At 39.7% G+C, this 67527-nt stretch overlaps 4 protein-coding genes across 6 annotated transcripts in view; 3 read left to right on the top strand and 1 right to left on the bottom strand.

Annotated features, from left to right (window-relative positions):
* The first annotated feature begins 12747 nt into the window (after positions 1 to 12747).
* Positions 12748 to 36003, top strand: kcnn2 (potassium calcium-activated channel subfamily N member 2). 2 transcript variants are annotated; one of them, XM_051413067.1, is made up of 9 exons: positions 12748 to 13629; positions 14057 to 14152; positions 24499 to 24917; positions 25201 to 25342; positions 25548 to 25658; positions 25754 to 25881; positions 27947 to 27955; positions 30939 to 31008; positions 33930 to 36003. In XM_051413067.1, exons 1-9 carry the CDS (start codon positions 12856 to 12858, stop codon positions 34203 to 34205), a joined length of 2025 nt encoding a protein of 674 aa, XP_051269027.1. In that variant the 5' UTR covers positions 12748 to 12855; the 3' UTR covers positions 34206 to 36003. The 2 variants fall into 2 exon arrangements, with proteins under 2 accessions (XP_051269027.1, XP_051269028.1); XM_051413068.1 differs by lacking the exons at positions 27947 to 27955; positions 30939 to 31008 and having other exon boundaries at positions 33930 to 34068.
* Positions 36004 to 37051: 1048 nt separating this feature from the next.
* Positions 37052 to 43683, top strand: drg1 (developmentally regulated GTP binding protein 1). The gene is made up of 9 exons (XM_051413069.1): positions 37052 to 37240; positions 38846 to 38969; positions 39105 to 39280; positions 39376 to 39445; positions 39820 to 39989; positions 40662 to 40792; positions 41951 to 42118; positions 42258 to 42380; positions 43320 to 43683. The coding sequence occupies exons 1-9, from the start codon at positions 37202 to 37204 to the stop codon at positions 43417 to 43419; spliced, it is 1101 nt and encodes a 366-aa protein (XP_051269029.1). The 5' UTR covers positions 37052 to 37201; the 3' UTR covers positions 43420 to 43683.
* Positions 43684 to 49710: 6027 nt separating this feature from the next.
* Positions 49711 to 55217, bottom strand: stard7 (StAR-related lipid transfer (START) domain containing 7). Of its 2 annotated transcripts, XM_051411686.1 has the most exons (9): positions 54847 to 55182; positions 54031 to 54478; positions 53670 to 53833; positions 53455 to 53504; positions 53037 to 53147; positions 52729 to 52811; positions 52517 to 52616; positions 52330 to 52414; positions 49711 to 52051 (listed from the first exon to the last, which is right to left on the bottom strand). In XM_051411686.1, exons 2-9 carry the CDS (start codon positions 54471 to 54473, stop codon positions 51873 to 51875), a joined length of 1215 nt encoding a protein of 404 aa, XP_051267646.1. In that variant the 5' UTR covers positions 54474 to 54478; positions 54847 to 55182; the 3' UTR covers positions 49711 to 51872. The 2 variants fall into 2 exon arrangements, with proteins under 2 accessions (XP_051267646.1, XP_051267647.1); XM_051411687.1 differs by having other exon boundaries at positions 54031 to 55217.
* A 3135-nt stretch (positions 55218 to 58352) lies between these two features.
* Positions 58353 to 67527, top strand: part of slc20a1b (solute carrier family 20 member 1b) — a 12351-nt gene continuing 3176 nt past the window's right edge. Inside the window, exons 1-7 of the mRNA XM_051411685.1 lie at positions 58353 to 58655; positions 60005 to 60722; positions 61070 to 61210; positions 62003 to 62088; positions 62376 to 62472; positions 65961 to 66080; positions 67127 to 67408. Coding sequence (XP_051267645.1) covers positions 60374 to 60722; positions 61070 to 61210; positions 62003 to 62088; positions 62376 to 62472; positions 65961 to 66080; positions 67127 to 67408 — 1075 coding nt within the window. The 5' untranslated portion in view covers positions 58353 to 58655; positions 60005 to 60373. The remainder of the gene's footprint in view (positions 58656 to 60004; positions 60723 to 61069; positions 61211 to 62002; positions 62089 to 62375; positions 62473 to 65960; positions 66081 to 67126; positions 67409 to 67527) is intronic.

The raw sequence follows: 67527 nt of genomic DNA, 5'->3' as shown, positions 1-67527 counted from the left end.
ATACCACTCTCGTACCTATACAGTGTTTAAGTAGCTAATGCTAGTTGGCATTTAGCTTATCTTAATATGGTGTTTTGTGTAAAAACGACACGTTATGGGGGTTATTCTTTGGTTGTTCTTTTTTTTGTTTGTTCGCACTGAATTTTAGTCTTATTGTCAATGTAAGGTTGACAATAAGTAATAATAAGTAATAAACTGCTAATTGGTGAGCTTTAGAAGTGCTGGTGGACTTTTTTTTAACCTTTGGACAGAGTCATGCTAACTGTTATGCTAAGCTAACCGACTGCTGGCGGTTAATGTGGTACCAACCTCCTCATCTAACTATGCAGGGAAAGGAATACCGGTGAGTCTTTGTCTCAAAATGTCAAACTATTTCCTTAAGATACGGGAATTCCTCATGTCATGACGGGCAGATATCCTGTCATCTGTGTCGTGTGAAAGCCCAAACCTGATTCTAATGAGGCCTACACCAAACTAAAAACCTAAACCTCCAGCGGTATCACTCTGTGTCGGACAGACTGTCCTGCCAGATGTCCCACAGCTGACCTCCAGGAAGGAGCTGGTGACGGCTGTCCTGCGTCGTCTCTGGGAGGCGAGGGCTTCGGATGACAGCACACCCAAGACACACCACTGAGAGACTGAAACTTCTAAAAAGCTGTCAGGAGGACTGTTTCCTGGAGGAGATGAAAGCGTTTGAAGCTGCCAGATAGGCTCAGTTTATAGCATGACACCAGCAGGAATGGCTGGCATTGCTTAAAAACAGGCATTGTAAGCCATTTTACATATCATCTGTATCAATTTACACACAACCCATAACCATATTCAAAGGGAAATGGCTGATGCTGCACAAGTGCCACTGCACTGCGCAAACTCATTGGAATAATGAGTAAACACTGATGCATGCACAGAGGCATCGTTGTTTAACTCCTCCAATAAGAAGTCACAACATGCAAAATTATTTTTAGGTGACGCTTGTTGTGAGTGATTAGGATCATTCGAGAGACTGATTCAACAGATAATAGATAATGGATTGATTTTACACTGATAAATCTAAATACAACACAACAATGACAGAGTCACTGACTGAATGTTCATTAGGATCCATCACCATGAATGATTGTGCAAATCAATTTCGTGGATGTTGAGGAAAAGTGAAACCTTTTATTAAGTCATTAATATTCATCTTCTGGGCACCATGAATGTCCATAGTTCATGTCAATTAATCCAATAGTTATTAAGATATTTCACTAAACTCATCAATATCTCATCATATCATGTTAGAGATAGAAAAGTCAGGGGATTGCCAAAGTCTGTAGGGTTTTCCTCTGGGGACCATGAATGTCTGTACACATTTTCATGGTAATTCATCCAATAGCTGTCAGTCTGGAATGAAGTGGCGGACCAACAGATGGATCGACATTACTGTCCCTAAGGCCATGCTTCAGGCTGAAAACATGCAAAAAAACCAAACAAACTCTAAAACTGTTTCTTTGTTCAGGTAATTTCTTTTAATTCTCTGTCTACAACAAGCTGTAGGTTGATGATTCTTCTTAAGGGGGCAACATTATTCAGAATCACAGAACCATTGTGCAACGGCATTTACTTTGGAAACTTAATCAATAAGCTCTAGACTGAGTTGTTCTCACTGTGTAAACTATGCTAAAGTCCTAGGGTGGTTGAATTCCTGAAGGCGTCTGATAAGGCACATGAAAGACATTCTGGTGAACGAGCTAAAAAGTGCCACCGTGTTCCAGCAGAGCCAGAGTGAGAGAAACAACAGAGAAGGAAGAGAAGAAATTAGGGCACTGAGATCAGAGTGAGAAATAAACAGATGTGCTTTATTGTGTTTGAAGAGGGGAGAGTGAGACCAGATACTAATTATAAATGGGAACGGGGGGATAGGCTGCACCTGACAATGGCAGAGAAGAAGGATGACTGGTTTTATAGCGACTGAGAACACACACAGGAAATGGAAAAGCCTGAAATTGGATCACACAAGAGCCAAGCTAAATCCTCAGTTGTGAAACTGTAACATATAAAAACGTCAACTACCACATTGCACTATCCTAGTTTTGAAAAACAAAACAGTCCCTTGATGAGGAAGGTAATATTTTTAGCCACCTGCTAATGCAGGATAGAATTACACCTCTGGTATCAGACTCATGCACTGCACATTTCACGAAGGTCTGGATCTCCTCAGTAACAAAACAACATGCACAAAGAGCAGCTGTTCAACTGCAAATCAGCTGAACATCATCAACTTTATTGTGGGATTAAAGTTATTTTGAGCATCTGGAAATCCATTTTTGAGATCTCCCACTGTGAGCAAAACACAAAGATGGGTGTGTTCTTCTTTTTGAAGCTCCCTATAAACCAGTGAGTGCAGCTCTGGTGTGTGAAGGACACACTGATCTTAAGAACTGTGAAGATCACTGACTTTAAAACTAAAACTATTTCACTTCTGAAAGAAGAAATAACACATTCTTAGTCTCCAAATGAGAAGCTGAATTCAAACACATTGCAGCTTTACAGCCTCATTTGGTTTTGGTATGAGCAGTGGTTGTTTATGATAGCTAGCGTTTGCTAAGGTTAGCACACAATAGACTGACCTTACTCATACACCATACCAAACTTTACGACTCTACCTGTGTTGATTTACCACATACCGCTTTTCCATAGTGGTGGGGGTACTTTGTGCTAATTGGTGTGCTAATCAGTTTAGCATGCTAACATGTGGTCCACCACTTTGGTCCACATTAAAATATCTCAACAATGAAATTTGGTACAGACATTCCTTCCCCCCCTCAGGCTCCCCACAAATGACACTCCCATGAACCTCTACTGCAAGTGCTAATAAGTAAATGACTGATGCATTTTGACTATGAGCATGTTAGCATCTGGACATAGCTCAAAGCACCACAACAGTAATAAAGAAGAATAACATATTTTATTTATATATATATATTTATAGAAAAAGAGCAGTGTGCCTCACAGAGACGCTGTTGTAGCTGCAGACTCTCTTTCTTGTTTTAATCTATCTGTTGTGAGCCCCAAAGCTTAATGGAAGTGTGACATTAATCACTGGCATACGTCTCTATTGAAGTCAGACTGCTGAACCATTTCATAACTTTCCTGCAGACAGACGAGACAAATACTAAATGTCACTTCAGCATTTTCATGGGAGCTGTTTTCATTCTTCCATTACAATTATCAAAATGGCATTTACTGTTATCCAAACATTTATAATCTTGTCTTTCACAGCAGTGATTATTCACATCCAACACAAACCTAATAGAATTAATTGATGTTAGCAACACCTTGGGAAAGAGTCATTTCCACCTTTTTTGTAACATGGAAATAACAAATGGTTAAAGCTCCGTCAAGCCATGTTTGATATATTAACATTTGATAAAATTACTCCCAATGTGTTGTTTTAGTATGAAAAAGTTTTGCATGAATAAATGTCTTAAACTGTTGTTGTGACTAATCCGTAAAGCACATTATCCATCAAGCTTGGCAAAAAACATCCTCTCAGTCACTCTCAGAGTCTCTTGCATTGACTGTAAATTTGCCATGAGGTGGCAGTAGCACATCTGATATTCCCAGTGCGTCTCTCTAACAAACACTGTATGTATCTCTGAGGCTGCCATATTTTTTTCAGGCTGTTGGAGAAACACTTGGCAGCAGGAACAGACACTCAAGGAGTCGTGCCAAACTTGTAAGGTCCTCCCAAGTAGACAGAGAGTCATGGCAACGCTTGATCACGATGAATAATGGATGGCTCACAGGTTCACTTTACAAGAGGCTTTTCAGGTTCAGACACACACTCACTATATTCTTATTATCTGTGTGAACTGCAGTCCGAGCAGGGCGACTTATACCAACGAGTGCTTTTACAACTTCTTTTCTACCTCTGTTGAATAAACAGTCAGTGTGTCCTGCCCGACAATCAAGAACTTTCAAATTCAAGCTAAGCTAAAATGAAAGCCACATAAATGCAACAAATTGTGAATTCATGAACTCTTCCTCTGCATTCATGATAAACAGGGCAGTCAGACTTTAAGCAGTTTCTTTAAAAGTCTCTTTTTAACTCTTAGAGATACAAAAAACTGTGTATTTTCTATTTTTCCACAAGAATAACTCACAACGTCTGATTAATATGTGTGAGCACACATAAGTGAGGCACTCAAGCCCAATTATCAGCAATGAGAATTACAAACTAAAATTGATTAGTCCTACGCTTTTGAATCTCATTGTTGTTGAAATTTTGTGAAATAAAGGAGTTAGATGAGAAACGTGATACCACTCGCATGTTTGTCCATGTAGCTAGAGCCTGGAGGCAACTAGCATAGCTTAGCATAAAGAATGGAGACTTTGCATATCCCCTGACTTTAAAGTGCCACAATGGGGTTAACATAGTGAAATATTTAAACAACTATAGAAAAGATTGCCATTCAGTTTGGAGCTGACATTTATGTTCCTTTCAGGATGAATTGCAATCACTTTAGTGATCCCTCAACTTTCATCTAGTGCTACCATCAGGTTTTTGTTTGTCCAATATTAATTTATGACAAAATCCCCACAAAAGTAATTTTATTCCCTTCAGCTTAAGTTGTTCTTTCTGTTTTAGCGCTAATTAGCAAATGTTAGCATGCTAACACATAAAATGAAGATGGTCAAGGCAGTAAACATACCTGCCTGATGTTAGTATGTTCGCATTGTTGGTGTGAGCACCATCTAAGCACCATTGAGCCTAAGTAAAGCCTTGCAGACCTGCTAACATGGCTGCAGATTCTTAGTCTGTGAGGCAAAACACTTGGGCTAGCCTGTAAAAGATTAATTTAACATTGTGGGTTTTATCTGACTCTTGACAGACGATAGAGACATACTCTTATTATTTCACTGAACATCATCCAGCTGCAAGAGTCTATTGAAGTGGTATTTTCTCATCTGTAGGAAGATGGTGGGACGGGCTAATGGGTTACAGACTGACGAGATCAAAGATCAGCAAAGGTGAAAAAAAAAAATGTAGGTCATGTCAGACTTTAAAATAAACCCTCATCAGTGTAGCTGTGCTCAAAGCAGAGAGCTAATAAACAAAGCAATGTTATCTGTAACCTCAGTTTGTACAAAATGACAAAGACTCGCACATTCAGGTTCTCCTGTCAGATGCACACACAAATGTACACACTCAAAATTCAAAGATAAAACATGCAGGGCCTGTCAAATGTGTCCTCAAAGTGCCAGTCACGATGGATCAATTTTCTAATCTCTAGTGGCAGGAAACAGACTGGTACAGCTGAAGTCAAAGCAAGTTTAATAAAAGAATTTCGCAAGTATTGATGTTAATAATAATAACATTCAGATGTGTCAAATGTGTTTTTTGTGAAGTAACCAGACGATTCTTTGTCCTTGCGAAGTTGTCAGACACCAGTCAGTAAACACACACTTTATATGATGCATTCATCCGCAGTCGGCCAGAGTCCTCCGGCCATAAAACACGTACAACGTATATGAAGGAACAAGACAGACAGACCAATTAGGCTATGAATTCCTGCCCATGCAGTCTTGCCCATTGCCCATTCTCCATATTACAAATGACAAAAATATAAATGAACCTCCGCAGTGGCAGTATATCACATTGCTCATGGAAATAAACTTGAAACCTGAGAGTCAAAATCCCATGTTGTATATCGTGCCATCATGCCCTTGAGTGTGGCACTTATACCAGATTGCCAGTAAATCTCCAGCTCAACACAAATGGTTCTTCTGTCAGGTGTGACGCGCCTTAAAGCCCTCTGGATTCAGGTATCAGGGACATTAGAGGAGGAATTGGAGTGAAAACAGGTGCAGAATGCTTCTGGCGGGCAAGTTTCTCACTCAAGTCAGGTATCCAGTGTCCATATGACTCAAAACTAAATAAATCATGTTCAATTAATTTCCAGCACAATAGAGACAGGTGACATTGGATTTTTGGTGAAACGTGAGGGAAAGGATGGATCTCAGAATGCAATTTCAAAATTACAGTTAGTAAACTGGAATGTTTTTTTTAATCAGTTTAACTATTTTTTGTGTGTTTTTTTTTTGTTTTCATTGCTGTTCTTTCTGCCTTTTCTATCATTTATCTATTCAAATATTTCTGTTTTAGTCATCTGTCCTTCATGTGTCTTTGATTGTGATAGGATTGTGCTTTGAAAACTATTGCATAAATGAAGCACTTAACTTAATTTAACTGACACACACATAAGCATGGAGTAAATGATGTCCAGCCTGAGTGTGGAGGCTTTTACAGATTGCAACACAGAGAGACAAATGTTCTTCACCAGTTCTACGAGTTCATTTTAGTTAACATTGTGTCATTCATTCAATTATTAACTCTGTTATATTTGCATTTAATTAGTTTACCTTTCCCCTTTGTTCTTTTTCTTTCCCTTGGCCAAAAGAAGCAGCACAAGTTAAAATGATCTCTTATACTGAGATGGCAGGAAATTGAAGAGGCTATCTTTCTATCCATTTAGGATACATGTTTAATCAAATTATTTTGGGATTTTCAATTTGAATTTTAAGTTGAATTTGTAGTGCGGAGTTAACTGTTTATTCCTGCCCCCATGTGTCAATATAAACCTTCCCTTTCTCATTTGTTATAGTCAGTTGTGTTTAATTCAATCTAAAGTTGCTTTTTGTTTAATTTAAATGGACACCTCCTGAACCCAACCAATGTGTCCTCTGTGGAGAAAGCAGGCTTTGAGGACTCACCTATATCCCTGTAGAGGTCTCTCAGGTAGTTAAGAAGCTCCTCAGTGGAGCTGATGGTCCTGGATGTTATTGGACTGTCTTGGCTGACACACTTCTTAGAGGACTTGGACAGTGCCTGACCATTTTTAAAAAGCTGCTACTACTCAGCCTCCCCGGGAAACCTCATGTCAGGGTGCTTGTCATCAAACTTTAGATTTATAAAGAACAGCGGACCAGCTCATTACCGTTGCAGGGTTATTAGAAAGGTCATGGGAGTTTGCTCATCCAGTCTACATGTGTTTTGTAAACTTGGAGAAGGCTTATGACCGTGTAGGTGCCCTGTGTCGGGTACAGTACCAGCCACTCAGAATGGCTGCTCCCAGCCGGATAAATGCATTCATGGACCTGTCAAGGACCAGCCGGCTGCATCTGTGCTAGGAATATGGGGCACTGGGGCTATTGGTACAAGCCATCTGGTCCATATAACTGGAGTGATTCTCTGCCAGAAAACAGTAGGTTGTTCCCTCTCAATTGGGAGTGAGTTGTTGCCCCAAGTGAAGTAGCAGATTTGGTGCAGTATCAGCAGTAAAGCCAACGTTGTACTGGACTATTTTGGTCTAGCTTGGGAACGGCTTGGGATCCCCCAGAAGGATCTAAAAAATTGCTGGACAGACAGACACCTGGACTGCCTTGCTTAACCTTCTGCCACAGCAAACTGGCCCTGGATAAGCATCAGAAAATGAATGGATGGTTAAACAACAATCAAAACAACAACCACAGCTATTGATAAACATAATAATTAACAGTTGTACACTGAAAGAATAATATTAGCATATTGTACACACTGGAGAATACAAAGTATTACAATCAGTATACTGATTTGACATGGACAAAATGCAGTTTCACTTTCTTTGAATCAACATTTTTTGGTGCTTTCTGTTTCAATAATTCATTTCTGAAGTAGATGGTGTGAATAGAGCTTTCAAACTGTCAAGCAACTATGTGACCATTAAAATTTAATTAGATTGAATTCACTTAATTCAAAGAGCCACACTATCTGCAAGCAAAAATTGTTGTTAGTTTTTTACGCGTTTATGTAAGTGTATATTATAAAGTTGGCAAACAGTCCTGAAAGTGTAGAATAAATAATTGGAACCTGAAAATAGCGCACCACCATAGAAGCTGGCTTTTTTTTTTTTTTTTGCTCAAGGACTTTTCCAGAGTTTCGCTATTTATAGACATTGCATTTTGGCCTTGTTATCACTATTTTGATCTATAGATCCTTGAAAGTCAGCCGCAGTGTTGTCTGACAACAGCAATCTAGATGGTGTTTTAATTAGATTTTTAGGCCATGAGGGCAAACTTTAGAAAGGTCAGAAAGGTCTACACCAAAACAAAGATAAGAATCGGTCAAGTCTTCACATCACATAGCTCAACCAATAGATTTTACTCTTTTATGCTATCCTCCTTTCTCATGATCTTGTATAGAACTTGTATCACATCATGTTGATTGGCACACTAATTCACCACACACTCCACATCCATTGAAATGACAAATAAAAAACATAATGATCCAACTTCATTTGAAAAGGTAATAAACTGTACAAGTGAAAACATAAAGTCAAATGCAACAGCTGGAGACAGAGTTAAAGATTCCCTCCAGACATGTATTAAGACATTTATACAAATAGTGCTTGGAACAATATGTGTGCGGATGTGCTTTTTCCAATAAAAAGTATAATTTTCACATTAAAATCCTTAGAAGGACATTTGATAATCTATAAATATGCAAACTTCATGCAAGTTTTCCTGCTGGACACAAGCTTTCTCCTACTTCACTGCAAAGTCCATTCTCAGTGTGAGTTCACTGGTGGCTTCAGGTTTCTACATCACACTTGGACCAGGTTGAACTGCTAAAAACATAAACAAATTAACAGCATTTCAACGGTGCATTTACAGTCATCTCATTACGTCTCATGTTGTTCAAACATACAGTCCTAGTGATCATTTAAAGGTCCAGTGTGTAACATTTAGGAGGATCTAGCTATTGCATACTCATAGGTATGTTTTCATTAGTGAGTAATAGCCTGAAAATAAGAATCATTGTGTTTTTGTTACCTTAGAATGAGCTGTTTTTATCTACAGAGGGAGCAGGTCTTCCCTCGCTGGCACGGTCCGCCATGTTGAACTGCCATGTTTCGCAGCCATTGCAGTGAGCAGTATTCAGTTTTACTGCTAGATGCCACTCAGTCCTACACACTGTTCCTTTACAGGTCCAGAGATTACCTGTCATTGCTGCTAAATATAACATATTAATAAGATGAGAAACCTTAATTTGCAACCATTGTCTAACACAATAGCATCATTTAGGTTTTTGATTGCTTTGATCTTTTTCATCTGTGCTGTCAGAGTCATCTGAGGCCTTGAAGTTATTAAAAGGTCTTAAAGCAAAATGAAACCTCAGCGCATAACAATAACATAACAAAAGCAATTTATCACCTTATCATCATGGGAATTTGAAAGCAATCAATGTTCTTCGAACAACCAACGTTTGTTCTAATAATGAATGTACAGGAATTTATCATTGTGACTCTGGTGCAAAGACATATTGACAACTTTCAGAGCTACAATACATCGAAGGCACAGGTGCAACACTGCCTCGGATAAGCTGCAAACAGACAGATGGAACAAAACATAATGCACACCATGGACTTTAAAACATATCGCATTCAACAGCTGTGTACATACAAGCAATATGTACCGTTCAGATTCAGCTTTGGTGAGTGATTGAGAACGTTGCACCAAATAAGATGTATTAAGATGAGCTGTATAAAATCATTTATTAGTTTAATTTTCCAACAGTTGGATAACCCATTACTACATTGTGTTAGATGTGATGTGCCTGCTCCCAGTATACATCAACGTGTAGGAAAATACACATGGTAATAATACTAATTTAAGAATGTCTCTGAAGTGAGACAAAAAACAAAATTGGTAAAGAATGGCCACAACTCTTAGGAAGAAGCTATTGAGGTCAAGGGTGTTTTTGATGTTGTTGGTCTTGATGGACCAGACGGGGAAACTAAGAAACAACTGCCGAGCCTCTGAGTGGCTGTTTCTGTCAACCAAAGCAAGCTGCTCACTTTGCTACTTGCCTCACTCCACATTTTTCTACCTACTTGTCAGGATGATCAAAACACAGTCCAGTAGGTAAACACATGCAGTTGGGGAGTAAAGTGTTGCTGACTCTGTAATTGTGTGAGGCGGCATTATGTTTCCCTTTCAAGGTACATCAGAAGGAGACGGGAGAAAGCTGCACAAATCAGGAGAGGGCTGTACACTACCAACTTTTTATTCATGAAGCTAACAAGAGACGTTTCAGTAAACTCGCCCTTCTGCATGATAAAAATCCCACTTGACCCGAAGGACAATTATAATATAGAGGAATTAATTGAGATTTATAATAAAGAAAGGCAACTAACATCTGTAAGTCTGCATTAGATAGAGTAAAAATTCATTCATTTAAATGTGTATCAACATGTTTTTAGATTTCAATCTCAGTTATTCTCTATATTATATTATACATTCACATTATACTAATTGGGATGCATTATTGAATTCTCCTACAGATGTATTACGATATATTTAAATGAATAACCTCTCTGCACCTTCAATTTATATGTGATTTGAAAAATCTACTATAAACATACAACGTCATCGAATGAAAGTTTGTAGGTTAATTAATAAAAGTTCTCATGTCTGCCTTTATGAGTTCACTGACAGATGAGGCTTCACAGTCCTTTCCACCACTAGGAGGAGCAATAATCAGTTCCACAAGTGATGAAACTGAACATGAATGAATACTATGTGTATGACTAATATGAATACATTTCTGCTAATTATAGTGCCTTGATCATAAATCTCTAACTGAATGAATAACCAGACTGTAGGACTCTCATGGGACTCATCACAAGACTCATCACAGCTCCCCCTGAGCAGCCCCCTGATGTGTGTGTACATTATATATATATATATTATTACATTAACTAATTTCATGTTTTGCTTTTTAGAATATTTTATACATTGCTGCTTTTCCTATATTCTAGTTTTAATAGAATCATGTAGCAGAAAGACAGTTATTGTCATTGTTCATATGATAGATAGATAGATAGATAGATAGATAGATAGATAGATAGATAGATAGATAGATAGATAGATAGATAGATAGATAGATAGAAAAAAGGCTATTTTCCACATTTAATCCCACAGTATGCTCAGAGCTAAGCATAGCATCTCATATATTTGAAAAACTTCTATTAACTTCCAGATTTATAAAACAAAAAGACTAACTGCGTCGTGATGGGGGTGAAACTGCAGAGGTTGGGATTAGGGAGTTCCTGATTCAATACTGAAAAAACCAGGACAAGGGTTATCGATAAATAAGGGGAAAATACAGTTACAATTTGGGGTAGAATTTTACCAACACAACTGTGTTGTATTACGTATGCTCCGAGTTAATAATACCGTACAGATATATCACAATTTATCTTAAATCAACCACTCTCCCGCGCTCCTTCCTCTGACTGTGTCTCACAGAATAAACGTGGGCTCAAATGCCCGGATAGGATGTCGTGTCCATTCCGTGGCTTAAATTTATGCAGACTGTTCATTCACTGGTTTCCACACAGAGAAAAACAGAGAGAGAGAGAGAGGAAAAGAAAAAAAACCTTCCGCCTCAAGAAGGTGGGAGGTGTCACGCGGTATGTAGACCCAGCCAATCAGGAGTAAGTGCGCATTGCGATGCTGTGCAGAAGGATTGTTTCATTAAAGGCTTGGTGGTGATCAATGAACAAGTGGAGCTGTCCACGGTGCTGAAAGTTACTCCATGATGGACAGACTTTCAGCACCACGGGCAGCTCCACGTTCATAAATCCTATTTTATAAATAACAGCTATATATAATGCAACATGTTTTATTTTAAAGCCGTTCTTTACAACTTTACAGATGTTTATATTGTAGTGGGATTTTAGTCACTTGTTGTTTGCTGGTTCTATGGGTGATGATGATCAGATTTATGCATATGTATCTCTATATATATATATATATATATATATATATATATATATATATATATATATATACATATAGGGAGAGAGAGAGGCAGAGAGAGGGAGAACTTTATGACTCCAATGCAACTGATGCATGGAAAGCCTTGTGAGCAAACGGTGCAGCTCTGACTAAAATCCCACTACAAATACAAAAACATAACTCCAATATCGCCTAACAGCCCTAAGACTAAATTTGTTGCTGCTGCAACGCCAGGACGTGTGGATGATTGGGTTTCAGCCTTTGGTTTATGCCTCCACAGCTGCTCAATCTCGGGCTGTTGGCTGTATTTCCTCAGGGTGATATAACTCTTCTACTCCATTAATAACGCAGCCACCAGCGGCACATCAATCTGTGGCTGCAGACACGAGCCCTGGCCATATAGGTGCTACAGGCCGGCCCGCACGGTCACATGGTCAGCGGCCAATGGGCAGAATGTAACCAGCACCTTGTAAATCAGCGGTGACAGCGAGCTGCGTGTGTTTCCTATGAAGTCAATAAATGGGGGAAACGGTCAGGAAATTTATGAATAGGCCCGGCTGATGCGTGCAAACACTAAATTACCTCTGTGAGAATGGCAGTATCTCATAATGTAGAGGTGCGACGTTTAAAAGCAGTAATAAAAGGGGATAAAATACCAATATTTCATGGTTTAGCACACTTTTAAAACTATCTTGCTTGGGCTTCGGAAATAAGTTAATTATCTTTATTGCCTCAGCTCTTTTTGTGAAAAAAAAAGTGCAGGTAGATGTCCAAAACTGGAAAAAAAGAGGCAAATAGTTTTTGTTGATCTTGATGAAATAAGGGTGGGCTTCACATCCCATGGTTGCAACCTGTTCATGACGTCGAACCAGTTGTTTTGGTCCCCTCTGCCCAATCGGAGGCTCCGCTCACATTCTACCGGAGCCGAAATGGGTCTATTCATGCCTCGGCTCTGTCCTCCCGTAAGTACCATAACGCCCTTCGTCGGGTGCTCTGTGGTACCCGACTGCTGCTTTAAACAGCAGCACTGACATGGAAACCCCATTGCAGCTGCAGAACGATTTCTTTCCAGAGCAGCAGTTCCAGCACTGTAAGTACCAGCACTACTGCGGGCGGGAGGATCGGCTCGGCAAGCAGCACGACCAATGCTGCACCTGCAATAACTGCACCTGTGATGCGAGGAAAAGCCTGATCTTTCGCGGGACGTCGCCGACCACTGTGGGAACTTTAAGGACACCTTCGGAAACGTCTTCGAGACAAGGTTGCCAGTACAGCGTCTGCGAGTTCACACCCTCTAGTCATGGTAGTTCATCCAGGCATCATCATCCTCACCATCAGCAGCAGCATTGCCGCGATCGGCAGCAGCGGGGCAGCCTGGGCAGCAGCCACAAAGACAGTAACTCCTACAATGAAATAGCCATGAGCAGCTGCAGATACAACGGCGGCGTAATGCGGCCGCTGAGCAACTTGAGCTCGTCCCGCAGAAACATACACGAGTTTGATTCCGAATCCCAGCCTTTGCAGCCCATCTCAGCCGCAGATGCGTCGGACACTTTAGTATCCAAGCCGGAGAATAATTCCACCACCCTGATGCCTTACGCATCGGGAGACGGAGGGGGAGGCTGCAGCCACAGCGGCGGTAAATCGGGTAAAAAGAAGAACCAGAACATTGGGGAAAAGCTCGGGCACAGGAGGGCCTTGTTTGAGAAAAGGAAGCGGCTCAGCGACTATGCTTTAATCTTTGGGATGTTTGGGATCGTTGTTATGGTTATAGAGACTGAACTCTCATGGGGAGCCTATGGAAAGGTGCGTATTTTCTCTAATCCCATGCTGTTCGGAGTTAATTCAATGACATGTGACTGACGGAGCAAGACCTTTAAATTAAAAAAAAAAAAAAAAAAAGTCAAGTGGGAAAAGTGATATAGAAAAGCAAGCCACTTTAGATAACAGGTAACAGAAGTCTGGGCTCACTGCAAAGTGTCCCATGTAGTCACATTGTCACATGCAGGCCAAAAGGCCCACTGCTGTCCAACCATGAAGGGGATCCCCAATAATACAAAAATATATCATTTGTCAGAATTTGTTGCAGTACATCTTAAGAAGGTGGATGTTTACTTGCATGTTATTTTTGTCACACAGACATATAACAACAGCTGCTTTACCATGTAAGAATGTGATTTTTATGTCATGATGTTGTATGTTGTTTGGCTTTAGTGTTGTTGCTCTTTTCCAGGAGTCCCTGTATTCATTAGCTCTAAAATGCCTGATAAGCCTTTCTACAATCATTCTCCTGGGGCTGATTATCATATACCATGCAAGAGAGATACAGGTAATGTTGAAACACTCTTTTTTTTATTCTTTAACTCTTGATGTTGAAAGGTCAGCAGTCTAACAGTAACATCACATTTTGTAAATGTTCAAATTAATGGCAGAATTTAAACAGATGTGTACTTTATAGGATGTCACAAATGGGTTTTGCCCACGCAGGTTAGAACATTCTTTACAGCAAGTAACTTCTTGTGAAAGCAAGTGAAGTGTTAAATTTCAGTTTCTCTGCAGCATGGGGGAGCGTAGATGCTCAATTAAATTATATGGCTTTAACAACTTTATTTATTTCCATTCTCTTCGTTCCAAAGTAAAACTCTGTGATTGCATGAACGACTGTAGTTGACTGACCGTTGTCTTTTGAAGCCACATTAACAGTTCATTATACATTTTGATAAGATTTAGGAACTCCTCACTGGGCTCAGTGGATGGATATAGATTGTCAGCCTCCCCTGAGATATTCCAACACTTGGACAGTTTTATGACCTTGCCTCGGAGCATTGTTGCATTACTTACAGTTCTTCCTGTGTCTTTGTTGAGCAGCCACAAAATTAATGGGGCCACTTTCTGCAGGATGGACCTATGTTGACAGGAAGCTTTCATGTATTCACTGCTTTCGTTTGTGTTTGTTTTTTATTCATTTAAATCAACTTAAAAGGGAAACTGATTTTTTAAAAGCCTTTAGCTAAACTGTATGAGCTGTTTTTATATTGTTATATGCTCTTATTTAACATGTAGAAGAGGTTTTAGTGAAACATAAAAATGTTACATTTGGACAAAGCATTACATCTTATCTTTTATATTAGCTACAGTATATTCATCAGCCTTGTTGGTATATTTAATACTTAGAAGTCCCCGGGGAGTATCAGTCATTGAAATAGCCCGATAGTAAAATGTGTCGCCCCCTTCAGATGTCTCATTGTAAACCTTTCTTTATGAGGGATGATAGAAATGCACAGACATCATTACCATATTTCAATGCATAACAGAAGTGTTTTCATTTCCCCTACAGACAGTTTCCAGTTGCTGTTTATAAATTAGAAAGCCTACTGTAAGTTTGCATGACGGTATCATATTCATTCTTCCCTCCCTCGACCTCAGCACCTTTACTCTAATCCTGTGTAAATTATTTAATTCATAAACAGAGCTTTTTCACCTCTTGCTTGTGCAAACCTTCCTTGATGATAAATAATGTAACGATTTAGTTGCGGGTAACATATTGCAAAAGAGCATTTTTCGTCACAGCAGGATTCTGTTTAGTGACTTTTGTAACAGATTGTGTTAAATTAGTAGTTGTGCCTCAGCTGCACATTTATGGTCCCTGTTCACAATAAATCAGTTGGACGGTTAAACACTGAATTGTGCTGCACACTTTCTGTCACTGTTTCTGCTATAGTGTTGTCTACACATCTGTATTGATAAGTATGGTGATGATAGCATATTTAAAATTCGCTTACATCCTCTTTTTACACATTAATAATGGCTGTGGGGCTAAATTCTTACTTTCACCACAGGCGAGCTGAAATTTTCATCTCAGCTCTAACCTGATCTTTTCTTTGCATTCCTTTAATTGTCATTGGCTGCACATTTACACCACAGGAAGGCGGTTTCAAACCTCTTTGATCCAGACTCCTCTGACAGTCATGTCAATATCTGGAACATTGTTCACCCTGGATAGCTCTTTCCTCACGATAAAGACATTTTCCTCTTTTGCTGACCTAGAAAACCTTATTAAGGCAATTGTTTGCCTCAGAGTTGATTACTGCAATGCACTTTTCACCACATATCCCCTCTCCACAATGATTTATATACAATTAATTCAAATGTAGAAGCTTGTGCCCTTAAATGGATCAGAAACATCATCACGTCACTGCAGTCTTACTCACTCACTTCTGCTTCTCTCTGAATGCACAAGTTGATTATAAGGTCTGTCTTCTAATTCATCAAGTCCCCTTTAGAACAAACTATCAGCCAGTTCCTGGGAACTGACTCTGTCTTACTATTTAAATCCAGTTCATAGTGTTTATACTTCAGCTTCCACCACACCAGCTGCTCCTTTCCTTCCCTGCCTGAGGGGCTCTTGTGCCTGTTGTCGCTAGTCTGTCATTACTTGGTTCCCGCAGACTGACATGTGCGCACACACACACACACACACACACACACACACACACACACAGACAGACACACACACAGACACACACACACACACACACACACACACACACACACACACACACAGACAAACACACACGCACAAATTAATTCTAAATCCATCTTGCTAATGACCCACACACATGCACAGTGGCTCTGGATGTGTGTGTGTTTCCTTTTCCTTTTCTCTGCGCTTCTGTCATTTGATAAAAATGTGATTTTACTTCATATGTGTTAAATTCAAAAGACAGATTAATTGTTTTATTATTTATTACAACCTACCTGCCTGGTAAATCAGAAGAATGTATTTTTTACTTCACTCATTCTTCTTCCTTGTCAAAACCTGGTGCTTAATATTAGTTTGGTGGCTAATGTAGCTGTGAGCTGCTAGCCTGAAGCAGAAATGAAGAGCGGGCTACCGAGGTCTGGTAAGCTTTCTAACTTCATTTTCAAACTTGTAGTCATCAGCCCCAACTAACACTGACTCAAGTTACATCACTTGAGGCAGTTTATCAGATTTTGTGCAGCTCCCTCTGAAACCACAAAAAGCTTTATGCAACTATATACAGTTGTTCTCCCCCAGATAAACTGACTTTGATAAGTCAAACAGGTGGAGTTCTCCTTTTTAAGAATCTTCCGTCTTCAGTGGCATGTAGCGGTGTTGTTTCAGATCGTCCCTAGCTGTGCCGTCCTCTTCCATGCACAAAGGAGAAAACCTGGTGGCCACGAAACGTGTGAAAAATGTGAATGCCCCTATCTAGAGCCAGGGTTTGGTTTGTCCATTCTGGGCCACTGTAGAAACATGGTAGTTCAACATGGTGGACTCCATGGAAGTGTAGATATAAACGGCTCATTCTAAAGTAACCAAAAAACAACGATTCCTATATTCAGGTTATTATACACTATTGAAAACATTCACCTTTGAATATTTTATTCTATTTCTGCCAATAGATCCTCCTAAATATTACACACTGGACCTTTAAGCTCAAGCTGATATACTCAAGTGGGACTTTTCAAAGCTCCTCCAGAACCACAGACATTATACAACTATTTTCATAGTCTGTGCTGTACTCCTAGCGACTAGTAAATTGAATTTGACATTTAAAATTGGTGGAGTGTCCTTTTAAATAATAATATTAGACAACTCTACTGATTAATTGACTCCATATGCAGTGTTATTACATGGGTGAAACATCAAATATACTTTTAACTCTCTACTGTTGTGTTATTCCGTATGATGTAATATCCCCGGTTTGTGTGTTAATTCTCTACATGAGCCTAAAGTGTTTGTGTTATTAACAGAGTGCTATTTCTGCAAAAGTGCACTTTTCCATGTGGGAAATTCTCTTCCTGCAGTGAAATAGATTATGCATGCACATCCATGTGTACTCACAGATGCCTGTCAGATGTAGAAGCATAAGTCAGGATGATGAAATATTTCCCTAGCACTTCTAGCCCCTTAAAACTGATTTACTTGTCAAACTCAGAAAAGACTGTGCCCTCTCATTTTTTATAGGGTTTAACAACAGGAAGTTTTTTCACCTCAGAGCAATTGAACACTCAAAAGGTCAGGTCGGACAGGATATATGTTGGACACCAGCTGCCATTTGAATTGTTTAGGGATACATCTGCTGTGCAGCAATGGCAGTGATGGCTGACCTACTGAGCCAAGTCAGTTAACAGAGGGAGAGAGTGTTTCCATGTTCTGCTAAATGTCCTTAGATTTGTCCCAGCGTATACATGTATATAATTAGAGAGTAATATTAATGTTTAATCCTCCTTTGTAGATACTGATGTTGTTCAGTGTCTTTTTATACTTCTCCTTGAAATGTTATCGGCCTGATTCAGTCCCCGTGATGCCTTTTGTTGACAGCTGGCGATCCGCCCGAGGAATTTTTAGACTTTTTAGTTGAGTTGAGTGTGCTGTGTTGGCAGGCGCCGACTTACTGTACAGTACGAGTAGAAATTGAGAAGTTAGAGTCTGTGGCTGTTTCATGACTTTGATTTGTCATTGCCAAAGTCGGATGTGAGCTACAAGCTGCGAGCATCTTCCTGCTCTCGATGCTAAGGATGGTTGATCAGTTCACCTTATTCCCAAACGGACAAGTTTTCTCTTCTTCTCACATCAAAGGCTCTTTGCCAAGGGGCATTTGTGTTAAGGCCATTGCTGTGTCGTTGTACCTTGTGATGACAGTTCTGCTGAGTTTTCTTAAACTAATGCAAAATGCTTTGGGGGCTGTTCTGTCTTTGATGTGTACTTTTCTGATAAAAGTCAGCACTGATGTTTCACAGTCACACAGTATTACATTTTACACTCTGCAGAAAAGATAAAATAACAACACATCACCCCAAACTGTGCCAGCAAATTCTGCCAAAGTCAAACTTGGCCGTGCTCGTCAGACCGCCCCTGGGTGGTGTGTATGTGTCAGAGATATGGTGTAACTGCAGGAGACGCTCTGCATTTCTCACAGTGAAATCTGTCCTCTACCTGAGACTCCAGACTGGAGTCAGATAACCACCACTGCCTGGTGACCTCAATGTTTTCACTGACCGTACAGACTTTCAAGGCCAGAGACACTCAGCCACCCAAAGAGCTGAGAATCCTGAATATTATTTATTGATGACGTTTAGTAAATTGTGTTCTGCATGTGACTTTAAACATGCAGATGATTTTAGATTATTAATATGGGCAGCTTGGCTGCAGCAGCAACATTTTAAAGAAGGAAAGATTTATACGAGCTTTTACTTTGGCTCAGAGAGGCTTTACTTTGCTTGAATAGAAGAATGTATATGCAAATGTGAGACTTAATTTGAGAAACAAAAGCAAACTGAAGCTGCAACAGCTTCAGATTTATTCAGCAAAGTGGTCTCTTAGTGGCTCACTTTGATATCATAAATAAAGTATTGCATTAATGTCTAATTGGGCTGAACCTCTCAACCTAATTCACTAATGAGATTGAGCGATTTCATTCTCAGTGACAAGATATATGTTCCCATCTCCACATTACACAGATTAAATATTGAGCTGGACTCCATTAGTTATATTGAGCGTAGTGAAACCAGTAACCAACCCAGCTAGCATCGCAGGTGAGCCCCTCTGAGACTGCACAGTGAAGACGCAGGACAGCGGCAGGCAGGGAACGATCTCAGGACGTACTCTGCTGTATTGTTTCTCAACCTGACATGAATGAAACTTTCCCATGATGCACGAGGGGCATGCACTCTTAGTGATTAGACTGTCCATCAGAAAACAAGCTGAATGTCTGAGAGAAGCCAGTTACGACTGGATTTGTCCTCAGAGATGTGTCATACAATGCAGAGGCTCAGTGTGTGTGTGTGTGTGTGTGTGTGTGTGTGTGTGTGTGTGTGTGTGTGTGTGTGTGTGTGTGTGTGTGTGTGTGTGTGTGTGCTCTTGTATTTTATTGTCACTGTGGTGATAACAGTTTTTGAAAAAGTGAGGACATTTTGGGCAGGGTTAGATATTAGTTTTAGATTAAGGTATGGATACATACATACTCATATGTACAGAGGCACAAATGTGTGCATGTAATAAATTAAATGTTAAAAGGTCCAGATTAAAGAACATAAATAATTCTTTAAAAGGGACTTAAAGGGTCAGTTTTCCTAAATTACAAAAAACATACTGTATTTTCTCATTGTGGTGGGTTTCCCAGAGTACGAGAAACATGCTGCTGTTGAATTTTAGCCACGCTAATTCCTTTTACTTTGGTTTATGATCAAATACTATTGACATTCCCATCAGCCTCAGGTTGTGTTAAATGTCAATTAGCGGATGTTAGCATAACCCGCTAAATTAAAATGGTGAAAATAGTGAACCGAGCCGATCAGGTTGTAAGTTTTCGTTTGACATTGATGTACCTCTTTGCTGATGCCGTTTGTGTGAGGATGACATTGAGATCATTCTCCCTCCAAAGAACTTTTTGTCCTCTCTTGTCAAAGGCAGTATTATAGTTTGTTTGGAGTTTGTTATTTTGGCCTTTTAGAAAATAATTGTGTCTCTGTACACACGCTTGTTTAATTTCTACTGTGTATATATGAAAATATAATAAGGTAACCAAAAATGTAATAGACCAACACAAATTAAATTTGCTTAGAGATAATTTGGGCTCATCAAACCTCTATTAGTTGTTTCATGTTGCTTTAAAAATTCACATATAATAGTGCTGATTGTCCGAGCGCAGTCTTCCAACCTTTGTAAACATGTTTTAACTGTGATTAAGTTACTTCAAATTTAAAATCCTTTTACTTGCTGTGGTTAAATGACTTGTCAGCTTCCTGTAACTAATTTGAAAGTGTCTAGTTTCATCAACTGTCTGCTTGCGTGCCTGACTCTCAGTGTCTTCCTCTGGCAGGATTTTAAACACACACAGTTTAATGTTTTTCCACTGTGGATGTAGTTTCCTCCACCTCTCTGTCATAAGTGTTGGTTCTGCTGCTAGCATGGAATATTTGATGCTCCGAGGTAAAGGGCCCTTGAGTATTGTATTTCAGGTCATCCATTACCATAATTGCTTTTACCCATCAAGTAGGCTTTCCTTATGCAACCTGCGCTTAAATGTTTAATTACATTGTTTTGAGGTAACAAACTTTGTAACTGCTTTTGACAAGACGGGTTTGTTTTGTTTAAAATGTAAAATAAAACGCTGCTTGTGCTGTGTGCAAACAATAGATTTGACTGCTTTCAGAGCCGTAACTCTGTAAGTAAGAAACCATAGCAGAGTGGAGTCACAGCTTGTGTTTCCGTGTCTACATTACACTCACTTGGAAAGCCGAACAAGACGAGCTGTGGTTAGAGTTACACACTTCTCTGACAGATGTCAGTTTGTTAAAGGAGCTCAGTGTCGCTCATTTGATATGAACAACTGCCTCTGAAAATTTAATTCATGTGTTTTCTGTGTTTGGGGGAAACTTTGATTGTAGCTTTTAAATAAATATAAATGAGGCTTTGTGGGATAGTTGTAGCGTTTGTTTCGGGACATGCGTTAGTCGTAGCTTTTCTTTTTTTCTTTCACAGTGGATGATGGACATATAATTGGCTCAGAAGCTATAATAAGCGTGCACTGTGGTTTAGTGAAGTTTGTGTGTTAAAGTGAAGCCGGCAACTGGAGTGTTGGAGTGTCTTCAGTGCTGTCAAGCTGTATGTGGAGCACTCATGTATGTCTGTAAAAAAAGTGGCAGTATCATTGATTTTTCTATGTGCTTTCTTTGTCCTTGAACATTTTGAAAAGGGGCTTTCGCTTCGATGTGAGAAATATGACTGTTTCAGCAATTCAATTTTTATGTAACATATCACTGCTAAATTTACAATCTAGGTCACTGATCCCATTAGCCCTCCAGGAGTGGGACAGTTTTTTTACTTCTATAATGAGAAATTTCAAATTGAACTAAATGGATACTAGTTGGCTAGATGCCAGGTCATGATGTGTATGCCTCCAGTGTGTGTTGAATATTATGAACAATTTATTTCTCATTGAATTAAAACTGCAGTTATGACTGATACATCAATATATCCAGTATATTTCAGACCTAAACAGCTTAGGGACTGTACAAAAATTATTCAGGTGAACCTTATGTTTGAGTTTAAAAAAACAAGACTCCCCCTGGGTTATTGACATTTTGTTTGACACAGAGAAAATTAACATCCACCCCCTTGATTTCTCAACTCAGCTCTGATTTCAAGCCTAATATGTTAATGGGTCTGTCATTTTTAAACACCCTAAAATAAAAAAAAAAAAAGAAAAAAAAAAATAAAAAAAAAAAAAAAAAAAAAAAAAAGGTTTAAAAAATTTGAACCAAGAGATACTAAATGAACAGTTCTTCTGTTACTGAATGAGTGAACAGGGCAAGGTCAGCAGCTCTGTGGTTGTCATATTCTTACTTCACCCATTAGTAAAACAGGCTGGGTTGTGCTTTATATCATAAATACATTTAACTTCATCGTATAGTTAAAGAATAAACGTGATTGATTTGTGAGAAAAACTCTAAAGATCTACAGTGCATCTTCTCTTTCTCGTGTATAAAGCTCTGATACAGAGACATAATTGTTGTCATCTATATATATGGAGCACACACAAATGTTTTTCAAGTAGTCAATATGTTTTACAGTAAATCCTGTAAGAAAAAGATGAAATTAAGTATTTTATAGGTATGATATATATCTATATCTGGTATATATGATATATCTTGGCCATGGAAGACCCTCCTTGGCTGTCCCTTTTAGCAAAAGAATATATAGAAAACCCTCCCCCTTTTCTGAACCCACCTCACCATTAATCATTTTTGTACAGTCCCTAACCCTTAAAATTTATATTAAATTCTTCTTCGTGTGTAGTGCCAGCAGGTATTTGGGCAGTGGAGAAAAAAAAGTCACAAAAAATCCAAACTGCACACTGAACTGACCTGTGTCCGATCCAGTTCTCAGAGATGCCAAACTGCAAGCAAAGACATTGTACTTGTATGTGCATATTTTCATTTTAAACCCTGAGGAGTCACTGCACACGGCATAATTCATTACTAAGCATATTAAGGAGGTTTCCGACTAAATGTAATCATGTGCAGCTTTTCTTTTCTCTCCTTTAGAACGGCTTCTGCTCTCATGGCAAAAACAGCTACCAGGAAACCTCGCTTGTATTTGCTGACAGCAACATTTTGTGAAATATCTGCTGCCAGTTGTGACGGCCTGTACACAGGCGGAGGACCTTGAGTTGATTGAGTGGATAGAGCAGGAGCAGCTGTGGAGGAATATCAGTGTGGTGTGTCAAAAAGAGGAATTATTTGACAAATATAGGGGAAGCTAATACAGTTTGATAGTATTTAATCCTCAACCTACTCCAGCAAATATAAAATCCGATGAGAGGATTGAGATAGTGTATCTACGACTATAAGCATGATCAAGGCTCACTGTGAATGAGCTGGAGGTGGCGGTCATAGGCTCAGCCGTTAGTTCAGGGTGAATACACTGAGCAGTGAATCTTGTGGCCGAAGATGAGCGTAGATTGGATTGAAGATGATGAAGAGATGGGATGAACAAGAGGAGAGAGCAGCAGCAGCAGAGGTGACCATGTGAGGAAGCTGGTGTATACGACAGAGGACAGGGTGGAGAAGAGTGATGAGGGGTGCTGAAATCTCACTCTGAAGTCCCCAGTGGAATGGCCTACCTTCTGGTCGGGGTGGCCAGGCGACCAAAACCTAATGCTAATGTGGAGGCGGCAGATGTTCTCATCAGTATGACGCTTTGAAGTTGCAAATGCTTACTTCATGCTGCTAATGTAACACTTATTTTTTATTTTTTGTGAGAGAGAGAAACAGAGTAGGGGGGAAGAAAACTTGGCAGAATTTAGTCCTAGTGGAGACACACATGTGGCTATTTGGCCTGTCCTACTACAAATTGTGTACTTTACCTTCATTCTTGCAATTTATTGTGTAGTTTTTAGATCACAGAGCCCAAGGTGATGTCTTCAAATGTCTTGTTTTGTTCAAGCAAGAGTCAAATACTCAAAGATATTCAGCTTCAGTTATATAGATAATAAAGAAACAAAGAGATCAATTAATTGACTGATGGTTTCAGCTTTATTTCTTAATTGTATTCCATCCATTTCACTTTAATATGAAAAAGCTTAAAATAATAATATATAATAATAATAATAATTTATCACTGTGGTTTTCATACCATACAGATATTAATAGAAACAAATAGCTTCCAACAAGGCAGAACAAAACACATGAAAAAATATGAAACACCAAGGTATTCTTTGGATAATGTATTCAGAAAAACAAAGGCATGATACATCAGTGTTGCAGCCTTCATCAGATACCTTAGTACACATCTGAGGGCCATTTTTGGCCTTGAAAGAGTGTAGCGTTCTCCCTTAATCTTAACAGCTATTTATTATTTTCTTGGGCTGTACCTCCTCCAAATGTTGTTTTGGATCAATTTTATTCTCTTAAAAATGGTCAAAAAAGAATGTTATGTATATATATCATTTGTCTTAACATGGGGAAAAAAACTATCAAGGTCTTTAAGAAATGTGACTCACAAATGTGATTTAATGACTCAAGGCTTTTGTGACTTATTGTTTAATAAGGTTTAATGATTTCCTGTAGCTTTCTGCGTCACCATGATGAAAATGTTAGATGTTTTATACCCTCCACTGGCCTCACCATGCCCTTTCCTTGCAGTTATTTATGGTGGACAATGCAGCTGATGACTGGAGGATAGCCATGACATATGAGCGCATCTTCTTCATCTGCCTGGAGATCTTGGTGTGCGCCATCCACCCCATCCCAGGGAACTACACCTTCACCTGGACGGCACGCCTGGCCTACTCCTATGTGCCATCCAAGACGGATGCCGATGTGGACATCATCCTGTCCATCCCCATGTTCCTGCGGCTGTACCTCATCGCTCGTGTCATGCTCCTGCACAGCAAGCTCTTTACAGATGCCTCGTCCCGCAGCATCGGTGCACTCAACAAGATTAACTTTAACACACGCTTTGTGATGAAGACCCTCATGACCATCTGTCCTGGCACTGTGCTACTGGTCTTCACCATCTCGCTGTGGATCATCGCTGCATGGACTGTGAGAGCTTGCGAGAGGTGCCTGGATCAGTTTCTCACGCTATGCTGCACTGCTGAGCATGAAACATAGATAAGGCATAAAAATAGATAATGTACACACTTCTTAGCTCACTCTATGTAAGCATCAAGATAGAAAGATTTATAAGAAAAGATTATAACTCTCTTTAACAAACTATTTAATCTTATGCACAGGATTTTTCCGTTTTTTTGAAATGAAAATTAGTCATAAGGTGTAGCTGGAGTGCATCCCTTTTTTTCAGGTGCATGAAGGTCAACCTATTGCATTTATTATTTATTACAGGTACCATGACAACCAGGACATAACCAGCAACTTTCTAGGAGCCATGTGGTTGATCTCAATCACGTTTCTTACCATCGGATATGGGGACATGGTCCCAAACACATACTGTGGGAAAGGAGTCTGCCTCCTGACTGGCATTATGGTGAGAAAAGCAGACTGAGTGCTCCAGTTTTTTTTGTTTGTTTGTTTGTTTTTTTGCCATTCAATATTTTTGAAAGTGTTGAAAGACTGACAGAAAGTAACTAACATGCTACTTATATTTCATGACTGGAAAAAAAATAGTTGAAATTAAATAGGTAAAGATTCATGTTGTATATTTGTGCCTGTCCATTCTTGTTATTTCACAGGGTGCTGGCTGCACTGCCTTGGTGGTGGCTGTGGTGGCAAAGAAACTGGAATTAACCAAAGCTGAAAAACATGTCCACAATTTTATGATGGACACCCAGCTAACAAAAAGAGTAAGTGAAAGCTCCATATTTAGTTATTTTGACATCACAGATACTTCACCTTTCTGTCTTCTTGACCAAATGTTTTCCCTTTTTTTGCTCTTTAGGTGAAAAACACAGCTGCGAATGTTCTCAGGGAGACGTGGCTCATCTATAAGAACACCAAACTGGTGAGGAAGATGGACCACGCCAGAGTCAGGAAGCACCAGAGGAAATTTCTCCAAGCCATTCACCAGTATGTACCACGCTCTTAACCCTTACCACTCATGTTGGTCTAACACCTTTTATCCAGCAGTGTATTCACTCGATGCAACACCAACCTGAAATCTGAATTGTTTGACACCTGTAGCAAAAATATGTGCTCATATTATTGAAGGATTCTGACCATATTTCACCTGACTTGACTAACTTTAAATTTGCAGATGTGACAATGAGTTGGCCTGTTGATTCTGTATCATTAAAAATGGTAAAATATGCAAGGGGACTAAATTTATGTAAATATTATTCACTGACACAGTAGAGGTTCTTGTAATCCATTTGGAATAGAAACAGAATTGTCAGTATGAAAGTTACATATTCTATTTGTGTAAAATGGCTTTTTTTCTGAATGAGAATTGGAAACATTCCCACAAGATGTGGGTATATTGTGGAAGTAGTCAGTCTTTCAGCAGCCTCAGAAGTATTCCTGACAAAAAAACGTATTTTACCTTGAAATATTCTCGAGTTACAGATTTCACAGCAGTATGATATTGATCTTTCTCCCTCTCTCTCACCTTTTGCTGTCAGATTGACTCTTGTGTGTCTCTTTCGCTGTATGTCGGCTTGCATGCTGACCTCAGGGGCTGACACATGTGGGTTTCTACTTTTCTAGCGGCTGGTCAGACACTTACCTGTCAGCTAGTCTTTTAGTGGGTCCCCGAGGACTCCCGAAGTGCTATCCAACTCCAAAACAGTATCGATTTTAGCCTCACCACGCTCTTGTTTTTCTTCAACCTACAGTGCTTACAAGCACATGCACTCTGTGGCTTCTTTCAATAACTGGCAATCAACCTAGTGCTTTATTAAAATAAGTAACTAGATGTACAATGATTTTGGTATTATGTAGCTTTATGCTCAAGTAAAATGTCCCCTTTTTGTATGTTTGTTTGCTTTCTGTGGTTTTATGTATGTATATGGGTCTTCGTGGTCTCCTGTGTGCAATTTTGATTTGCTCATGAATCTTTTGAACATACATTTATGTTTTAAAGACATTAGGATGTTTAATTACAAGGTCGAGAAATACACAAACTGTCTGCTGCTGCTGCAACCCGCATCCAGGTTTGTGCGCCACTTAATAGCATTTTGTCATGGGTGCTTTGTCGAGTCATTATGCCCTTGCTGTCATGTTCAGGCAATTTGCAGCGGTGACGACAACGTCTCATGTCCACCTCCTGTCCTTTAGGACAGCCTGATAATGAAAATCCCTCAGAGCTAAAGCAAAATCTATAAAGAGCCAGATTCGGTGGGAAAAAGTCACGTCCAGCTCTGTGTGCAAGGATATCTACTCAGCATGGTGTCAACATCCTCCTGACACACCTTTATCCTATAAAGATTCTGTTTTGTTCTGGAGGTCGTGTGTTCACAGGCCTTATCTTGGAGAGTTTTATGTTTTGCCTGTAGCCTATAGTTGCAGAATGTGAGTCACAACTCTGGATTGAGATGAATATAGGACAGGAAGCAGCCTGACAGCGAGCAGATCACTCAAGTGGAGGGTAGGAAAAGGCCTACAGCCATCCTTGACCTGTCATGAGGCGATAGTAAACATCAAATCAGATATCACTGTGCCTGTTTCCTCTGGTCAAAGCTGCAAGACAGTGTGAAAAACTTTCTTCTCAGAGATCCTCATCAGTCACTGTAAAGGATGTGAGGTGTAAACAGTTGTTAAATAGAGCCATAGATGCTTTGAGTCACCGTGGTCAGTGTTGGTGAATGTTTACTGTAGTGAACAGGAAGGTTGTTTTGATTCACTGTATTCCTGATAACCAGGACTAGTGTGGAAAAAAGGGGATTAGACTCAGAGAGCAAGCAGAGCTGCTACCACAAACACAAAGAGATAACACACGGGTTACAGGAAGAAATAAGTATAAGAAAAAATTGTTGCTGCTGTTTGGAGGTGAGGTGAGTGTAGAGATGAGGGTTACAGCAGCCAGACTTGAGCAAACAGATTTTGCCATCTGAATATGTTTATCTGATGTTGTAATAATTCATTTGTCTACTTCATGTTTCCTTTTTTTCCTGTTTGTGTCGACACAATGCAATAGAGCTCGAAAGTAAGTCTTCGCCTCACATGTAGATACAGACCTGTTGTGTGCATGCTAACGAGAGCTTGTCCTTGAACCCAATAATGTGACTAAAAAATTACACTCCCTCATTTGATAAGTGAAATTCATGGCACAAAAAACGTTGTAGCTTGCAATGATTGCAATTGTTTCACATGACACAATCGTAATGTCACCAGATTATTTTCATTTACTGCTACAAAGGTTTTTATTAAATGTCTGCATGTAGCATGTCAATTTGATAAAAATACACATTAGTCTCACATTTTTCATTCAGTTTGCAACATTTTGTGATGCAAGCAAACAGCTTTAAAGAACCAGCACAAACACGTTTTACTCTTCTTATTGACACATGCTGCACATTGTAAACACACCTACAGATGCATATAAAATGAATTTCAATTATCGGTGATGGAGGGTGTTTTTCTTTCCATTTCTGCATGGATGTGATGAGAATTTGATCTTTAATCAGAAAGCCACTGATTAAACTCCAATCAACTGTGCTTTCACGTACCGAAGGATGATGACTAAAGCTCTACAGGAGACAGACCTGCAGTAGCACAAGTATATGATTTATAATATCACTCAAGTCATGTTATACAGATCGGGGCTCAGGGTCATCTTTCGGCGTGTGGAACCATTGTTACGCCTGTTACTACATTTGCAGCCACATTTCCTCCATTTCTCTGTTGGATGACACAGTAGCAACGACGCTGATCCGGTGTTATCATGGCTGGTTAACAGCATAATAACACAGACATACAGCTGTCATGCATCTCTGCACTAAGAGGAATTAGCAAGAGTTGGCAGTAAACACAGTTTAAACACTCCTGAGGTCATTCGGATGGTGCATTTTTACCACACCACAGGCATGATGTTGCACGCATGCAACCAAATGTCTTACAGTATGTTTTAGGCCATTACAGCTTTTAAGTCAAGCATCTCAGTGCAGTCAGATCCCCTTTGGGAATGCTGTCCCTTTCCATCCACAAGGTTGAAGTGGGAATCATAGCAAGAAGCAGGACAGTGAGTGCTTGTTAGCTCAGAGATCAGTGGATTGGAGAAACAGCAAAGTGACCTGAGAGGAAGGTCAGGGTAAAGCCTCCGAGCAATCCCGTTCGAGCCCAAGAGGCTGCAACTGTGACCGACAGCGTGAAGCTGTCAGCAGGGACGGAAAGAAAAAAAAAAACAGACAGGCTGCAGAATGTTCACCCTGTCCATTAAGCTGAAGAAAAATTTGCATTTATCTCAACAATGAGGTAAACGGAGGTCATGACAAAGAAAGCAAGTCAGGAGGGGTAAAAAAAATATGGCGCAGCACTAACTGAGATTGCCTTGACTGATTTAGAGGGGTACTGAAAAGCTTAGCATAGCCGTTTTCCCTGATGAATAGCAAGCAGATTTAAAGTGCCCATTCAAAAGGAGAACTGCCCATGAGGAGTGATTGACTGAGGGAAAGAGACACATAGAATATAAAAGACAGGGCAAGTAGGCTTCCTCATCCTGACCTCGAGCTGCCCTGTGCTTCGACCCCATCTGACAGCTATTGGTCATCCAACTGTGAAATGCATAATTTTAACAGGTCTTACATCAACTGCAAAGTCATGTAACATTGAATATCTGCTATCTTTCATCATTTCAGAAACCTTCCTTTCTTTCTTTCATTTAATGACTTTATAATAAAATTAATGCAATAGTACCCTGTACTTGTCTTTAGAGTCTGCTCTGTATGAAGCATTTCGGTCCTCAGTTGTCAGGACATCTTCCCCTGCCTGTAGATTCCTTTAGTGACTCCTGTGGCACCCTCTGTTGGTCTAACCTGTCATCTTCGCTCCACATCTGCCTGTCTGCAGGAAACAGAGAAATGATCCTGCATTGCATGACAATGGGCGTATCTCAGCTAATTATCAGATGCCCCGAGGGCCCCTTAAATCCCTTCTCGATCTTCATTACTGTTGTGCCTTTAACTCACACACAACCTAATGATCAACACACACTCAAACTGCGTCCATGTCTCAGTTACTTATAAGGCTTTTAGTTATTATTATTATTTCATCAAAATCTAAGACTCTGGCAAACTTGCCCTCATGATGTTAGTGTGTGTGTTGTGCCCAGTTTAATTTAGCATGCGTGGGTGATTCAGGAAAAAAAACAACCTCTTTAATATCTCGAAACCACGTGTGGTCGACACGCTACAATACTGCACGGTTGCTGTTTTTGAGCCCCCTGAGAGGATGAGTAAAAACAGGCTTTAGAGGCCTAATTAAACAGGAGATGTGAATTATTTAAGCATGTTGTATGGCGTAGGTGAGTTCATTTTTGCAGACTTCACAAGAAGCATTTTCGGTTATGAAAAAGTCTTTTCATTACTTTAAAAAAAAAAAAACAAGTAATGTATCATTTTCTATTCAAGATGCAAGATCAACTGGATTTCTTTAAGCGGCAGTTTGTGAAGACCTTTTGATTTTTCTCAATTCTGATGTCACATTTTTTTTAATGTTAATACTGGATATTTTTTGAGTGACTAACTAATTCATAAACTTAAACAGAGAAAAGTTGGTTCAACCTAAAGGAGAACTTTAACTATGGGCCTTTTTATAATTTTATAATGTGTTTTATAATCTGGCATATCAATTAGGTATAGGACCTGATAAATGATGTTTATACTTCAAAGGTGCTCGGATACTCTCAGAGTCCTCCTCATTCCTTTAGTATGGTTGTATGTATGTATTGGTTGAGTAGGACGTAGAGCTGGTCTCATTCTCCTCAGTGGCAGCTCTCCTCCCCCTCTGTGGTCTCCTTTCCACTTGCATGCAGCTCAACCAAACAGACTGACCCCTGCATTTTCTACACACATCCTGTGCATGTCCTAGGAGTGTTCTCCATGTGTATGCCATGTGTGTGCACAAATTTAATGATAAAATTCTGATAGCGTTAATTTAATTTATTGGGTTCTGAATGGTCTTGTGTTCAGATTGAGAAGTGTTAAAATGGAGCAACGCAAGCTGAATGACCAAGCAAACTCACTAGTGGACCTTGCTAAGGTAAGCTAGACTAACAGTCTACTGCTGCATTGTACACTAGGATAGACAACTATCCTGATAAGTTTCTTTCCTTTGTGTGAATTCAATGCATGCTAGCTCACTCGCTGAATTAGTTGTGTCTTCTAATATAATCAAAGTCTACAGGTGTCAAATAAACAGACAGGCTGCTCACAAGGTGATTAAAAAAAGATCTGTGTGTTTTTTCTGGTCGTCTGCACTCAGCTGAGATTCTCCTATTTTGGGTTTGAAATAATAACATTTTATTTTACAGTGTAAACTGCTATCCCCAGGACACATTCAGCTGAAAATTACTGAATGAGAGTAACAAGAAACCCCCTTTTGTGTCTGTGCCGTTTTCCACTTTATGTATTCTCTGATGTTTGTCTCCAGATGCACTAAACAGAAGTTGACAAACCTTAGGGAAAGACCAGGCAGTGCGCCAGCCTGACACAGCAGAAACAGTAACCTGGGAAGGGAGACACACTGTGATCTGATGATTCAGCCACAAGTAAAGGCAGAGAAAGAGAGGAGAGAAAGGCAGAGCACTTTGACATTCAAAAGTACTCTGAAGTCAAACTGGATTTGGGCCAGCGTGTCATGAACAGTATTAGTTAATATTGCCCAATCACCTCATGCTGGAAAACAGTAGCGAGAGCTGGGATGTGACATTGGTTAAGGTGGCTTATAGCCAGTGGCACTCAGCTGGAGCTGTAATCGTTGTTATAGAAGTCTGATGCCATAAGAGGGCAGTGTAGCTTCAGTCCCTTTATGCTCCCAGAGGAAAGATGGAGCTAAATAGAGAGCTGAACATATCATTGGCAGCTGCATCACCACTGCAGTGCAATGTGAAATTCCTCAGATCACAGTGTATCCCTTAACTCATTATCTCCCCTACCTAATTTCGGGTGTGTTTTTCTTTTAATTTCATTTGACTTAAGTGATGCACTGTTTGGTTGAATGATGTTTCTTTCAACTGCATTTTCTTCACTTTTCCATTCAGGCTGAATTACATGTGAAATTGCTGTTTGAAACAATCTCTACCACTCTCCTCTCTCTTGTTTCTCTCGCTCTCTTGACCAGAAATTGGATTATACCGTCAATTTGTGGTTTTATTATACAGTTGAAGTGGATCCATAACAACCCTTATATATTCCTGCTCCATCCGTTTCACCCTCTATTTATGATGTTTGTTCCTTCGTGGTTAACTAGGCCTCTTTTCTTGGTCTCTAGCATTTTATGCTATCACTATTTAATGTGTTCTTGCTACATTTCATGATTTTCAGATGAGGCCCAGACTTGGGTTAGTTCAGTCCACACGTAGGCCTGTGCATGGGTGCAGTTAATTTCTAAGTCAGAGGAAGAATTACGTATGTAAGATAATATATTCATCCATAAGTATTTGGTTATCCTTACGTGAACTGTTTAAGTATTGAATTGCATTTGTGATCCAGTGAAAAATCTGCAAATGACAAGAAACCAAGCCTCCGATTGGTGTTTATGTAAGTAATACAACACAGTGAAACCCTTGTCTCCACTAGTTGTCAGGTTTAGAGATGTCAGTGCTACTTTAGTCCTCACTGATTCACATAAACAACCTATCCCATTATTCCCGCATGAAATCAGAAGAGGACAAGGTAAGTGATGGATGGCATCGCCTCTAGGCTGCCAGGGATTATTAGTCCTCTACTGAATAAAACCTCAGAAACCGCCCTCCAGCAGCATCACTCCCACACCTCATCCGAAATGTGACATGGATTTCTTAGAGTGTTGTTGACTGTTTTTGAAGACTGAACCTCTGGATTCAAAATGTGGCATCTACATGACGTACATAGGTCTGTAAACAGATGGCTGATGCATCCAAACAGCAGAAAAGCATCATCAGCAGGCACCTTTCTTGTCTCCTCAAGGTTATAGGCTAATGTACTCTGGTCTGTATGGAAGCACGAACTCTTGTAAACTGGTCATATAAAATCTCCCCTTCTCAGTCACTGTTTAAGAGAAAAGTGCTGGTTTTCAAGGTTGTAACTATTAAGCATAAAAATAAGTTAATTAACCTGATATCCCCCTGACCTGCTTTCAACCTCTGCTCCTTGAGACTGGAGGACAATGGGACAGTCGCTGGGGAATTGCAGCCAACAAGATGGATGACGTAGAGGCCACGACAGGACCATAATAAAATCCTCTACTTGTAACATTTGTTAATTCAGCTTTCATGTTGATAACTGATATTTTCTTTACTTTACTAATCAGCTATCTCATTTGGCATTTTGTGTTAGATAGGATAGGTTCACATTATTTCAACCGTGTCTTAAAACAATACCCAAATCCCTATATGTACATTGAAAGAGTTTTTTGGGACTAAATTCCCTCTTTGTGCACCCCCAGCGTAGCTCAGCAACAAATACTGTCCACTGAAACACAAAAAGAAACTAAAAAGACTGTAACTTTGACTAGATGTGTGTAACTCACACTGCTGAAGGTAAAATTTATATGCATGTTTATAAAGTATGAGGACTGTGGATTCTGTCTGCCATTACTTAAACTGAAATCACTTTCAGAAACGGATTTCAGAGTGAAGGAACAATTGCAACGTTAATTAAAGCTTTCAATATGCATATGGGAATGTAAGTATTGTTTTCAGACAGACTTATCCTAATTGTGTCATGCTATTAATAGTTGGTAATGGCCACTGTATTCAGATGGGGTTATTCTTTCTACTCTTTAAAGTTGGTCTCCAATCTTAAGAAACTTAATCTCTTCTATTTCCTTTCCTCTCCTTTTCAGAATGAACACTTTCAACTACATATTTATTAAACTATTCAAGAGTCCTTTGTTTTTAGCTGTAATAATGGACACATACAGTATTGTCCACCAATTTGGACAATGATCATGCTAAGTGTGTTTCCTCTCCCCTGTTGTAGACTCAGAACATCATGTATGACATGATATCGGACTTGAATGAGAGAGGGGAGGACATGGAGAAGAGGATTGCCCTGCTGGAGACAAAGCTGGAGACTCTACTGAGTAACTTGCAGGCTCTGCCGGGACTCATCAGCCAGGTCATAAGCCAGCAGCACAGGGACTTCCTGGAGGTGCAGCTCCAGCCTTATGACAAACACAGCCCTGAGCGCTCACAGTCAGTGTCCCGACGGAGGTCTTCCTCCACAGCACCGCCCACCTCCTCCGAGAGCAGCTAGAGTCCAAGGGGAATGCCTCCACTGAAGACTTTTGCCATCATATGGCCAAGTTGCATTTATCGTAAAGCCTTATGGTTTCAATAAGTATTATCCAAATTCTGATGACAGAATCCAAGACACTGAGGACAATGCATTTTAATGGATAACTTCATGCTGTTATTTGTTTTTTATTACCTCAAAAGATGTTGTTATCCTTGCTCTGGTGACATGACCACAAAAATGGCGCTTCCCTCAGTAAAAACTAAAAGGCCTATCGATGGGGTTACAATAAGAGCTCTACTCCATCTCTATGCAGAGATAGCCAGTTTTAGGTGGCAGGATTACCATGTGTGAAACTATTGCACTAAAATAGTGCTTCTCACTGACTTTGTGCTCCTGCTGGCTTGATTCAGTTGCCCTGTTCTTCAAAACAAACTGAGAAACCACTGAGAAATTAGTCAGGGAGCATGATAGTGATATTGAGGAAAAGTGCTGTGTTTGGTGGACTGGAGTGAACTGACACCAGAAGGCAGATGAAAATCGCTCCCACACACTGTCACTCAGAGATAACTTAAGCTTGAAATGAGGAAAAAAAGCATATATCTTTTAGGTTAGAAACAGCATCAAATATAGCGGTTTTCTTTTGCAGAGTGCCCCTGTAGAATGACTATTTTTGGGGAGACGTTGCAAATAATTTAATCCTCTAGTCAAAATGAATGCATCAAAATCTGTACTTGCACTTACTTTTTAATCAATGCACTTCAATGCTGACTGACGTATGATATAAAGATGCGTTGCTCATTAAAAGAAGAACATTTGAGATGTTTGGGCATGGGTTTATTATTATCAGTTCTCAAGTTGTGGCTAGTGTTGATGAATCGAGTCAAAGCCTTTTTTCTGTTTCCAAAAAGAAGCATTAACTAAGACCTGTAGAGGTCTGCAGAAATGTATGGAGTGATCATAAAGTCAGTAATTACCCCTTGTCTTGCTGTGTCTCACCTCCTGTCCTTCCTTCCTGTGCTATTTATGCTTGCTGTCACCCCAGCTGGGTAACAACAAATGCTGAACAACAACTCGCTGAAACCGTATCTACCTTTTAAAAGAAAATGCCTATTTTTATATATTTTGATGAGGACAAGCACACCTCCTACAACTAAACAACAACAAAGGGGCTGTATGAAGTGACAGATTCAGCATATCTAGCATACGGTCTAATATTTCTTGGACTGGAGTTAAGGTACAAACACAAAGTCGTCTATTAGGTTCTTTCCTGAACTTGATTATAGACTATTTAAAAACTGCATTATTCTTCAGATTGCATTTATTTTTTACAGCCTATGCTTTGGATGACACTGTTGGCTGAGCTGGAAGAGCAATACTCAAGAGCAGAACTGGTAAATCTACCTACAGTGGCTGTCATTTATTAGGTTTTAAGATTAGGTTTTAATGTCAAAAGTCAAATTAAGATATTTAAACATTTATTTAAATATCCTCCTTGGCCTTTCATACAGTCTATATCCATATCAACAGTGTGAAAAGCCATGATGTGGCCAATATACCCTCTAGAAATTAATATTCACCATATGAACGTAGTTGTTAATGCAACCCTCTCACAGAGAATAGCATGGGTCACAGGAGATCTGGTCAGCAGCAATGATCTTGTTAAACCAGCCCACCCACAAACTAACAAGTCAATCAGATACTCAACAAAATGACAGATGTTCAGTCCACAAACTTCAGCAACATAGAAACCAATGAGAGATTATACTGTATGCGACTTAAACAATAAACAATTAAACAATAAAAATATACAATTTGACAGGCCTGAGTCCTTTTTTATTGTGTGAGAATTTGTATTAAAAATGACTTGTTAAAATGTGCACTACAGGTAAGACAACTGCACTGACATATATGGTAATCTATATTTTTAAATGTTATTTCATTTAATTTGGTGTTGCAAGCTTTCTTGATTTTTCCTTTATCATCCAATAAGTGGAGACAAATTAAGGAGGTGTGTATATGTATATAGAGGGTAAATGTCCCCCTACACAGTAACTTGTAGGCATTGTAAGAGGCTGACCATCACTGGTGGGAGAGGTGCTCACATCCTTTACTTCAGTAAAAGTAACACAATGTAAAAATGCCTAAAAAAAAGTATTAAAAGCCAAAGTACTCACTGTGCAGAAAAATGGCCCCTTGGACTGACATAAGCTATGACATTATTAGATTGTTACAGATGCATCAGTGTGTTAAAAGCCTTATACTGTTGAAGCTGGTCAACATTGAGATGACTGGGACACAAAAGGGGAAAGAAATAAAGTCCTTGGTGCTCAAACTGTTACTTAAATGAAACCATCCATAAAGTTTAGAGGTGATATGTCTCTTTGGTGCAAATGCTAATAATTCAAAAACATCTGAGACATGCTTGTTTGGGAACAAGGAGTCCACTGGTTCAATCTTTAAACAATACATTGTATTTTATGAGCTTATCATGTGTTTTTATGTGAAATCTTAATTTGAAAAGCAATAACAGATATTAGCTGTAAAAAATGTAGTGAACTATATCTAGGTATATAGTGTGTAGTGTAGAAGTATAATGTATCATAGCATCAAGCATATATTTTACTATGTTTATTGTTATGCACCAATATAACAAGCAATGTAAAACCTAATTAAACCTGATTCTGACTCTGATACCTTTGTCCTCTCAGTATAATGCAATATAACTCAACCATCTCCATCTAAACTACCAAATCTGATCATGTGTTTATTTTTCACTTTTAGATCATGTCTCCCCTTCTTCTTTACAACTTCTGTCCTGTTAGTCAACGAACCGGGGCAAACTGCTCCAACGACTCAGTTCTCGCGAGATTTCCCGCGAAGCAGCGCACCGCGGCACTTGCGTGGTGTAGGCTAGCGTGCTTGCTAAGTTACATCTAAGTTTTACCAACTTCTGTGTTAAATCTTTCAAACTTTTTTTCCGGTAACATTGGCAGCACACAGGAACTCCAGTCACCATGAGTATACTCGCCAAAATAGCAGAGATTGAAAATGAGGTAAGGTTTAAGCTCAGCTGGCTAACTCAATGAATCCGACACGTTTTAGCTAACCGCTAGCAAATATTAGCCTAGCTCCCACAGCTGGGCCCCGTAGGACACCGTAATATCTCTTCGACACTCTACAATGTGTATTGGAAAAAACAACTTGTAACTTTACTTGAACGTGCTCCTTCGACTTTCAAATAAGCTTTGATAAAACCCTGTGTATTTAGGAGATGTCGCTATCCCCTAGCATGGTCGCTAGCATAGATACGGGTTAGTGCTGATTCGGAATAATCGACATAGCAACCGGGTTCAGAGAGGTGTTGTGTTAAAGCCCACATCCATGATGCTCAGAAAACATCACATATTAGTCCCGAATTAACCTAATATGAAAGACAGTTGTTTTGGGGGGTTATTTTTAGTTTGTGTGTAACAGATGCTGTCTTATGTTGTATTTTAGGCATTTAAAAGTTTAAAAAGTAGCCCTGAACAAGAGCTTTTTGTTAAGAAGTATAGTTTAGATCATTTCCAAGTACTTTAGCAGAGATAGTACAAGAAGAAACGTGTAGTTAACTGTGGTTCTTAAGGGTTAGTAGAAGTTATAAACAAAAGAAAACAAGTTTACCTCCAATTAAAACAGATGAAGCACAGTTCAGTTAAGACACTATCACACCGTGGTCTGTTATATCCCACCAGCTAAAGATAGATTCACTGTTTTTTGAGGCTGTATTAAATCAATAGTGAACTAGGGTTGCACGATATGATAAATAAAAAGATTATATTGCAGTTGTCTTTTTGTTTTTACAGATATTGCTATATAATTCATGATTAGTGCGGGAAAGATCATTTTTGCATATTCACAGAAAAAATGAATCTCATAACGTGAAATTTGTTCGGAACATGTTTTCTTACATCTGGAGAACAAGATTTGCAGGCAAGAACTATCGTGTTTTTTTTGTCATTTCATCATCAAAAAATTGCTTCTGTGATTTGAATATTGCACATGTCCATGTTGTGATTTCAATAATATTTTGATTTACTGTGCAGCCCTAATATGAACAATGACACTGTTCATACTGGCTATTCAAATATCTCTTCTTAATGAGCTACTAATGTAAGTGATGGGGGGGATAAAATCTGCAGTCTATGCAAAAGTGTATTCCAAAGTTGACCTAATATACGGCTCCAGTAGTCTGAGTAAATCAGATTAAGTGGATATCTTCTAAAGTCTGTCTTTTTAGTATACAGCTGGGTTGGGTTGCAGTGAAGGGTTTTATTGTGAGGCATTTTTATTGCAAAACATTCACAGTAACACAATTACCTTAAGCTATAAAAATCTGTAAAAGATGCACTATGCTTCAATTCTTTATACCCAATTATTCAGATTCAAAATTGTGGAGGGCTCAGGCCTATCCCAGCATGCAATGGACAAAAAGCAGGGAAACACGCTGGACAAGCGTGTCGCAGGGAGCACAAGCTGTTGTTCTTCTGTAGATGTGTAATCTTTGGTTCTGCCTGTAAAAATAGTCTTACGACTCTTCTACTCACTGGTTACCACGAAACCTACATGCAAAAAACAAGTGTAAGACCTCATGCTGGTGTTGCTGCTGTAAATTGTAGATGGCCAGGACGCAGAGGAACAAGGCCACAGCTCACCACTTGGGTCTGCTCAAAGCACGTCTTGCCAAACTGAGGAGGGAACTCATCACACCAAAGGGAGGTAGTGGTGGTGCAGCAGGAGAAGGTAATACTTTGTGCAGCTTCTACTCTTAGAGGTTTTATTACAAACATTGTTTAAACCATTTCTGTCATTTAAAGCATCAAAGTTAATATTTGGTTGATTCAAGTTCGCTATTCCTTTTTTTTTTTTTGTCTTTAGGTTTTGATGTTGCAAAAACTGGTGATGCTCGTATTGGCTTTGTTGGTTTTCCCTCGGTGGGAAAGTCTACACTGCTAAGTAACCTTGCAGGCGTGTACTCTGAGGTTGCCGCCTATGAGTTCACCACCCTTACGACGGTACCAGGAGTCATTCGCTACAAAGGTGCCAAAATTCAGGTACCAGGCTTTCTTATTTTTTCAATAAAGGTGTTTTCAGTGTGATATGTTTGCAGTGGGATACATATGTTACTTTCTTGTTTCTTCCCTCTAAGCTCCTGGATCTCCCAGGTATCATTGAGGGGGCCAAGGATGGCAAGGGCAGAGGCAGACAGGTCATTGCAGGTAAAGATGTGGTTAGTGAGGTTTCTGCTAAGATTGAAACACAAATACAGACAAATAAATCAAGGATGATACCAGTTTCATTGAGTTATTTTCCTACTGATATTGATGCAGAAGTGTAATGCTTTTCCTGTTGTTCCATTTAATGAGAGACCTGCTTTTGTCATGACTGTGTGCTTCTAATGGCAGCAAAGAGGCAAAATGAATGATGTAATCAAATACATTCCAGTGCTCAAACGGTGGCAGGAAAAAGTACAACGTCATGAGTGTTACTATTATTAAAGGGCTGAGGATAAATACTGTATGCGCTACAGAAGTGATGTGAATCCTTCATGCTTTAACCAGTGTCTGCTTCTCCCTCCTCCTTTTTGTTTTAGTGGCTCGAACTTGCAACTTAATCCTGATAGTGCTCGATGTGTTGAAGCCTCTTGGCCATAAGAAGCTGATAGAACACGAGCTGGAGGGGTTTGGCATCCGACTTAACAAGCAGCCACCCAACATCGGCTTTAAGAAGAAGGACAAAGGAGGCATCAACTTCACAGCTACAGTATGTCTCAAACTGAATGTGTTCAAATTAAATACAGAAAAATTCCCATCATCAAAATGATCACGTCTAAATGAATCACTGAAATGAATAATGCTGATTTTAGTGATTGTGTGTGTCTTGAAACAATGACAAGATTGTCTACTTGTCATTTACTGACTGATGAGCTGGATTATCATAATGAGAACCATTATTCTATACACTGATAGTCTATTAAAGGATGTCCATTAATACTGCCATTATTCTGGAGTGTAGGATTTTAGTTGTCAGCAGTTGATTGTCAGTTCATTTTGATGATGGGAATTTTTCTGGTATCTCATTAGTTTAAACAAACACATAATATCCTTTAATAACTGGCTATACGTGTATACAGTTATTCAAAGTTTAAATTGATCTGCAGAATCGAACACATTTTTACATAACCATGTCTCATCGCCTTAGTAACAGACACTGAAACACTTCTCAATGCTGCCTTCTGCTGGATATGCATAAGATTACATTTAACTAAGTTGCTCCTGCATATTTATTCTTCTATCCTCCTTGTAGACTTTCATTATCATTTACCTGAAACATGATGTAAACTGTTTGGTATGTTTAAGGTATTTATTTTTTTAATGTCTCACTGTCTTCTGTTTATTGACATCACGCCTGCCCTTCCCTGTTGCCAATCTTTAGTGTGCGCAAACTGAGCTGGATGCCGAAACTGTTAAGAGTATCCTGGCAGAGTACAAGATCCACAATGCCGACATCACTCTCCGCAGCGACTCCACAGCTGATGACCTCATTGATGTGGTGGAGGGAAATCGGTAAGCTGCTGAAGTGCTAGAATGGGCCTTCCTTAGTCATTCCCAGTGGGTGTGGCTTGTTGAAATCTTCAATCCCATTTCAATTCCCACTACACCAATGCAGATACATTTGAAAATGCTGTTCATTCTGTTCCAAGCACACGTGCATTTTCACATCACTTTCATACATGTGTTTAATGCATAAAGTGCAGTATCTCCATAAGCAATGTCCTATCTTACTTAAAAACCTATGGGATTACTATTTCTCATTGTAATTAAATATAAAAACTCAACAAATGTATTAAAATTTAGAACATGGATGATGTTTGCTGGGGAAGGTGTAGTGGATCTAACTTGCTGTGTTGCATATTGGACAAGGATTTTACTTCCCAGGGCAGTCGTTCAGCGTTTTATTGCAAGGTAACAGACATGGCAACAGCATAACCTCCCTGCAGCTGTTGAGAAACAAAGCATTCACAGGGACTCTCTTGCTATTAATGCTCTCTGTGCTTTCCCAAGGAAAAGATGAATATTACAGTGCCTTTCCAGCTATGCAGCATCCCTGCCACACATATGCCTTGACAAAGTTCTTTTCTAATTAACATATTTACATGTAAAAATGAATACAGAAATTTAATTGTCTTTAAATGTGACTTTACACTTTCAACTTTTACATGTTTTGCTTTTACTTTTAGACTTAGTGAGTCTAAAAGTAAAAGAGCAAAGAACATGCATAACTTCCCAGGGGACAGAACAAATAGAGGAAGTAAAGCTAGCAGAAGTGCAACCCACAGTCTGGTTTGTGGGTCGCTAAACTACCTGTTATGACACCAAACATTCTCTTTTACAAGAAGGCATGTGAATTCTACATTAAAAAGTGTTTCCCACTAAAACACATTAACATTAGTTTGAGAAGCATAAATGAAAATGTTTCAAAATAAAGGTCACTGCTAAATGCAGATAGGACTCCACAAGAATTCATAATGCCATGTTCTTAATTTAGCACGACATACACACTGCTACACATGCATTAGAAATGCAAGGAAAGTTACTTCTGGTTTGTAGTTATATTGGATGACTCAAGCCTGAAACAGCTAACATGTAGTTTACCAGAGGATGCCTGCTGATTATGCAGCGATGCCACGAGCAGCAGCCACTCACAGTCTCTTGTCACAACAGGGTCTACATCCCATGCATTTATGTGCTCAACAAAATTGATCAGATCTCCATCGAGGAGCTCGACATCATCTACAAGGTGCCTCACTGTGTACCCATCTCGGCCCACCACCGCTGGAACTTCGACGACCTGCTGGAGAGGATGTGGGACTACCTAAAGCTTGTGCGCATGTAAGAGTTGTTCATACAGTCACCACAAGGGGGTGTGAACAGAGGTTAAAGATAGCTGGGAACAAGGAATCAATGTGAAAATTACATTTTTGTTGGTTTAGACTGCAGAATTTGACTGAGCTCCTGTGTTCATTTGCAGCTACACTAAACCTAAAGGCCAGCTTCCTGATTACACATCTCCCGTTGTACTCCATGACGAAAGGACTTCAGTCGAGGATTTCTGCTTAAAGATTCACAAAAACCTCATCAAAGAATTGAAATAGTGAGTACTGTAGACTTGTTTTAAATCTTTCACTTTCTGAAAGGAATTCATTCTCTTGATCATGTGTGAAATCTTGAACGCTACGCCTGCAGAAGTAGGTCTTGTATCTTGTTATTTGATATTAGGTTGTTCAGTACATCACAATTGTCTACTGTCCAAGAAATCCAATCACATTAAAGGGGGGAATAGTTAGTATTATATAACTCTAGTTTCATTTATAGTTCATATCAACAGAATATTTAGTTTCTTTTCAACTGGAACAGTGAATTTTTATTCACTTACCTGGCGAAGATCATTTAGATCTGTACCAATGTTATTTATCTGCTTGATTCCACACTGCAGTTAATTTATTAGCAGTTTCTTTAGGGATGACAAAGTTTCTTACTAAAAGGCATCGATGGAGTTACCTTACACCGGAATAACAAGTGGTCATCAAATGGTTTAAAGCAACACAGCCACTGTAATCAAAGATCACTGCCCTCTTTTATGCCGAGATAAGCCAGATAAGCATTCATCTGAGAGTCCGGATTAGGATCTGAGATGAAATGTTGCACCACCATCTCCAAATGGGAGAGCTAAGATCATCAATCAGTCGATATGTTAATGCTGCAGAGCATTACCCATCCTCCAGGGAATAAATGGGTCAAACAGTGACACATTATTAGAAAGCCTTTGGAACTAAAGGATGTCATTGTAGCCTGTAGGTTACTTTATAGTGCAGAACCATTGCTGCTCTAGCAAAGAAAGAATAATAGTATCTGTATAAATTATTTCTTGGTGTCATTAAGGTGTCCACTACTGAATGATGAGCTCTTTCATCCTTTTTTGTGTTTCTATAAAATGAGACATTCGTCCTGTTGACTGCCTTAAAGTAATCATTCAGGTACAATCATTTATTTGTATTTATTTATTTTATGATTTTAACTATTTCTCTTTCAGTGCACTCGTGTGGGGGTCATCTGTGAAACACAACCCTCAAAAGGTGGGCAAAGACCATGTAATGGAGGATGAAGACGTTATCCAGCTGGTGAAAAAGTAAAGAGAGTGTTCACTGCATGGCCTGTATATCACAAAGTGTTCTGTACAGTTGCTCAGTAAATCACCAAACATATCCATTAGAGCATCTGTGTCATGTGGTCCCCGAGTTTTTCCGCTCTAATTTAAAAACCAAATGACATGAATGTAAGTGTTACATTTAAAAGAACCTACAGTACTTAACACCATGAATAGTTCATATTGAATACTGGTTAAGGCTTGCAATAAAATCTAAGAAAATCTGTACAATAAAAACATCATTAAGGAATCTTGCTGTTTATCATTCTTATGCAACCTTTTTTTTCTTTATATCCAATCTTAACATTTATGTCATCCCTCCATATGAATGTTAGCATATATATGAATCCAGTGTAGCCAGGTACACTTTTTTAAAAATCCAGATGATATGCTACATGTGGTCTGAAGCGTCACAGAAATGTTGCATCATTGAATCCTGTGCTCCATCACAGTTACATGGTCTCCCTCAGAAACACACCAGCACCAACCATTTCAGTCTGGCTCAGAGGAAAAGAAAGTCTCATTTGAAAGCCCTGTCCAGTTAAGTGATTTATGTGACATTGATGATGAAGGCAGTTATTCAGGCTGGTGGCCCACCCCCTCTCTCTGGTAGGGACAGCCACTCAGGTTAATCAGTTCATTCACTCAGACGCAGTCTGGGGACATCATACGCCAGCTGTTCACAACTAACAAGACTCCACAGAGCGAAATACAGAGCACTTCATCAGAGCCAGGAGCACTTCTGGAAGCTTGCATTATCTAATGTCGATATGTTGCAACCTGCATGAAGTGTAGCGGCCATTTTGTGCCTGAGCACCTGATACTAGCCAGTGATTGCAGTGGATGGCGCCATTGCATACACAAGTATAAAGACTGGTATGATATAGTCATACTGGAAATTTGAAGAATGAAGACTCATTTTATTCACATTTTATCGAAACAAACAATAAATCTACATGCAATTCAGCTTTTTTGTTCTCAAAGGTGTATGAGCGTATTTCATGGCATATTTAATACGCTGCAAAGATGTGGTGCTATCGTTTGTAGTGTGAGCGTTGTCTGGTTACATTTAAATAAACTGACCCTTACATTTAAGCATATATTATGCATAATAAGTATAAAACAGAAAAAGATAGACATGTAAGATACATACATCCAGTATACAAAACAGCAACTTTACCAATATTGCTTATCAGCATGTACCATGAAGAATAAGAAATCATACAATATGCAAAAGAAAGATTATCTCAATATTTGTACCCAATGAAATAAATCTTGACTGTGCGGTCGAGGAGCAAAATTACTTTGCAAGACCACAAAAACCATTTTCTTCCGCTCATATATAAGAAACCATTTAATTGTCAGAAGTGCTATCAATATTGTCCATTAATTATTGTATTCGGAACAATAATTAAGTGCTGTATTTGGAACAATGTTAGTCCTGGATGTTTAACAAGTGTTTAGATATGCAACAGGATTCAAGTTAATGGATATAAAAAAGCAGATGTGCAAGAGAGACAACAGTAAAACAACACTATAATGGTCAATGAGGACATAATTAAGTGTATTTTGTCTTATAGACTACTGTTCTTACTGAACTACTTTTTAGGAAAAGCTGCAGTGGTGGAGGGTACTGCATGCCTGTCCCACAGCAGCAGGATCAACCCTCCTCAGACACCACCTCTTCCCCACCCCCTTTTACCCTGTAAATTATAGCAGCACTTTAGCTAATGAAAGAGTTGAAGACCGGGCACTAATAAAAGCCATTAAGTGAATAAAGCACTTCCCCCTCTAACAAAATTAAAGAATCTACCCATTTGGAGAGGGGAGGACTCTGTATTAATATTTATGAAATGCGGAACCAGCGGCCCCCCCAAACTCCCCAACCCACATCCAATCCCAGCCTGACCAAGTCCTCCTTGCCAGTGCACCTATCCCAAGAGAACATCACCAACCCCTCCTAGCTTGAAGGAGGGGCAGGAGATGGGGACTTGAAGGGTGCTGAGGACGCAGTCAGGACAGTCTGCCTCCAGAAGAGCAAGCTAGAAGACCCCAAGACGCAGCTCAGAGCACCCACTCGCCTCCGTCGCCCCTCAACCGGCTGCACCTAACATCGACTTTGGGGCCAGAGGATGGGAAGGTGGGTTACTTGGAAAGACAAAATGTGTAGAAGTTACTTTCCAAAGATAGCAGCTGGAGGTTGTCAGTAAAATACAGAGTAAGTTACGACTAAGTCGTATATTTGTAGTGTTGTACTTGTTGGTACATGGTTTGTTGGGTCGGTCACTCTGACCCTTAGTCTGAAGAGAATTTTATGTAATTGTTTTGTTTTAAATCAGTTACTTTAAATGGTAAATTATTATGAAAGGTTTAAGATTTTTTTAGTCAAATATAGAAAATAGATTATGAGACGCATGAGTTTGAACTGTAACTCCTGTCTGTGGTCATCCATGTCAATTCTTTGAAGAAAACAAGGTAAGGATGCATAATTATGTATCACAATCATCCATGCATTAAAACCATCACACCACCCCATCAGCCACACTGCATCCCTTTGAAACATCCTCATTGTTCTGAAAAACAGAAGTCTGTTTCACCGCCACCGCCCACCATTTTCACCCAAAGTACTCCCATTTTCGTGCCATTTGGTCGCAACAAACGCAGGGTTTCTCTTTGGTGCATTAATATGCACTGTGGTGTAATTTCATCACACAAAGTGGTTCAGTTGCAGGAGCTCTAAGTTGATTATCGCACCAATGCCTTCTCATTTTAGTAAGATGTCCCTGGGGAGCTGGAAGAGACACAGGAGACGGTAACAAGATTGGCAAACCTTTTGGAGAAACAGTTCTCTTAGCTTGATGGTAGCATGACTCTTGACATTGCACTCAGTGACCGTTAACATAGTTAGGACTAAAACGTAAGGAGGGGTTGTGTCTGTTACTCTGAGAAGACGGCAAATGTCCTCAGATGGACAACAGCAATAAGTATCATTCATGAGTCCAGCGGTATCCCTGGCCACCAAGACTTATTTTTTAGTCAATTACTTGTAAAATTTTAGAGAGTGGACTTTATAAGATGCTGCGGTTCCTAACAAGATCACTGACGAATTACCCAAACTCTGTTTCCATTGATCACCCAATAGACTGATGGAGAACTAACTTGATTAAGCCACCATTCCTCAGGCCTGCTGTAAATCTTTTCTATAAAATGTTTTCTTATTTCTTTGTAACAAAAAATTGTGATAGAATTTTTAGAATTTCTTTTCAGCGGTGTCTGGTAGAGTCGGGTGCGAGGGACGTGAGGGTGGGGTTTGTCGCAGTTTGTGCGCAGTGAGGGTGTAGCCCTTTTTTTTCCGCAGTGAGTGTGACCTATGACTAATCTTTTTTTTTTTAATTCTGCAGATGTTCTTAACTGCAACTGTGTTATTGTTCTTTTCTAAAGATTATGTAAACCAATAGTGTTTACATAAAAATTAGTTTTTTTCTTTTTCAACAATTAATCCATGAACCCGGATCCCCTCCCTCACACCTTTGGACTTTTTCGACTCTTTGACTGAAATCGAACTGTGGAACTGTAAGAACTGTAATACTTTGATGATTATGTGTTTCTTTTTAGGAGGTTGGGTACTTAATCCCACTCAGCAAAGATGAGTTGGCTAACAAAAGCAAAAAGATATGTTCTGTTTCACTGATTTTTTCCCTTTACTTCCATTTACTTTTAACCCAAGTGACAAAGCTTTCGAGTTCCTCGGACGCTTTATGTTGAACTGAATTCTGTGATCTGCGTTGGGTTCTCTGTCTTTGCCCAGGACTCCATTGTGCTTGATCTAACCATGCAGTGCGTCTTCTGTCCATGGTTCTGCCAAGCACCTTGGAGGCTTGCGAGCACTATCTGCCTTCTGTTGAGAACGCCCAAGCTATTTTAAAAAGTCAAATTTCTATTTTCACGTCAGTAATAAAATATAAATGAATTGAACACTAAAATAGGACTTAGAACTTATAGAATTTATAGAATATTTGTAGGAAATGAAGACTGCGGAGCACAACCCAAAGGACCAATAACCATAAGGTGATTTTGATTATTATTTATCACTTCCAGGCTCTAATATTGTTTTTTTTGTCTTATTCATGTTGTTTTATCTCAAGGTGAACACTAAAATGTAGGATTATGACCAATAAATCTCATTTAAACATCCTGTGTGTTTTATTGTAGCAGTTTTTTATGTTGAATGAAAAGCAAAAATGGATTAAAAAAAGAGAAAGAGTGGGACTTTGGGGGTTTTATAGCATTCATATAGATAAAACTGTCATTTTCTGCAACCTGGTTGGTGTCAATTACTGTAAGTGCTCAGTGGCTTTTAACTATGGCTAATAATGTCAGCCAGTGGAGGTCATTCAGTTAAAACTGCAAACACATCACTGTTCTGTAAATCAAACCCGGAGACATACAGGCCCATGTGTTTTAGACAGTAATATTATACTCTTGAAGTGATGATAAAATTATATGAGTTTTGTTTCTATACAGCTACTTATGTTTCAGTCTATGTTGTCCCATAAGTCAAATCACAACTAGTGCATTTAACCAATAAATTTGAAGTGATTAAACCGGACTCCTCCTTTCTTTATGAATCTTATTCTAATTGATTGAGCCCTTACTAATACGTCATGGGCTGCAGACATAAGATAATGTACACTATAAAACACTGATGTAAGACTTTTGGATTTAAATCATTGTCAAAATGACAGTCTTGTTATGTTATACTGAGTAAATGCGCTCCATCCTGGAGAAATATTGATTCATACATTTGCCGTATACAATATATTCCTATAAAAATACACCCTACTTTTTTGTATGTGCCACAGTTAAAATGATATATATTGTCATTGTGGTTACACCTTTATTTTATGGGATTGCCACCATGGATGAGGTGATGTAATTCCTCAAGTGTAGCTGCCATCTCGAATGCATTTATTATTTCAAACACACTTTATCACGTGCATTTACTCAAACATTAATGCATTAATCCATTCTTTTCAAGTGTCCCAGTAAACGATGAGTCTGACAGCATGAACAAAACCAGGACCCTCAGCTGAAGCAGCTAAATGGAATTCAGACATCTTTAATTTGATTATTTACACATGTGCTTTTCCTGCTGTCACATGTCAAAATATCTTCCATGAAAAAGCCTATTGGAGATTCTCTTGTGAGACTGAGAGGCTTCATAAATAGAAAATCAAAAAGACCACAGCAACCAGAATTAGATGCACAACCAAGACCTTACAAGGAATAATATTCAGTAAGCTCCTCAAAACAAAACCTACAAGAGTTTGACTGACATTGAACAATTTCTGTACAGCCAACTCAGTGGATATACAGATCAGAGTGGACATCAGCTCATTTGCAAAACAAAGTTGTGTATCAGTGTCATTCAAATATATTATTCCAATGCAAACACAATTTTACATCTACTTCAAGGAGTTTTTAACTGGTTACGAAACTGTCTCAATTGAACTGATGCCTCTGAATGACTAACATACACAAACATGTCCATCAGCGAGAACCTGAGATCAATTTAATTATCGTTAATGCCTGCCACCGGGTCGGATTCAAGGCAGGGGAAACACTTCCACTTTTGTCAACAGGGGCCACACAACAAAAACCTTGTTGCTGTTTTAAGCTAAAATGCTATATTCCAACAACAATTGAGCCGACAACACAGACCACTATACTAGACATTTATTCTGAGCAGCTTTTGTGTGTGTAAGGTGGATTTTGGAGTGTGCTGTTGATTGACTATTCTCCCACAATGCAATAAATGCACAAAGAAACCTGGGGAGCTACGAAGCTGTAGAATTAAATCAAATAAAACTTAGATGTTGGTGAAACAGCTCCATAAAAATTCATTGTTCATTGTACTTTGTGGTAAGTTTGACAACCAACGTTACACATATTGACTCATAGCCTTCATATAAAATGGAAAGTATGTTGATATTGTGTGTGTGTGTACTAACTGCTAAAACAGTATTCTATGACAATTAGTGTGTAATTTGTAGAAATAATATGCAGTCTGGCTTTAGGCTACAGCAGAGTATTCTTCCAAGCTGATGAGCCTCTGTGCAGTCTGTCACTGACCTTTTGCCCAGACAGGCAGTAGGGTTTTACAGATTATCCCATTAGACTGGCTGACAGTGGCTGCTTTGCACAAAAACAATGCTAATCACCCTTTTCTCTACCAAGACAAGGTCAAAACCACTGCTCAATCAACAGCTGAACACAGTAAATTAGGATCTGTTTATTTGATCTGATAAGTTGCTCTTCCATTTCAATAATTCTTGAAATCACAGGGTAACAAGTGCACCAGCTCATATTCACACATTTGTTTAGCTCCTAAAGTAATTCACATGTGGTAGCTAATCACAACAAATGTTACACTGCCTGCAGAAAGACAAAAAAATAACAATATGTGACTCTTTTAGACTACTGCAGGTGGCACGCAGGTGTCTTCAAATGACAGAGCATTAAAATGTTACATTCGCAAGCTCAACATTAGCAAATGCTGCATAATGTTTAATTGGGTTATCATGATCTCCTTAAAGTCTGAGTTCTGTTTGACCACACAAGAGATAAATATCAAAAAACAAGCATTTCATCCCCTTACACTGTTAACATATCTTGTGTATCTCACATCGCCATTTAAAAAAAAAGAAGCAGGAAATACAGAATTATACATTTTTGATATAGTGGGGCTGTATTAATACTTGATACTCACACATGGGGAAACCTTCACAAAGTGGATCCCACTGTACTGCTTTATTTAGTTACTGCAGATGATCACTCTGATGTATCACAACAAATATGACATAAAATTTTAGTACAAGATGAGATTTTATTTTAAATCACAAATGGATTTCCAAGATATTTGCGCCAGATTGTCAGGCTGTAAACAGTGTACTTTATGAGGCTGTGTTGTATGCCACAGCATGTGGTGCTCTTTGTACATTCATAACACCCCCACAGTTAACTACTAAAGCAACAAGGATGATTTGGAAGGATGAATTATATGGCATTTCAGTAGGACCCACATTAATAACAAAAACTGAAGAATCACAATGTTGGACAAACGTGTTACAGAGGTTGTTGTACTCATACGAACAGGGTTTTCCAGTACTCAGGCAATGGTTTTATGAATGTACAAGATCTCCAGTAACATAGAAAAACACAAACACACATAACTCCAATAGTGCAAACTCAAGTGACGTCTGCTAGTGATGTGAACACCAAGATAACAAAAGAATTTCTGAGCTGAAATGAGACAACTGAATTTTTTAAAAACTTGTATGAAATGGAAGTGACACAACTACTCTACGTTTCTCTGAAGAGGGCATTGGTGTATTAAAAATGCGTCTCTGTAGTGCTGCTTTGCTAGCACATCTAAACTGAAGCCCATCAGTACCGTTGTATCTGAGGATTTATGTGGTTGTTATAAGACACTACGCCCCTAATGCTGAAGGACTGGTTTATCTTCAGAAGGCTGTTTTGTCAACGCTGGCAGTTTACAACAAATGCGGTGAGATGGACAGCGTGAACCCTCAACTGTGCTGACAGCGAAACAATGCCATTCCCAAAACACAAAAGGAGCCCTAGAGTTTTTATTTTTAAATTCTTAGCGCAAATGTTCCTATTTTTAAGCTTTTTTTTAATCCACCCTGTCCAGTCATTTAAAAAGTCAATCACTCATGCTGCAGGCAAACAGGGAACCAGTTGCTTTAAATCCATGAAATTAAGAAACATGTTAGGAAGTGCTCCCCGCAGAGGCCTCAATTCTTCATCTGTCATCTGAAATCTTGGCCATAGTTTTTAAGTTTCAGTAATGATGTAGACCAGAAGCCAGTAATAGTAACTGTTCTATGTCAAATACTGCACCAGCATTTTCACAACTTCTCACTGGAATCACACCACAGACACTAATACAATGATGTGGTTGCCGGCGGTCTGAACAGCCACTGAAGTCAAGCCTTGTTGAACAACGGAAGACAAGACAAAGAATGTTAAAATGGGAGAAACAGTGCTTTGGCAGAAGTGTCTCTACAGTTAGGAATTTTGGCTCTATCCTACCAACGGTTCTAGGACACACATCATTACCAAAGGAGGCAAGAAACTTCACATGGCATTGCCTGGCTAAGGAAAAGCAGTACCAATGCCAGCAGTCTGGATGAAAATTTCCATGGCAACATTTTATCCAAAGTACAGTAATGCCGTCACCAATACAGCCAATTGTTCCTGTGAGATCTCATTTACAACCAATATAACCACGTCTATGGTTGCGAGGTCCATTTGCAGTTCACGCAATGTACTGAAAAGGTTGGCCGGAGGGTTTGATTTGGGTTCAAGTACAAGTGACAACACACCCACATAACCCCAGGTGTATAAATATCCATCTCAAGCGTAGATCTGTCCAGGGCCACCTGTGTGCGGGCTTTCTCCGCTGAGGCGCTCCTGGCTTGGCTGGCGGTTGGTGTCACTGGATTTAATGACACCTGCGTAGTCGTGGATCCCCACTTCCAAGTTCTTGGCCCTCAAGGCAGCAGTATGCAGCTTCTCTAGAAAATCAGGCATACCTGCAAAGTGCAAAGAGAGGGAGTCTCTTCATTATCAGGGTAGGATATGCATACTCAATAGGAAAACAGGAAATGTATGAGGAAAAAAAATATAAAGCATATAAAATGTAACAGCAAGAAAAATGTTTGTATTCTGCAACATTTGCAGATTCCAAGTTCTTAAGTGTGATAATTTGGTGCTTAATGTCACTGTAAACTCTTTGGGCTTTGGACTATTGGTTTAAAATATGATTATGAAAATAATCATCATATTATTATAACCAGTGTAAAATGCTCACCACTTGATACCATCCAGCTCACACAGTAACGGGGAAAGACAGTCTGAGGGTTGTCGCTGTACGTTAGCAGGTAATCAAATCCATTCTGTAAAGAAAAACACACAAATTTTAAAAAAAATGTGGCAACAAAACAGGGACCCTGGTTATAAGTTAAATTAATTTGTGTAGCAAAATATTCACCACAAACCTCATCAAAGGACTTGTGAGGGCGGATGACCATCTTTGACTGGTATGAATGGACTCTCACAAATTCCTGAGTCTCTGGGACTCTGGGATGCTGCACAGCTCTATATAACGGAGTTACAAATACACAGGGCAAGAAAACAAGTTACTCATTTAGCAATGTAATAAATCTGAACTATATTTGACTCAAACAACATATCATTTTTTAAGTCCCACCTGGATACCAGGACCATCAGGTTGTTGTCTGCGTCAACACTATAGCGGCGCACATACACGTAGTCCCTCGAGTACATGGGATACTGTGAGGGGACATTAAACAAGATTAAATAAATGCCGACAATCTCAAATAAAAACTGATGAATATACTGTAACTTGGCCAGTAGTTGCTTTTGAGCAAATGAAAAGCCAAGGTCAGTCATAGTTGCGTTAACAAAAAACAAATAAGGAGAATGTGCCTTGTGTACACACATTATTAAAAAACAGCCTCCTCCCTTCAAACAAAACAGCAAACAACAGAAACTCACAGGAAAATGTGTGGCCCAGTGCACAACTTCAGAGCCGGTATCGACATCTCTGTCCACCACTTCTAGTTTGATAACCAGAGAATCCCACTTCTTCCTGTACTCTGTATCCAACTGGGGGAAAGGGAAAGCATAAGTCAAGGGTAAGGTGCTTAATATAGCACATAGAGGGAGTGTTACAGTTGCTTTTGTGCACACGTTGGTTGTGCAAGAGCAGCTGGGTAATGGAAAAACAAGCTGTCATAAACATTCCAAAAACACAATCCTATATGTAAAGTATGTGAAAGTCCCACAGCGATAAACATTAAATCTTACTAAATTACTACAATTACCAGTTGGATCCACTTGCATAAGTGTAATTTTATTTCAGTGATACAAAGATTGCAAGAAAACATATTTATAGATTTGAAAAAGTATGTACCTGTACATTGAAGAACTGCCTTGGGGTGACATCGTTGTACGAGCCCAACACTGCAAATAAAACATAAATAAAAAAGGATGCAGAGTCTTTAAATTATACCAACATCATACCAGGACAAACCCAAAGCACAAAAGTAACTCAGAGAAAAATGTATGTGTGTTTTATCTGCATTTCAGAGACCTGGTTTACACATGTGAGATTGTAAGTTGGCTGACCTCTGTATTCATAAAGGTGACTGTTGGGTATAGGGCGCTTCCACACTCTGAAATCCTTCTCCTCCATCACCATTTCCCAGCCAGTTTCCAGTTGTCCAGACACTGTCCCCGAAGCTGTATTTAGACATTTTGCAGCATCCAGTGCCTGCAGCTCAAGTCCACACCTTCCAAAAGGCATACCAATAAACAGGACAGGTTGTTTACCATGCTGCACAGTCCACATCACAGATCCTAGCCACATGAAATACAGTACACATACAGATGGATGACAAATTAAAGGAGCCAATCAGAGACCCAGTCATCCACCAGTATGTCAAGGCACAAATACATGCATATGTGCATTTAAAGAAAGATTTCAAACCTGCGAATTTCCTCATCTTGAATCTTCTCATTGTCCCACATGAAGACGCCAGCCAGGGCCGCGACAAGTTTCCCAGCAGGGGCGTGCTTGCTCTGGAATCTGCGCCATATGTTCCCAACCAGGGTCCACCTGGTCCGCTCGGAGTACAGGTTGGAGTAAAGCTCGCCGATCTGACAAGCACGCCGGAGCCTCTGTCCGGTCACAAAGCTGCAGTGGTCCGCAAATATGGACAGCAACCCCTTCTTCTTTTGGCCAGATCTCGCGGCCTCCCCAGCGCCGACACTTGCCCTCTGGAGCCAGGACAGCAGCAGGCCCACCCATGGGACCTTCTCAAGCTTTGCCCTGCCCTCCTCCACAGTCCGCCTGAATGTCTCGGTGCTTTGAAGTCTCATTGTGTTTACACCGATGTCGCAGATCGGACGACGGGGAACCGAGTGAAACATGACAGCTGTGTGACGGTGGCAAGTTCCCAAAAGGCAAAATGAAAAGCAGTCAAGTTCAGTAATGATAGTTAGCTAACGAACACCGCAGTCGTCTGCAGAGATGCACCATGCATTAACTTTAAACCGATGATTACACAGACTCCTGGCTAGTAAAAAAATCACGCTTTTACTCTGGTTGTAACGTCAGTGACCGAGCTGTGTACGAGCACATGTAGCTTTGACGTTAGCATCAATATTAGCTAACGTTATCTCTAAGTGCCTGCTACTGCGACACGGACATAATACAGCGCGACACCGCCGCGCGTTATTTCTAAACGGAGACTTTAAAAACGGCGGTGTGAACGATGTGGTCTACTGTAACATGGTGGTCTACCTGTGTGTCTTTCCTGGAGACAGCTTCACGTTTTGGCAAACTCCTGCAGAGCATTTGACCTCGTCTTGCTGCTGCTGCTGTCTCTCTCTCACACCCACTCGGAAGCCCCGCCCACTAACTGTACAGCGGGCGTTCATTGGACGGTTGTTGTTCAGGGAGACATTTGATTGGTCGTTGCGGGTGCCTGTCTGAAACGTAGCTGCTCAGGGCGCCAGCATGTGCGCCAGTCCGGTTTTACGTCTCTACAAAGAGCTCCAGTTTCCTTCGATAATCTGGGATCAGATTTTGAGTCCCAGGCTGTCCGGGTTTAGTAGGAGATGGTGAGTTGACAAACCTGGTCCAGGATCAGTGTCTACGCAAAGATGAACCCATACAGGAAGTTAGAGTCGCCCCCCGGTGGTACTGTTCAAAGGCGAAAAGTCAAAAGTGTCACCACGTGTGTTTTTGAGTTGAAAAGATCTGTTACGGTCATTGGTTACAACATACAACATTACACAAGGACAAGAGTTACCCTGTTTTGGGCTAAATTAAACTATTTTATTGGCTTATATGTGTGTTATTGACTAGAGACAATACTTTCTACATTGTTCTTGCAGTGACCTTTCTGATGTTACAGTTTAAAAACATTTCACCCAAATTACTATTCTTATAAAACTCTTATTTCGTTCTTTAGGTATTACTTTGTGTTGTCACTGGTAAAAGAGGAGTGGCTGTTAGAGAAAGTAAGTGGAAGTATTTTGGGGGGGTTTAAAAAAAAGACTTTGACATTGGAAACATATATAAAAAGATATAGGTGGAAAAATACATTTTAATTATGTATATACTGTGATGTAATTCGAGTAATATACACCAGGTGGCAATGTTTAACCACGCAGAGAACAACAAGCACTATTGCCACAGATAGAATTCAGTATATCTGTTAGGAGTTATTTGTTTAAAGTTAAAACTTACACAAATGAAGTTTAAAAATATGTAAATCAGACAGAGAACTGGGCTCAGTGGTTCTGATCAACAGAGATATACAATGTACTTCACATCGAAAAGGTTGTATGGTATAATTAGACTACCAAGGAATCAATAGAAGCATCTAATGTACTGCATTTCCCTTTGTCCAACCCTGTCATTAGATCATGCATTCAGCCATCCATTCAATTAGCTTGTGCTGCCTAACATGTCAAAACAAAACGTATAAAGAAAAATAGGCCAGAGGTAATAAAAGTAACCTAAATATTAACATATCAGTATTTTTTACTACAGTGTCATTATATTGATGAAGTGGGTGTAAGGAGGAAAATAATGGATTTAACCTTCCAGGCCCTGTGTCAGTTTGAATCATCACATTTTAATTCAAAGTCATCTGCATCTTGCTCATGAAAGCTGTAAAGTATTTCATTATTATAAGACCATAAGGCAATATGGGTTTTTTTTTTTTAAAGAACACTATCTCAGTTCAGCAAAAAAATCCACACAAACACTGGTTTTATATCCCAGAGAGTTATAGTTCCAATATTTATTTAGGCTATATATCTACCATATGTAGTTATTAATATATGTATATATTATATGTAAATAAATAACTGCATATATTTTATTCTAAATAAAAAGATTTGTTTATGTGCTTTATGTGTGTAGCATGAAGGGTCTTACTACTTATATTTTGTTATGCAACCATGTGTAACTTTACTTTATTGGTTATTCAGAACTGTAAGTGTGGAAGTAAGAAAAAAAACAAATGGCAGTAAAGGTGAATCCTGATTATCTAATCAGTCGAGGTCACTTCTCTGTAACTGCCCGTTGGTTACTGGCAAGGGAGCAAACAAAGAGGGTTAATATTAGGGTGAGTAACTGCTGAGTTTGCCTCAGGAGGGAGTTAAAAAAGATGTAAATTATTTATTTAGAAGTTACAAATAGATTTCTGGAAACTTCGCGTGTAAAACTCCCCGATTGAGAGGCTTTGAAACAGACGCAATCGCCACTCCCTCCTTTTGTGAACATGCTGCCTTCATGTGCTAAGACAAAAATCGTAATTACCAGCGCTCAATAGATAGGGAATGGGAAAATTTTCCACGATCCTCAAAAGAGCTGACGTCAAGTAGGAAGAGACAATGAAGGGAGGGACATAATAATAATATTTACGTGTTGTTATTTCAACATTAATCCACGTAAGTGATTAAATTGCCTACTGTGGTGTGTTCAAGGAATTCTCACTGTTTGTCCTCGTTGCGAATACAAAGACGTTTTGGCTAGACAATTAATCAGCCGAACATAATTTGCGATGCTTATTGAGCACTTCTGACATTCAAAAATGTCCCGTCTCCCTCTCTTAGACATAACAAAACAATATTCACCAAAGAAAACGACTTTTGTTGGAGGGTTAATGTTATTATTTCCGGACGCTGCACTACAATAACTGACAAGTCTTCTGTTCGGTTAACATCACCACCTCCGGGTGTTTTCCTGCACTGTTGTTTGGTGACATTGTTTCCCTTTGTTGTGAGGAAGAGCAATGGTTACCAGGGGGCAACTGTGGTTTGTGTAAAGTAATCTATACGCTTTCAAAGTTATGTTTGAAATGTGGTCACATGACATTTTGGCACGATACGGTTAGTTTTATGATGTAGATAATAGGGAAATAGATAGTACACAAGCAGAGGAAGTATTCAAATCCTTTACCACAGTGGATAAACACTCCAAAAGTTATGTATTCAAAATGTGAATGGAGTAAACATACAAGTATTAGCAGTAAAATGCATTTAAAGTATAAAAAGTAGTCGTTATGCAAAAAGAAGCTAAGTATTATTCTTTTTTAATTATTAATTAAGTTGTATTTTATGTTAAACAAATGGCAATTCCTTGTATTTTATAAGCGTATCATATATTTTGCATATAATTATACACATACAAATGTCCCTCTTAAATGCAGTTCAGTGTATATATAGAAGCATACAATTGAAATACTTAAATACAAGTTCCTTACACGAGTTAATGTACTTACTTATTCCACCACTGCACACAATACACAGGAACAGATATGGAAGTATAAACACACATATATGTGCATATATTGAATATACAAGTATGTGAGTAAAGTACCCTAACCCCTTATACTACAGAAACTGATATCAAATGTATGCGTTATTTAAGTAGCAGTATGAAGGAATATAAAGAAGTAATCCTGTAACGTTAGAATAATAATAATAATAATAATAATAATAATACGGACTGTATTATTCCACTGAGCCACGCACTGAACCACGCACTGAACCACGCACTGAACCACGCACTGAGCGCATGGTGAGTTAAATAAAATAAGAAAAAGAGAAAGAAGTGTTGTTGACAGCGGGGCGGTGCTTCCTGAAGGGTGTATCCAATAAAGAAAGAGGAAGAAGTGTTGTTGACAGCGGGGCGGTGCTTCCTGAAGGGTGTATCCAATAAAGAAAGAGGAAGAAGTGTTGTTGACAGCGGGGCGGTGCTTCCTGAAGGGTGTATCCAATAAAAAAAAGAAACCCCTGTTCTCGACCGGCACGAGCAAGTTGTACACATGCGGCAGTGACGCTCTCATTCAAACTGAGACGTTTCTGGATTTGAACTCACGGACTTATTTCACATCAAATCCGATAGGCATACATAGGGGGGTGTTTTTTCCCGGTGTAGTCACTTTATTTTTTAACGTAAAGGGAAGTTTGTTTTGTTTTTGAGGAAGATATATTTCTGACTCACTATCCCGCGCGCGCTACCGTTTGTCCGCGCGCTAATTAGCTTACCGGCTAGCGAGCACTATTCTCCAGGATCGATAACTGCAACGTGTGGTAAGTTTTTAACCATTCAACACTTTCTGTCAGAATAAAAGAGCTTTCTTTTCGGTTTATTCGCCGACCGCCGTCACTAACAGGTTGACGTTAACGTAAACATTAAAGCCGGAGTGACGAGGCATTGTGCTACGTATGCGACAATAATAACGACGATCTGTTCGCTAGCTAGCACAAAACCATAAAACAATAAAAAACATAAAAACAATAAAAACCATAAAAACCGAGGCTGAACGTTATTAAACATGTTAGTTTCACCGAGGACCGACGGGTGATTTGGAGGTTGTTACGGTTGTGTAACGTCTGGCTCGAACCGGAGGGTAACGACGCGATGAAGACTTTCGTTCCCCCGTTAATATTAACTCACCCAGTATTGACCATCTGTCAGCACACACACACACACACACACACACACACACACACACACACACACACACACACACACACACGAGGACAACTGCTCATCCAGTCAGCTGGAGGTAACTTAAACTTAAAAAAAATAAAAAAATGCGACACCTTTTATAGCCACCGACAGATAAATGTTTTAACTCTCCACTCATCCGTAAATCATAATATTTGTGTGTTAAATCTACCAGCCACTTTCATTTTTTTTAACCAGCATCTGTCCGGTGCTTTATTTCCCATTCCGGTTGCGCCCCCTTTCTACGAAGATCCACGTCAAACGTATTGAGACGGAAGCGATTGGGCACATTACCTCAGCCTATTACAGCGGATACAACTACAAATGAACCTCCTAATGTCCTAATGTGAGGTCTAGACCTTTGTATAAAGTGTGAATGGTTTAAACCCGGTGAGCTGTTTCTGCTCGACGTTCGCGTGAAGCCCTATGAGCAGCCGGGCTCGTGCTCGGGGCTGTGTTCTGTGAATGGATGAGACACGTGCGCACGCAGGAAAGGATTAAGATGTGATCAAGATGTCCTTATGTCGTAACTGCACGGGCAAGAGTGCTCGACAATAACTGCAGTAAAGGATTAAAACAAGTGAAGTGTCTTGAGTACAATCAGAGGAAGCGGGAGTATTATGAGCTCCGGTTTCTTCATGCGACACAACCAAAAAATGGCTTCCATTCGAGGTTTTAGGATAGGCAGCTATTGGAGGTCCTCCTTCCGGTTTAAGCGTATACTACGGGTTTTTCCACGCTTTTGACGTCGTTTTTTTTTTTAATCGTATCCAGCCTTTAAAGAAGCTGATATCCCTGTGTGAAACCCTCCGTACTTTACTTTTTATAAGTGTTGTCAGTTTGTTTTCTGTCTGCTTTTACACGGAGATGAACTGTTATTAAAGTGGGGCCCCTTTTTTCTGTCTTTTGTCCCCTTTTTTTTTTCCAGGATGTACCCCTGCTCATCTGCAGTTACACTTGCACAATGGCTGTCTGTTCACTCTGCTTAATAGCTCTGCACCAAAGACACAGCAACAGATCTAGTTTAATTACAGGATAGCAATAAGCCCACACTATACCTCTGTTTACCTTAATTGTTTTCTGGTCAGTTCCAGGTAAACATATCACAAGTTTGCACTGCTAAATCTCAGAAAGCCTGTTTAAACAGGTGGGCCTTAAGAAAATTAAATTATTTATTTTACCGTTTACCTCTTAATTTTACTAGCTGCTGCTTAGAAATAGCATTAATTAAATAGCTATTTTGACAGGCATTCATTCCCTTTAAGATTGTGAAGTAATTCCTCTATAGTCTACAATCATGGTTTCAACAACTGCGACTGCAATAATACTGGCCAGCACAGTAGGGCTAGTGACCCAGACTGCTCTGACAGAGTACATGTGGCTGCTGATTGTCGGCTTCATCATCGCCTTCATCTTAGCCTTTTCCGTCGGTGCCAATGATGTTGCAAACTCATTTGGCACAGCTGTGGGCTCTGGAGTGGTCACCTTGCGACAGGCGTGCATTCTGGCCACAGTGTTTGAGACTCTGGGCTCTGTGCTTCTTGGTGCCAAAGTCAGTGAAACCATCCGCAAGGGTATCATCGACGTGGGCATGTACAATGGATCTGAGCACGTGTTGATGGCCGGATCCATCAGTGCCATGTTTGGTGAGTATCAGTAGCTTATCTTGTATGTAATTAGACCTACGGTCATTGAACCCAGCGAACAAAGCTTGGTGGCAAGTAGGGCTTGGCACTGTTTGGTTCTTACAACTAGAAAACCTAGATGTCATCTAACACCTGGTAATAGGACTTTAACTAACTGTGGAAATAATTGAATCATCTTAACACAGTTTTTGATTTATTGGAAAGATTGCCCAAACTTTCTGATTCCAGTTGTCACACCACCCAAAATCCATATGTCCTTTTTGCCCCTGCTGTCTAAAAAGAGATGTGGAAAACCTAAGAGGTCAGCATGTTCAGTCTAATGTGATCAATTTATTTATTCTCATTAGGTTCTGCTGTGTGGCAGCTGGCCGCCTCCTTCCTTAAGCTCCCCATCTCTGGAACACACTGCATTGTTGGTGCTACTATTGGCTTCTCGCTGGTTGCCAGAGGCCAGCAGGGAGTCAAGTGGCTTGAACTCCTCCGTATCGGTAAGTCAGACACGCTAATCAGTTGACCTAGAAATGTCCACAGTGTTTGGTTGAATTGCATCACAAACTATATCAATGTAATGGCAGGGTGTGACCGATAATGTAGCGTTATCATAATACATTAGCCAGTGTTTTGTCTGTGCTGAGGACCTTCAATATCCAGGTCAACATTCCAGCGTTAGAAATTTATGAATGCCGTTTCCAGGTCCAGAGGTAAACATACAAGTATGGCATGTAGTTGATTTTCTAAATCTGTATGTAGTATTGAAGTGGGCTGTCCAGGTGTGACATTTGATCAGCCCTCAAAGCATGTGAACATGAGTCAATTTTACTCACAGCTTTACAGAAATGTACAGCAGCAATACTAGTTTCACAAGTTGTTTCTCATATGTGTTGCATTAGTTGGGGGATTTCAGGTCTATGTTCCCCTCTAGAAAAGCCGAAACCTGATGTAAACCAAACTACTTGCATTTTTTGAAAAACTCTGAATGTCAAATAATAAAATGTATACGTCATTCAGGTATGGCAATGGCCTGATATTTTACACTGAGGTCTCGGTAAGAAACCTTATTTATTAAACAGCTGAATGAAGTGTGAAAAGGTCGCCATGTTGCCAAAATAGCCAAACGCTCTCCACTTTACCAGTCACATTTCCTAGAAAACAAACAGTAGTGCATTTCCTAGAAGAAAATTATTATTTTCAAACAAGAATAGAACAGTTTGTTTTGTGATTAGAATAGTCAGATATTACATTCCCACTGAATGTAATGCTCATATTTCTTTAATTTGCAGTTGGTTCCTGGTTCCTGAGTCCCCTTTTGTCTGGAATAATGTCAGGCATTGTTTTCTACTTTGTGCGCATGTTCATCTTACGCAAGGTAAGCTGGCTATTATCAAACTGTAGCTAGTAATGTGAGTGAGAAAAGAACCTTCCGGAGTAATCATGTCATTTATGATCCGTTTCAACGCTGTACTGGTACATGCTCAAAATGAAATTGAGGAAACGTTTGTGACAAGAATGAAGCTACTGTTCTCTGAAGCAGTTCCTTATTTGCATCATACAGCACAGTTCTAATTACCACCATGCCCTGTAACCTGACAGCAAAATGTGGCATTTCTGTTTGTACATTTTCTGACTTTTCTGTGCTCTGTTTTGTCCCTGTAGAAAGACCCTGTGCCTAATGGATTGAAGGCCCTGCCTGTCTTTTACGCCATAACTATGGGAATTAACCTGTTCTCCATCATGTTCACTGGAGCTCCGAGTGAGTATCATTGTTAAAGTCATTTTGCTCTGCATGTCAGCCCACAACCACAGCTTAAAATAAACTGCTCCTTCAGACAGCCAAATGCCCACATGTATTCCAGACTGAACCAGACTGTTTACCATTTTCACAGAAGCTGTTTATTTTAACATGTTTTTTAGGGGGGGATCTCTTGCTTGTGGTTCTATGTGGGTCATAGCTGGAATGAAGTTTTAGAGCGGAGCACAACAGGGAGATGGAAATAAGTTTTCACTTAACTCTTGACGTCACTGTCTGCCCTTCAGACATGAAGGAGGAAAAGAGAAGTAAAGAGGGTGTTTGAAATGGTCATAGTTGTGGTGTGATGCTCTGAATTGTTCTTGTTGGCTTTTGGTCTTTCAGAATCTCTTCATTAAATGAGCAACTTTTGCTCCTTGTGTTTTCTTCTCTCTACAGGGCCTTAAAGTTCAAGATGTTAGCCGGCCTGGGCCATTAAATGGCTGCTACAGGCCAGAGTTTGACCAGATATGGTGCGCTGATGTGTGCATGCACATCAGCAGCACACTCACAGAGAGGAGATCACTTGCAGTTCCAGCATAGCCCATAACCCTGCGTAGTCAGGCACATTCTGTACAGTTGTGTGAAGTCCCTCACACCTCAACACACTGTACATGAGGACCTGTACTTGGGTACCTCACGTTAAAAAAAAAAAAAAGGTGCGAAATTGCATTTCAAACACTCTAACAAACTCAGTTGGGAAGTTGGGAATTAGAGTTTCATCTTATATTTTTTATATTAACATGGGCATCCATATATTTTATATAATGTAAATGAGGACAAATTGTCACCACATACACAGGCTTATTGTGAAATCGTCAATGCTGCAGTGGAACCGGTTTAATATCAGGATAATCATAGATTCCTGCATGAAGAATTTCCCAAAACATGGATCACAGCTAATTCACTATCCATTGATAACGTTGTTGACACCCCATGTTTAATTTGGGCTCTCATACTATACTACACTAGCACAATGGACCACAGCAGCTCACTATTGCTGATATATGCACTCTAATGCAGTGGTATCTGCAGTTAGCTGAGTACAGTATGTTTGGTTTCCTGTGATAGAACTCTGCGTTCCCCTGATCTAGATCCTATCATAGTGGTGCGATTGGACACCAGGCATCCCACAGCACATTCCTATACTCAATATACACACAAGTGCCAGACCTCAAGTCAGCATGTGTATGCAACTTGGGTCAAAAGAATTTGAGGGTCAGCTGTCGATCCTTTACAGATGAGGCTTGGTGTTCTTCACACATTTTATAAATCACTCGGCTGTCAGTCCACGGTGGCTACATTCATTGTAAGATGAAGATCTACCCAGAAACAGAACTATGATATAATTCTTACTCTTAAATTCCACGAATGTCAGCTGGACACAATAAAACTATAAAATCACTGTCAACTCTTCTAGACCCAGAGATGTTGGGATCCCTACATCTCCTGATTTTGTCCTGTCCATTTGCTGGCCTTGAGGGAAAATGTCACAACCTGTTTTGTTTGATATGCAGGTTGAAACAAGTTTATTGGCAAACTAGTGTATGTTTCAAAGTGCTGCGTGTCATACTGACAGTACATTTTGACCTCTCCCACCACCCTCAATTGATGCACTTCAATGCTTTAACTGGACTGAAAGTTTCTGCCTGGGTTACCCTCTGAAAAACAAACCACTGGTGGCGTTGGTTACTTTGGGGACACCAAACAATCAACATGAAGTTGATACTCATTTCTCAGTATACATGACTTATTTTAACCAGAGCCATTGTCCTGAAACAAAATATTTAGTGTCTTCAGAGGCTGCTGTTGTCATGGTTAAATACTTTATTGTAAGGAGTCAACATTGGGCTTACAGATCCCTTCAGTGCTGTCACTTAATCCTAATACTGTAAGCGCTTCACTGGGTCCCAGACAAAAGTGAGGAGAAATAGCCAAATGTTCTTTGCCAAGTGAGTCATAAACTTCTACTTTAACTGTTATTGTAATTGAGGTTAGTGGTGAGCACATATATAGTACTGGGTAAAAAACAACAAACCATGTTATTGTGTAATGTAGGCCACGGGATACAGAGGTTACAGGGAGGGGTTTGGAACGCAGCCGTGGTTAAATTCAATTTCCTGTGCAGTCCTATTCATCCCACTGCATGGCTGTGTCATAAACTCACCCCTTTTGTGTGGGAGTGTTTATCAGACCGCTAGACCTAGGCTAGTTTTTAAATCCCCTCTTTTATAATTTGTCACGGTGACTTCAACTCCTTACAAAGAGTATTCACGTGAATGCTGTCAGGCCCCCTTTGTGATTTTCAGGGTTGCTTTTTTGTCAGTTTTTAATTTTGTTGAATTCCCTTGAGTGTCACCACACAGTAATGGCCAGCTGAATCACCTGTCTCCTGATGTCCCACTACATGTGAGCCGATGTACTGTAGTGGGAGACAGGGGCCTCAGCTGTTACAGAGCTGTCTTCCGGTTTTCCCTATTATGCCTCTCGAGTCCTGGAGGGAGTGAGCTTCCATTGCATAACTAAATAAACATCAGTTAGGTGCGCTGCAGTCTCATGCTGCAGCGTGACTCAGTGGAGAGGGTGCACTGTGGACTCTGCCCTCAAGTGAACACGGCGACCGAGACGCTTATCACTTAGCCTTGGCGCTCATTTCCTTTTTGTTTATCTTAAACTTCCCAAACAGTCCTAAGCTAGTGGAAGTGTTGTTTTTTTTGTTGTTCACAGGCAAGGTCATCTCACCAGAGGTGTTGGAATTTTCAACAGCTCCTGTTTTTGTTTTCTCCTAACCACACTGCTGACTTGCATCCTCTCTGTATGACAAAGATGACTGCTTCCCAAGGGAAATTTAAATTGTTGCTTTCTGCCAGCATGTGCTGCATTATATTCTTCCTTTGTTGCACTAGCTTTACTGCAGTCTTGGCAAGAGGGTGCCCTTATTGCTACAGCAAACAGCTCCAGTGAACGACTCCCCCTTTCTTTTCTCCCTTTCTCCTTTAAGTAATATTGCCTTTTAAGGAACTCATTGTCTATGTTCAGTGTTAGCAGGGCATTTAGGGGTCATGAAGACATTTTTGCTCTTTCACCTTTTAGGTGTTGCATAACTGTTCACAACTAGGGGTACATATGCTTAACATATTTAACTGGGATATGGCACAATGAGGCAATGCAGTCATGTTTGGAATGTTACCAACTGGAGCCAAAAGATGACCGGCATGGTCACATGTCATAGAAGTTATTTCTACAGTTCATTTTCATTAATTGGTGACTTCATGTTTTAGAAATGAAAAGTTTCTCCTTATATGACCTCATGTTGTGTTACATTTTTACATAGTTTGGTATCTCAGTCAATGTTCTGTGTCCACTAAGAAAGGTAGCACCCGCTGCCTTGTTTTTAAAACTGCCTTTCTCTATTTGCCTTTGTGTGTCCGTGGCACCTGGCGGTCCTTCAGTGCTGGGATTTGACAAGATCCCTTGGTGGGGCACCCTGCTCATCTCGTTGGGCTTCTCTGTGCTGACCGCCCTTGTGGTCTGGTTTATTGTCTGCCCTCACCTCAAGAAGAAGATTGAACGTAAGTTGCATTTATGTTTTTGATTTTGGGCAACCTGCTGACTTAGTGGGGGATTTAGCATTGCACATGTGACCTCAACCTATTCACACTGCAGGCTCACATTAATCTAGCAAATGGAGCTCAGGGATTTTTTGACATAATGGAGTCACTGTAATGAAAATCATCCAAAAACATTGTCACCAGTTTTTTGTTCTGTAATCCTGGATTAAAGTAAAAATCCAAGAGCTATCCGCATTTACACACCAGTAGTGTGGTTTTGGTGTTGAAGCAGAACACTATCATTTCATCCTTCATTATGAATGTTTTGTACTTCCCTCTATTGTTAACGATACAATGCTTTTGTATTTAGTGTTCCTTCACATCAGGTGCTGTCTTTGTTACTGCATTAACAATATATTAGTGCAGGTATTGTCAACCTGTCAAGGGTTGTCTCTTACGGTAACAAACAGCAGGTGTATCTGACCAAGCATGATCTGTCTAAATCAGCCACCACCCAGTAGACAAGCAGCCTAATTGGGTCAAAGTGATCCACTAATTGGTCTTTACCTCCTTTACTAAAATAAACCTAGGTTGACTAAAGGTGTTGACCTGGTATTTGCAGTACATGTGTGGGTAATTGGCTGCTTCAGCGGCTTTGACCGTGTGAATCATGCAATGTGGCCAACTGGTCAGAATACTTGTAAGATTATTGCATTGAAAATATTGGCATAAAGTATCTGATTCACTTTAAAACCACAAACAAATGTCATGTGGCTGTGTTGAGTCTTATCATCTTTCATAAGTTAAGCTGCTAGCGGTAGTGTAAATATGTTCCGTGTAAGGACATAATCCATTTATCTGATCCTGTGAACACTGGCTCGCTTTTGAGCACAGATAACATTGCGTTTATAGGACAATGAGTTTTTTTGACTCTGGTTATGCAATTCCAATGACTCCCTACAGCTTGGGTTGAAAGGAAACACATGTGCTGCTAATATTTCTCTGCTGTACTGTATATGTTTGGACATGATCCCAGCAATATGTCACACCATCTCCTCCCCTACTAGGAGATATCAAGTCTTCCAGCCCCTCTGAGAGCCCCCTGATGGAGAAGAGGGAGCTGAGAGAGGCCCACTGTCCAATCCTGAAACAGACCGCCAAGGAGACATCTACGCCTCCCGCCGCAGCTGCCAATCAGAACCCCTCTGCTCAGCCCCAGGCTGCCCCCGAGGAGCGCAGGGTGGCATTTGACATTGGAGATTCTGACGATGTTGACAATAATAAGGAACGCAAGGTGGCGTTTGACATTGGAGATTCTGATGACACAGATTTCAGTATTGCAAATGGTGGTAAGTATGCCAAGAAATGTTGTGTGATGTGTAATGGAAATATAACTCTTCTGCAACATATATGATCATGAAATGACGCACATGAAGTTGATACAACTTAAGATTTTAATTTATCTTTT

Source organism: Dicentrarchus labrax, unplaced genomic scaffold (assembly GCF_905237075.1).
Source record: "Dicentrarchus labrax unplaced genomic scaffold, dlabrax2021, whole genome shotgun sequence".
NCBI classification, from domain to species: Eukaryota; Metazoa; Chordata; class Actinopteri; family Moronidae; genus Dicentrarchus; species Dicentrarchus labrax.
This window is presented reverse-complemented; position numbering and strand designations above follow the sequence as displayed.

Bases quoted from the DNA above. Each gene is read 5' to 3' on its own strand.
- kcnn2 (XM_051413067.1), top strand. From the start codon at position 12,856: ATGGAAACCCCATTGCAGCTGCAGAACGATTTCTTTCCAGAGCAGCAG. The intron at 24,918-25,200 runs GTGCCTGGATCA...TATTTATTACAG, and splicing joins ACTGTGAGAGCTTGCGAGAG to GTACCATGACAACCAGGACA. The intron at 25,343-25,547 runs GTGAGAAAAGCA...GTTATTTCACAG, and splicing joins GCCTCCTGACTGGCATTATG to GGTGCTGGCTGCACTGCCTT.
- drg1 (XM_051413069.1), top strand. From the start codon at position 37,202: ATGAGTATACTCGCCAAAATAGCAGAGATTGAAAATGAG. The intron at 39,990-40,661 runs GTATGTCTCAAA...GCCAATCTTTAG, and splicing joins GCATCAACTTCACAGCTACA to TGTGCGCAAACTGAGCTGGA. The intron at 42,119-42,257 runs GTAAGAGTTGTT...GTTCATTTGCAG, and splicing joins TACCTAAAGCTTGTGCGCAT to CTACACTAAACCTAAAGGCC.
- stard7 (XM_051411687.1), bottom strand. From the start codon at position 54,473: ATGTTTCACTCGGTTCCCCGTCGTCCGATCTGCGACATCGGTGTAAAC. The intron at 53,834-54,030 runs GTTTGAAATCTT...GCCTTTTGGAAG, and splicing joins CAAGATGAGGAAATTCGCAG to GTGTGGACTTGAGCTGCAGG. The intron at 53,148-53,454 runs GTACATACTTTT...CCTTTCCCCCAG, and splicing joins GGCAGTTCTTCAATGTACAG to TTGGATACAGAGTACAGGAA.